The sequence below is a fragment of the Nycticebus coucang genome, chromosome 22, assembly GCF_027406575.1.
Source record: "Nycticebus coucang isolate mNycCou1 chromosome 22, mNycCou1.pri, whole genome shotgun sequence".
Classification (NCBI taxonomy): Eukaryota; Metazoa; Chordata; class Mammalia; order Primates; family Lorisidae; genus Nycticebus; species Nycticebus coucang.
In genome coordinates this window covers 24,398,482-24,468,253 of record NC_069801.1, presented here as the reverse complement: position 1 = coordinate 24,468,253, position 69,772 = coordinate 24,398,482, and the positions used below count along the sequence as shown (strand labels likewise).

Here is a 69,772-nt window from a genome sequence, read left to right as displayed (position 1 = left end):
CCACCTGGAACCTGAGGACTGGCAGGTTTTCTGTGTCTCAGTTGTGGTTCTGGCTATTGGACTCTAGGAAATTCCTCTGATGCTTAAAGTCATCCTCCTTTTGTTTGAGCTTCCTAAAGTTTCTTTTTCCAATCAAATGATCTTTTTTTTTTTGAGACAGAGTCTCACTACGTCACCCTCAGCAGAGTGCTGTGGTGTCACAGCTCACAGCAACCTCAAACTCTTGGGCTTAAGTGATTCTCTTGTCTCAGCCTCCCAAGTAGCAAGGGCTACAGGCACCCACCACAATGCCTGATTATTATTATTATTTTTGCAGTTTTTGGCTGGGGCTGGGTTTGAACCTGCCACCTCCGGTATATGGGGCTGGCGCCCTACTCCTTTGAGCCACAGGCGCCACCCCCTGATTATTTTTTTTGTTGCAGTTGTCATTGCTGTTTAGCTGGCCGGGGCTGGGTTTGAACCCGCCAGCCTGGGTGTACGTGACCAGTGCCCTACCCACTGAGCTATGGGTGCTGAGCCCAGTCAAACGATCTTAAGATAATTTTTGTAGGCAACCTTTTGAACAGACACAGGACATCTCGTAAAGTGGGCTGCCTTAGTTTGCATAACCATTCCCCTCTGGTTGGACATTAGGTGATTTTCATCTTCTCTGTACCATAAACAATGCCATAACGAACATCTTTGGCATTCAAAGCTTTTTCCCTCACATTTCTGGTTCTATCTTTAATTCTGGTTATATGCCACAGGTGGGATGAGTGGACCAAAGTGGATGTACCTCTTTAGGCACTAAAAATACCCTGCTCAGTGACTGTCCAGAGAAAGGGCCCCCACACTCCCACCTGTGGTAGATGAAGCAATAGGTTTCTGTCACTTTGGGTGCCTTCTCTTGCCACTTGTCATGACCCTGCAGCCCAGCCCTGGTGACCTGATGGGGGAATGCCCAGATGTCACCCTGTTTAGGCAGCAGTCGTGTTGTGCCAGGCCGCTAGGGTCTCAACAAGTCAGGAAAAATCTATGTCATTTTATTTAAAATGAAGTGTATTCTAAACACCACTTAAAAATACATTAATAATAGTGTTGGTGTGCCATTCATCTTGAAGAAGTGACGGGTGTTTCCTGCAGCAAAATGCTGAAGTGGGAAAGCGAGTTAGGGGGTTGGGAGATGGATTGGTTCCTGTCAAGGGGTTCATTACCTCTCGCCTGGATGAGCTCCCACTGGTCCCCTGCCTCCAGTTTCCCTGCCCTCGCCCAACCCATCCGCCATGCTAACATCAAGTTAATCCTCCTGAAGCTGTTTAGGAAAGAGGCTGGCCCAGTGGCTCACACTTGTAATCCCAGCACTCTGGGAGGCCTAGGCAGGTGGACTGCTTGAGCTCAGGATTTCAAGACCAGCCTGAGCAAGAGCAAGACCCCATCTCTAAAAATACCTGGGTGTTGTGGTGGGCACTGGAGTCCCAGCTACTTGGGAGGCCGAGGCAAAGAGGATCGCTTGAGCCCAAGGGTTTGAGGTTGCTGTGAGCTATGACACCACAGCACTCTGTGAAGGGCAACAAAGTGAGGCTCTGTCTCACAAAAAAAAAAAAAAAAAAAAAGAAAGAAAGAAAGAAAAAGGAAAGAAAGAAAGAAAAAAAGAAAGTGGTGTGGGTAGCGGGGCAAGAGTTAGGTGGTGAGGTTCTTCTCTTGAGTTCTCCCCCTGACTTCCTGGGTGTGGGGACATCTGCTTCCCTTTTCCTCTTTTCTTGGGCCTGTGCTCAGAATTTCCTTTGGGTTCTCTCACTATCCCTTCCTCAGTCCTGGGGTATCATATGGGGCTGGCCCTCCCTGAACCTCACCCCCTGAAGGGGGGGTGAGGAGAGACAAATTATACCCAGACTTGGCTGCTAAGAGTTCTATAGATCTCTGTCCAAAGATTGAGGGGTGGCCTGTGTCCCAAGTTAAGCCCGGATCCAATTGTACCTGAAGTTTACTCTCCAATGTCTTTCTTACGTGAGCCAAATTCCTTTCCCTTAAAAAAAAAAAAAAGTCAGTCTGAGTTGGGGTAAACAAAAAAGGTGTGGCTGATAGTCAGAATAACATTGAGTAAGTCCTTTCTTTTTTCTGGGCCTGAGTTGCCCCATCTAGAAAGTGAAAGGATTGAGTTTTTGGTTCTCCCAGCTCAGGAGGTTAGTACTTCTCATCTGGGCTGTGCGACTTATGCATTGGGAGGGTCACAGATGAACAGGCTGGCTCTTGTGGAGACTCAGTGGATCTGTGGCCCCACCAGGGGAAACTTCAATGGGCACGTTCTCCCCAGACCTCTAACAGGCTGCCCTGGAGTGAAGTCAGTAGCAGAGCAAGCCCTTTGGGGGCTCAGAAGGACCCGGGACATATTGGGGTTTAATCCTGTGAAAGTGGTATGTGCTGCTCCTGGTCTGTATCTCTCAATGGCTCCCAAGTAACTTTGGGATTAATTCCCACCTCTTTAGATAGGCAGAGGGCCAGGCTCCTCATAGGCTTAAAATTTTTTTGAATGAATGAATGAGCAAACAAAGTCCCTCCATAACTAGGCTCCTTGGCTTACTCCCAGCCCCACACTTAGACCCTCTGTACACCACAACTCCTTGCCTCCTCTGACAAGCACACATGTCCTTCTGTGCTTCGGCCTAATATGTGCTGTTTCGTCTGCTTAGAACATCTCTTCCTGCCACTTGCCTGGCAGACTCACCCTCATCCTTCAGTGCTCAGCTCAGGCTCATTCATTCACTGATTCAGCTGATATTTCTGGAGCCTTACTATGTGCTAGGCACGGGTCTAGGTGTTGGCATGGAACAAATCAGGTGCAGTCTCTGTTCTCAGGGAGCTTCGTCTTTGGCAGGGAGGTGGCCAGTGCAGAGGATGCCGGTTGGTGACAAGTGCATGTTAAGTTAAGGAGGGGGAGGAGGCTGTGTGGGTGGCCAGGGAGCATTTCTCTGATCCAGTGACATTTTAGCTGAGACCCAAAGAAGGTAAGGGATTGAGCAGTGCAGATCTGCAGAGGGTGACTGGGCAGAGGGAACGAACAGCAGGTGCAAAGGCCCTGGGCTGGGGAGCAGTTGGAACATTGGAGAAACAGCTGGGAGACCCTCTGTGGCTGGAGGAAGGAGTGAGGAGTGAGGGCAATAGGGAGGTTGGAGATGCCACAGCAGAGGCCGGAGAGGGGCAGCTGTGCAGGCGTGTAGGCCACTTGCTGGCCTGTTACCCTGGGCGAGGGAGGGGCATGGAAGTGTTTTGAAGGGGACAGGGATAGATTTTGGGGGATTCTGCAAAAAATCCATCCTGGTAGTGATGGGGCTGGCAGAGGTGGTCACATTCTGGATCTGTTAACATGGGGTGTCAGAGAGACAGGGTGGAGGCTGGGCAAGGGGGTCAATGCCTACAGAGCCAGGGAGCAGGTTTGGACACGTGGCCTTGGTGGAGGCTGCCTGGAGGCTGATGGAAGCTACCAGTAGACTTTGAGCTCTTATTTATTAATGCAAATGCCCTCTGGCTCCTGAAAGGGGGACTTTGGGAGTCTTTGATTCTGAGCACCCTGCTGGGTCTCTTCCAGCTGCCCCCACCCCTGTGCCTCTGATCTCAGCCAGGCTGTGTGGGCCCCCTCAGTCATCCAGGCTTTGGAAACTGGGGAGACAGCGAGCACTTCCTCGGGCCTCTCTGGCTAGTGTGAGGGCCCTTTGTCTTACATCCACGGTGCAGGACAGGTCAGGTCCTAGTGGGGCCAGATGTGGCCTCTGATACCCTCTAGTCAAAGGGCTTCTCTGAGAAGCCAGGATGTCACCAGCTGGGATTTGTCTGTCCAGGAATTTGTGGGACTGTCTGAGGTCTGACGAGCAGGAGCCCTGGGGCCCTGGATCTGTGCCACTCTCATGTTGCTGATACTATGGCTCAGCTCTCCCTGGGCCCCCAGCCCCTGCCTCTCTGTTCTCCAGGGGGCCTGTGATGACAGCAGCTCTCACCTGGTGCTAGACACAGCACTGTCCAAGACCCTGTGAAGGGGGAGATGGCGATCAGCTCCATTTTAGGGAGGCCGGGTTAAGGGAGGGAGGCATGGCAGGGTTAAGTAACTGGCCCAAGTTCCTGTGTAAGGGGTGGGGTGGGGTGGCCCAGGAAGTCCCTGTCCAGAGCCCAGTCTCCTAAGCTCCCCACTGTGTGCCAGTGTCTGACTTGGGGGTGTCATGCAAAAGCATGTTCTTTGACTGCCATATTTTGTGGAAGGCCTGAGAGGGGAGGGAGTTGTCCCAGTCCCAGCTGTTTAGTGAGAGAGTGGGAACCCACAGCCAGCATGGAGTGTTTGAGTCCCGGCTCTGTGATGCTACTTGTGTGACTCTGGGCAGTCTCTTGACCCCTCCTGAGGATCACTTTTCTCTTCTTGGGGACAGTAACCCGCCTCCGCAGGGAGGCTGTGCTGCCTGCATTAGGTGAGGAATGCCTGAGCTTGGTGCAGCGGCCTTGGGGCATGTGCCCTTTCTCTCCTTTTCCCTGTTCCCAGGGGAGAGCTGACCACAGCTCAGGGGTGACATGTTCCAAGGCACTTATAGCAGCATTTCACAAAACCATGGCTTCTCATCAGGGTGCCCACCTCAATCACCCAGGGAGCTCCCTCCAGCCTTCATATCCAAAGGAGTGAATTCCTCATAGTGGAATGCCCAGCCCTGTGGTGTGGGAAGGAGAGATCTGGAAGGCTGCAGTTTGTGGGATCCTCTCCCACATCCCCCATGTGTCCAGCCAGCCCTGACTGAGAAGCAGTACCCCTGCTGGGCATGGCCAGGTGACTTCATGAAAGGGGAGGGGAGGGCGGCGCCTGTGGCTCAGTGAGCAGGGCGCCGGCCCCATATACCGAGGGTGGGGGGTTCAAACCCAGCCCCGGCCAAACTGCAACAAAAAAAAAAAAAAAAAAAAAAGGGCGGCCCCTGTGGCTCAAGGAGTAGGGCGCCGGTCCCATATGCCAGAGGTGGCTGGTTCAAACCCAGCCCCGGCCAAAAACCACAAAAAAAAAAAAAAAAAAAAAAAGAAAGGGGAGGGGAGCCAGTGGGCTGGGGGCTCAGGGCTCACTGTTCAGTTCCCCCATCAGACCTTGTTCCCAAACATCCTTTCCCTTGGAGATGACCCGCGTAGGGCCTGTCACTGCCTTCCCCCACTCCTAACAAACAGCTGACCTTCATGTGTGTGCTTTGTCCTGGACTGAGGGCACCAGGGGTCCTTCTCCACCCTCCAACAGCCATTCAGTGGGTGCACTTGTGCTGTTCAAGATGAGGACATGGAGGCTCTTGAACAACGAAACCCTTTGCTTAGGGTCCAGCAGCTCCTAATGTGTAGACTATGATCTTAAGACTGCCTCAGTGCAGCTCTGTATCAAGTGGGGAACGAGAGTCCAGGTGGGCAGCAACCAACGGGAAAATCAGATCACAGCTAAGAGAACTAGGGGTCTCTCCTTGCATGATGGGAAATCCAGCTGGTGCAGCAGGCTGGTAGCACCTCCAGAGAACAGACTCTCTCCACTCTGCTGTCTCTAACTTGTGGCTGTTGCCCTCATATTTCCAAAGTGCCTGCTGTACCTCCAGCCCTCACATTTGCATTCCAGTGGAGGACAGGTTGAAAATCTTCTTGGGTGGCTTTGTTTCTTTATTTGGGAAGTGAAGTCTTTTCTAGCAGACTCCCACCTACATCTCCTCGACTGGACTGGCCTCTGGCGTCCATTAGGAAAATGTGACATTTGCTTCCAGCTTTTAGGGTTGAGGAAAGCATATGGAGGGCTGGCTGAGAAAAGTAATTGGGGTGGGGGTTGTCTCTCTGCCTGTTCAATTACCTGTTTATGAGCACTTCCATGCAAAGTCTGGGCAGTGACAGGAAGCCAAGAGAGCTTGAGCAGCAGGACAAATTGTTCTCTGGGCCTCATTTCACCATCTATAAAGTGGGCTCTTCAACATACCTGCCTGTCAGGGAGGTCAGGAATACTAAATGAGACAGGGTTACTGTGCCCAGGCCGTAGCAGCTGAGCAGTGGATGGCCATGTGGCATATGGTTTTTCTGGAGTGCTGCTGCCAAATGACTCACTGTCCTTGTTTAGACTTTAGGTTCCCCGGCTGCAAAATGGGGATGAACTGATCTGTGCCATAGGGATGTTCTGAGGATTAAAGAAAATTAAGCATAAAAGTACATCAGTGACCATCTCTGCTTTTGATGGTTTCCTTGAGATGGACAATAGAAGGCTAAGGCCCTCTTGAAGGCCCTCAGAGGGCAGAGAGGCCCTGCGGAGGGGTGGGGGGACTCCTAGACGCATCCTGCTCAGATTCCAGCTGAGAGAAGGCCCTAGGGACTCATCAGAGAGTCTGCCCTCCCTGGGCCCATAACACACTGACACCAGCGTCCTCCCTGCCGCCCTCCCCACCACGAATCGATGGCTCCCTGCTGGGCTTTGAGCCATTGACCACAGTGGCTTGGCCTGCCTGGCCCGTTATAGCTACTGTCCCCAAACCTGCCTCCTGGAGAGGCAGAGGGGACTCCCTGAGACATACTTGAGGCCTTGACCTGCTCAGGAGGGATGAAGGAACTTCTGCCTCTTCATTGCTCTGTGCCTCAGTTTCCCCATGACTCGACATCCCAGGAGAACAGGGGATGGGGGTGGATGCTGGAGCCCCTCTCACAATTGTTTTGCCTTGACTGCTGGTCTCGTCTGGATAGAGCTCTCTGGGGACAGGGAGAGAAGATGCAGGTGTGGGTGTGGGCATGCTTGGGGATGTGGGTCTCCTGGCTCTGCCCTGATGGGCCATGTGACCCCGGACCAGTGCCTTCTACTCCGGGGGCCTCATCTCTGTATGAAGGTCGCCTTTCTAAGCCTCTCCGAACTCTACCTCTCCAGGGTTGTGAAACCATGACTGAGGGTGTCGTTAGCACAGGGCTGCTTTCAACACGACAACCTCGGAGGGCCCAGCCCAGAAAGGTGCCCCAGGACAGTCACCCTCTTCTCATCCCTTCCTCTGTCCAGAGCAGAAGGCAGGCTGGGTTGGTGGGCGCAGCGCGCCCTCTGGTGGCTACTCTGAAACACTGCTCTGTCCCGGCCCCAGTTGCCAAGTTCTCTCTGCAGAGCTGGGGGCTCCTGGGGCGGGGCTGGCAGGGGCCGGGCTGCTGGGGAGTTTTCTGCAGTTTTCTTTCCTTTGGGGGGATGGGTGGAGGCGGAGTCGTATAGTTCCTGGGAAACTCTGTGGCTCAAAATGTAAACTCGCCCCTAACATCTGTAGCTCAGAGAAACTAAGGCCCTGGCTGGCATTTTCCCCATTTGCTTTGCAGGTCCCCCGTCTGGGGAGTTGATGTTCCCTTGTCTTTGTGGGGTGAGTGGCATCCTCCCCGTGCTGTCAGCCCCTGCCTCTAACTGGGACATCCAAGGGACTCAGGCTTCCCAAGCTGGACTCATGCTGTCCCCTCGAGTGCTCAGAATGTCTCCCCTTCTTCGGAAGAATGTGTACTCTGTGTCAAGTCAAATGTTGTTTTATTTACCTATTCTTTTTTAAAAAAAAAAATCAGGGAGGTGCCTGTGGCTCAAGGAGTAGGGCACTGGTCCCATATGCCGGAGGTGGCGGGTTCAAACCTAGCCCCGGCCAAAGACAAAACAAAACAAAACAACAACAACAAAAAAAATCATAGGAGGCTCAGGTCCCATAGCTAAGTGGTTAGGGTGCCGGCCACATACACCAGGGCTGGTGAACCCAGCCCAGGCCTGCTAAACAACAGTGACAACAACAACAACAACAAGAAAATAGCTGGCCCTTGTGGCCGGCACCTGTAGTCCCAGCTACTTGGGAGGCTGAGGCAAGAGAATCGCTCAAGCCCCAGAGTTTGAAGTTGCTGTGAGCTGTGATGCCAAGGCACTCTACCGAGGTGACATAGTGAGACTCTGTCTTAAAAAAAAAAATCACAGGGAAGAGAAAATATAATTATTATTTATTAAAAGGAAGTGGGTCATCATAAAAGTCTTCACGTTGAATAGGTTAAAGAGGAGGTGGAGGGACTGGTGTGTTGTAAATACAGCAAGGGGGGTTTGTTTAGGTCCAGTTGCTGGAGGAATTCTTAATAGGTCTAGGTCTAGTTCATGGAGGAGTTTTTAACATGACAGATGTCTCATCTGAGAATGGGAGAAGCTGCTTCAAATCCATCTCTGCAACTAATGGATGTCTTGGGTTTTGTTTTTTTAATTTAAATTGTGGTGACATAGTTGTCTGTTTTCTGTTGCATATAACATGACACCTGATACTGGGTAATTTTTCTTTTTTTCAGATAAAATTGACTTAAAAAGTTTAGATTAATATGGGAATACAAGTGATTAGGTTACCTTGTTTGGGTTCTAAGGTAAAGTTCAAGTTGCAGTTGAGCCCTTCATCCAGGGAGGGGGGTGCTGTACACCGTCGCAGTGTGCCCATCAGATGAGAGCTCACCGATCCCTCCCCTCTCCCTCCTCTCTGCTCTGCCCCACTTGAATATACTTGTGTTTTCCTCTCAGGTGGGCATGTTGTTGTTTTTCTATTGGTTTTGTATTAGTACTGAATACATTGGGTACTTGGGTTTCCATTCTTGTGATACTTTATGAAGAAGAATGTGTGAAACTGGGCAATTTATAAAGAAGATGAATTTATTTCTTTCAGTTCTGGAGGCTGAGAAGTCCAAGGTCAAGGGGCCACATCTGGTGACAGCCTTCTTGTTGGGGAGGACTGTGCAGAGTCCTGAGACATAACTGAATGGTGAGGGGGCTGGGTGCTAGCTCAGGCCCCTCTTCCTCTTCTTATAAAGATGATCGCTCCCAGATCACCCAGTTAATCCACTAACCCATTATTCCATCGATCCTTGAATGAACTAACACATCCACAGGGCAGGGCCCTCATGACCCCATCACCTCTTCCAGGCCCCTCCTCTTAATACTTCCACGTTGGCTACTAAGTTTCACCATGAGTTTTGGAGGGGAAACATATTCAAAGTGTAGCATGTGTACATATGGACACAAATTTTTACCATTTTAACTATCTTTAGTGTACAGTTCAGTGGCATTAAACATATTCACATTGTTGTGCAACCATTGTCATCATCCATCTCCAGAACGTTCTCATCTTCCCAAAGTCAACATCTCCTATCTTTTCCCTCTCTCCAGCCCCCGACCAACCCCACTTCTACTTTCTGTGTCTAAGAATTTGACTGCTCTAGGTACCTCATCCACGTAGAATCATACAACACTTGTCATTTTGCATCTGGCTGATTTCCCTTAGCTCATGGGAACTCGTCAAGTTCATCCATGTCATAGTGTGTGTCAGGATGTTCCCCGTTTTTGAGGCTGAATAGCTGGGTGTATGGATGTACCACATTTTGCGTATGCAGTCCTCCGTCCATGGACACCTGGGCTGCTTCCATCTTTCGGTTATTGTGAATATTGCTGCTGTGAACATGGGGCTTGACCAAACCTCTACTTAAGTTCCCGATTTCACTTCTTTTGGGTGGGTACCCAGAAGCAGAATTGCTGGGTATATGGTGAGTCTATGTTTAAGTTTTGAGAAGCTGCCAAACTGTATTCCACGGTGGCTGTACCATTTTATATTCCCCACTCCTTTTGCTTTTTTGAAACAGTCTCACTCTGTCACCCTGTGTATTGTGCTGTGGTGTCACAGCTCACAGCAACCTTAAATTTCTGGGCGTAAGTGATCCTCTTGCCTCAGCCTCCCAAGTAGCTGGGACTATAGCACCTGCCACAACGCCTGGCTAATTTTTCAATTTTTGTAGAGACGGGGTCTCACTCTTGCTCAGGCTGGTCTTGAACTCCTGAGCTCAGGAGATCCACCTGCCTTGGCCTCCCAGAGTGCGAGGATTAAAGGCAAAGCCACCGTGTCAGGCCTCCACTTTATATTCCTAACAGCAATATAGCAGGATTTCAATTTTTCCACATTTTCATCACCACGTGTTACTTTGTCTTTTTTAAAAGTTAAATAATAGCCATCCTAAGGGGTGTGAAGTGGTGTCTTATTGTGTTTTGATTTGTATTTCCCCAATTATTAGTGATAGCATCTTTTCATGGGCTTTTTTGTCTTTTAAAGAAACTATCATTTATTTCTCTCCTTCCTTCCAGAAACCTCAGAATTATCTAGGAACCTGTTAGAAAGGCAAATTCTCGCACTCACCAGGGATTGACTGAATTAGACACTCTGGGCCTGGGGCCCAGCAATCTGGGTCGTAACCAAACCCCTGGGTGGTTCTGATGCAACTTGGTATGAGAACCCCTGGTCTGGGCATTGTTCCAGGCACTTTGCAGCATTATTTCATTTATTACATTATCATTATCTTCATTTAGCAATGAGGAAACTGAGGCTCAGAGAGGTAGCATCACTTGCCCTAAGTTGTATGGCATCCGAGCTCTAAGCTGCCTGCCTTGCGATTTATCAGGCACCTAAGGCAGGATTCCTCACATGGCCAGCAGGGGGAGCCCGTGACCAAGAACCCAGACTTTAAACTGGGGTTGGCAGGTGTCTGGGGCATAGAGGAACCCCTGGAAGCTCTGCAGGCCTCTGAGGACTCCAGCTCTATGGTTCATACAGCTTGCCCTACCCTTGTTTCTCCCATTAGGGATCTCAGCCCCTGACTGCAAAGAACTCTGGGGCAGGGACTCAGAACCACTTGATAGAAGTTTGAGAAGCCTTGTCAGCAAGGTATGTGACCTTGGTCATGTTGACAAATCACTGTGAGCCTCAGTCTTCCCATCTCTAAAATGGGGGTTAACACTGCTGCCTTGAGGATCCACTGAGGGGGTAGGCTGTAGAACAGTGGTTCTCAACCTTAAATCTCAACATGATTGGGGCTCACCACAACATGAGGAACCATATTAAAGGGTCGCAGCATTAGGAAGGTTGAGAACCAGTGCTAGAAAGACCCTTCAAGTCAGGCACCAGGGCTTCTGGAGGGCTGAGATGAATGATGCTCTATTTGGGGGAATGGAAAAGTGACCATTTATTGAATACTAATTATGTGCTGGATGCTTCCAATGGGACATTTTGTTTTATGCCAACATAGTGCCTGTGGCTCAGTCGGTAAGTGCCAGCCCCATATACCGAGGGTGACGGGTTCAAACCCGGCCCTGGTCAAACTGCAACCAAAAAATAGCCGGGCGTTGTGGTGGGCGCCTGTAGTCCCAGCTACTTGGGAGGCTGAGGCAAGAGAATCGCTTAAGCCCAGGAGTTGGAGGTTGCTGTGAGCTGTGTGAGGCCACGGCACTCTACCGAGGGCTATAAAGTGAGACTCTGTCTCTACAAAAAAAAAAAAAGAAGAAATATTATCTCCATTTTACAGATGAGGAAAATGGGTTCAGAGAAGAGAAGTGAGTTGCTCAAAGTTCCCACAGCCAGGAGATGGCAGAGCTGGAGTTCAAACCTGGATTTTCTCTCTTTTTCCAGGTGGCCATCCAAACAAAGAGGTAATGTGCAGTCCAAGGAGGGGCAGGGGACATAAGGAGGCAGACTTGACTGAGGATTCTGAGGCCAGAGTATCTGCCAGCTGTGCCCACACAGTCAGATCACTCCCCCTCCCTGAGCCTCAGTCTTCTCAGATGTACAGTAGAGATAATAAGCCTTGGAGTATTCGGGAATTTAACAATGAGAGGGCGTGTCCTTGCTCACGGTATGGAAGTCCCAGGATACAGCTGGTCTCAGGGCTGGAAATAATGGGGATAGCCTTCTCTACTAATTATTTACTCTGGCAGTCTCTGTTTCTCTTCTTAGTCTGCCTCTTGATTTCTCTTGGCTCTGCTTGTCCCTGGGTGGTGGCTTCACCTTCTACTACAGGTGAGGACAGTAGGGCAGGACCACAGACAGCACTGGGCCGACAACTTTCCAGCTTAGCCATCCCAGGGAAAGGGAGAGCTCTAATGACATACAAATGTAAAATCCCAGGAAGTGAGTCTGATTGACTAGGCTTGTCTATTCCTGGGCCAATCCCTGTGGTCAATTAGAGATGAGACATTCCAATTGGCTGGCTCTAGGTCACATGTCCTGGTTGGCAGTGGTTGGGAGTGGGGTACTATGATTAGCAGCCTTAACAGAACTACTAGAAGTGGGTCTGGGCAACACTTAGTAGTAGCCAACTCATCACTCACCTGGGCCACTGCTGTCCTAAGCACCTTAAAGGCACCAATTCATTTCTCCTCACAGCTGGGATGTTACAGGTGAGGCAGCTGAGAGGCACATAGCAGGTGAGTGGTGGGGCTGGGATTTGAAGCTAGTTTGGTTTGAGAGCGAATGCTCTTGGTTCACCTGAAGGAAGGCTGTAGAGTTGTCAGAAGCAGGAGGAAAGGCTATTTGGCAGATAAAACCCCTGTCTCCTCTACCACCCATGGGAAGACGCCCAACCTAGGCCTTGTCATGAGCAGCCCTCGTGGAATAAGTGATTTTCCTCGGAAAATTAGAGCAGACCAGCTTTATCCCCAAAGAACTGGGTCAGTGCTGCCCTGCTGATGAGTCTCTGTGGACATAGCCCCAGCCTGGGAAGCTCCGGGTGACCACTGCTCCCTACCTGGGGAGATTGGAAGTGGTTATTCAGCGCATCATTGCCTACCACCTGGACAGGGGACTCTCAGAGTGAGGGAGCCCTGGTGATGGGTACAGGGTGGGAGGAGGATGGGGAGCCTGGCCCTGTGCCCCTCCTGAGCACCACGCTTCTTTGCTCCGTGTTATCCTTGGAGAGGGGCTGGGGGCCTGGGGCCTGTGGGCTCACTGGGCTAGGGTGGGCCTCTGCTGGGTACACAAACACCCGTCTGCCATCCAGCAGCTGGTGAACAAGGCGAGCCCTCAGTAGAACTCGATAACAGTTTCCAAAAACAAGGCAGTGCCTTCGGAGTATTGCATTCCTCCCTCCTGGTGGCAGCTGCTAATTTATGCTAATCAGATGCATGAAAACCCCAAGTCCCCAGCAGGTCCCCAAGGACAGGGAGGATCCAGCTGGCTGAGCAGGAGGATGAAGTGGGCCTTGTTTCTCTCACTGCCCCTTTCCCGCCCTTATCTGGGCCCCGGAGTGGCCCCATTTTTCCTGCCCTGTTGCCCTGATGGGCCATAGGGGCTGGGATCTTTGTCCTGAGTACTAGGGACCCTGAGGAAGGCTAAGAGGGTGGGGGGCCATTCTGCTGCCTGTCTGGGAAAGGGCAAGGTGGCCTATAGTGAGCCAAGCACCAGGCCAGGTCCTGACAGCATTAATTCATCATCTGCTCTCCCAGCTTTCCATGGAAGGAGTCACTGTGGCCGGGAGGAGACCAAAGCTGGGGTAGTTCAGGGACTTGACTATGGTTGCCCGGAAATGGAAGCATTTAGTGACTGCTCTGGTGTCAGACAACCTGGGCTGAGCTCCTGGATCATCCACGAAATAGCTGTGTGACCGGCGTAAGTAGTTTGACCTCTGCACCTGATTCCCCTCATCTGTAATATGGGGGCGACACTAGTACAGTCACGTCATGGATGAGAGCTCAGTGGCATCTGCTGTGACCATAAGCAGCTGTGGAGTGGGGCTGGGAACCTGAGCTCTTCCAGGGGGCCCAGGCTCTTGCCTTCCTGAGGAATTTAGGGACAAGAAAATTCCCAGGGCCCAGACCCTCTCCTGTGAAGCCCACACCCCATAATGCGTGAGCAGGTGAGGAGTGGGGTAGAGGGCCTGGGCCTGCTCTCAGTGGGCAGCCGCAGGTCATGGAAGAGGTCCAGACTGAGGAAGAGGGATGTGGTCCTTGAGATCCATTCTGTGCCCCCTGTTCTCACATCTCTCCCTCCCTCCCCTACTTGGTCACCCCCTCCTTGTGCATTTGCAGCGGGATGGGGTGGCCTGATGGCTGGGCACACTGGCTGCACCTGCCTGTGTCCTTGGTGCACACTCAGCCTCAGCGTTGCCAGGGGAACGAGGAGGGTATGTCAGAAGAGCTGATTGAGGGGCTTAGTCCAGTGCCCAGAGCCCACCAGGACAGGCTGGTGGGGTGGGCCCTTCTGGCATCTGCATCCTGAGAATCTGAGCACTTGGCAACTGGATCACTCTTCTCTGGGTGTATCATGATCTTGACAGTCCAGGGACAAGGGCTTGGCTTCCTTGGGCTTCTGGAACCTTAGAGCCATAGTGATCAAGTGATTCTAGGTGGGCCATCTACATCTTGCAGCCATGAAGAATTAATTTAAATTTTCCATGGAAGGATCTGGTCCCAGTCCTGGCTGTGAGAGTTATTTTGAGACACCCTGGCCAGGGTTCCCTGCCCTTGTCCAAATAAACTAGCCCCAGTAAGCGGGCCTGAAACCCCACCCACCCTCATTTACGGCCCTGCTGGGCTCTGCGGCTGGTCAGTGGCTGGAACTCGGCAGATGCCCTGGATCCCCGAGCCCCAGGCTGGGTGGAGTGGGACCATACAATGTCCTGACCTATTAATGGCAGTGCGGTCTCTGGGCCAGGCAGGGCATCCTGAACTGAAGAAAAATAAAAATAAAAATGAAATAAACATAAACAATGCAGTGTCACCTCTCTATGAGGTCTCCATAGGGTGGGGCAGGGCATGAGGTTCAGGAAGAAAACTATTTCCTGTCAGCTGACCGCAGACACGCAGCCCACGGATGGGGCGAAACATTTCCCACTGAGCAGCACTTTGGCTCATTCATAGCTGGCGACAGCTGAATGTCCAGGGGCCTGGGGGTCCTGCCCCCCTTCCCACTGCCTTGTCTGTACAATCAGAGCCTCCTAGGAAGCTTCTGGCTCTCTCTGAGGTCCTGCCATCCCGAGACTGGTGTTCCTGGCTAGGCTGGGAGGGCCAGAGAAGGTCCTGCTGTCCCTCGCCCTCAGGGAAGGTTGGGATTTGTTCAAATCTTCTAGTGAATGGAGGATCCTCCAGACAAAGGCTTCTTAGGGCACAGGGGTCCCTGGCAAAGAACGGCCTTGGTGACTCACGGAGCAAGAGTTCCCCCAGCCTGGCAGTGAGAGGGAAGAGACGAGGCTCTGAGGACACGGCAGGGGCAGCTGTTGCTGTTTACTGAGCACCTTCTATGTGCCAGTCACGGTGCCAAGCTCTGTCCACACTCTCAATTAATGTCCATGGCCATGCTGTGGGGTAGGTTCTATTCTGGATGTGCCAGTGAACGGGCTGTCTGAAAAAACAAACCCCAAACACAAGAAGGGTGGATTGGTAGTGTTTGTCACTACTAATCTTTGGCAGGGCCCACGGGAGCCCTGTGGCGGAGTTAAGCCAGTGGGATACTCTCCCGCAGGCTGCTGGGAAATTCTCACTTCCGCCATGCGGGGATCAGCCTCCATCAGCAAACTCAAGTGTGTGTGGAAAGTGCCTTCCTCCCACTCACAGGCTGATCTTAACTCCTATTCCAAATCTTCATCCCATTACGTGATAGAAGCATTGGGATCCAGGGATTGTGGTGTGTGCTGGCCCCTGACCACGGCTTGCCTGAGGCCCGGGGGCTGAGGTGGTGGTGAGGTTCTGGTGGGAGGGGCACACTGGACCCTTTGTCTTGGCACCTCCAGCTTCCCCCATGACTTCCATGTGCCTGTCTACTCTTGGCAGGGCACTGCTGAACCCTTCATTCCTGAGCACAGTGTGCCTTCAGAGCCACCTGGGGCCATGGCAGTGCCATGTCTGTGCCACTGCGGGTGCAAGGGAGGCATTTGGCTACACCTGCCCTCTGAGGGGAGGGCCCCTGGCATGGGGAGGCTCTGGCTGCGGGGTCAAGCCCACAGGAAGAGCCAGGTCCTGGCCCCGCTTCACCACATCCGGCCTTTCCCTGGGTCTGGGAGAAATTTCACCTCGGGGGTCTCAGGGACCCCAGTGCTGAGCTTTCTCCATTGCTCCCCTCATCCTTCCTCGTGAATCCCCGGAATCTACCTGGGCTCTAGGATGGGGAGGATGTCTCCGATTCATCACATGACCCTCCAGACGTTCTGTCCCACGGCAGAGCCTGGCTCTGGAAACATCACAGCCACTGAGTCTGCCTCCTCCGCTCTGCGTCTACGTCCTTCTGTGTCATTCCCCAGCTGCCCCGATGTGGGGACCCAGGGCAGGTGGCAGGGAAGCGAGGGAGGGGAAATAGGTATTCCGGGGATAGAGGCATCGGTGAACATTTCAACAAATGACCCTGCTAAAGAAGCAGAGGCAGAGAGAGTAAGTGACCTGCTCCAAGTCATCCCGAGGGTCAGAGGCTCGTCCCCTGACTTGGTAGCAAGTGACCAGCAACAGTGTCGGAGACTGAGCTTGTTATCCCCTTGAACAGCTGGGGGACGAAGGCGCAGGGCAGAAGACACCCAAGTGGATGCAGCAAGTGCAGAGGGCAGGAGATGTGGAACTTGGCGCTCCAGGCTTTGTCTGGTGCTGGCCCTGAGGGACCAGTTACTGCCAGGACCCTGGGAGGCCTCAGAGAACCTAAGAGAGGAGGAAGGAGATGAAGAGGGGCAGCTGGTGGCGTCTGGCTGCTCCACGCTGCTCACGTGTGGCCTCAGACGGGGCTTTGTCCCCTCTGATGTCCACTTCTTGTCTCCTTTGCTGGGGTGCTTTGAAGGCTGAGGGCCATGTGGATGGGGGGAAATACTTCAAGGAAGCCCCTCCTCCATGCCTCTTGTCTGAGCACCCTGGCTCTGGCCTTGGGCTCCTGAAGTCCCCTCCCTTCTCATATGTTTATTTTATTTTATTTTTATTTTTTGAGACAGAGTCTCACTCTGTCGCACAGGTGAGAGTGCTGTGGTGTCATCAAAGCTCATAGCATGGGAGGCTGAGGCAAGAGAATCTCTTAAGCCCAAGAGTTAGAGGTTGCTGTGAGCTGAGATGCCACAGCACATTCTCCCGAGGGCGACATAGTGAGACTGTGTCTCAAAAAAAAAAAAAAAAAAAGCTCACAGCAATCAGCAATCTCAAACTCCTGGGTTCAAGAGATCCTCCTGCCTCAGCCCCCTGAGTAGCTGGGACTACAGGTGCCTGCCACAATGCCTGGCTAGTTTTTCTGTTTTTAGTAGAAATGGGTCTCAGTCTTGCTCAGGCTGGTCTCCAACTCCTGAGGTCAAAAGATCCTCCTGCCTCGGCCTCTCAGAGTGCTAGGATTACAGGCATGAGCCACCGAGCTTGGGCCCCTCTCTTATTATTTTTAACAATCTCAAATATATAGGGAAGTTGCAAGTACAGTAGGAAAAACTATTTTTCCCTATGAGGATAAGTTGCTGCCATACTTCTCCAGCTGCCCTGAGCTCTCAGTGTCTATTTCCCACTAACAAGGACATTCTCCTTCACCAACACAGTGCAACGTGGCAATGAGAGGCCATTTCTCTGAGGTAGGGGCTCAGGTTCAGCTTTCCAGCTGATCCCCAAATGAGGTTGAAAAGACAGTTGTCACATTGTGTGTGTGTGCATGTTGCTTATGGGTTAAAAGAGTTTGTTTATAAAACACAACCTTAAAATAAAAAGACCAGAAATTTCATAACTGTGGCTGGGCAGTTCTTATTTTTTTAAGACACACCAGAAGCTTTAAAGTGGGGAAGGCATGGGGCGGCATCCTGGGGCTCTGTGGCTTCTGCCTGGGGGCACTCTCTGACCTGGTCCCTCTCACGTTGGCCAGCACCACTGAGGCCCAGAGGGGCCCAGGTGAGGCTGGGGGTTCCACCAGAGCAAACGCAGACCCTGCCCATGGCCGAAGGCAGCAGCCCTGGGTCAATATTAGCTGGTGCGGAACAGACCTAGGGAGTGTGTGGCTTGTCCTCTGTGGCCTCTGGGAGGGAGAGGTGGACTCAGGCACTTGCAGGGCACTTGCTGGTGGTTCAGTCTTCTTTTGTGTGGATGGGGAAACTGAGGCCCTGTGGCGGCGGGACTTGCCTTGGGTCACAGTTTGTGCAATGACCATCAGAAAAATAGTCCTTTTGTAGTCTCCATTCTTTTCTTTCAAGTTTCTGATTTTCCCCCTGCAGCTTCTGGGAGGCTGCAGAAGTTTAGTCAGCAAGCCCTGGACTGGGGGTCAGAGGCTGAGTTCGAGTCCCCTTTCACTCTAGTTCTGCTGTGGGCTCTGGGCCCCTTTCTCTCGAAGATCCCCTCTCCTTGCAAGCTACAAACTTTGACCTTCAGCATATCTACCTGACTAATTCAGGTGCCCAAGATCAAAATTCTTCCGGGGCTGGGTACAGAAAGCAAAAGTGTGAGGCACCCAGCTGTGGGACAATAGGGAGAGGTGGGGTCTGTGGAGAACTTGAAAGTGTGAGCCTTGGTGGGGCCTGTAGCTCAGTGGGTAGGGTGCCAGCCACATACACCGAGGCTGGCAGGTTCAAACCTGGTTCAGGCCAACTAAAGCAATAATGACAACTGCAACAAAAATATAGCCAGGTGTGGGCGGTGCCTGTGGCTCAGGAAGTAAGGCACCGGCCCCATGTACTGAGGGTGGTGCCTTTGATCCCAGCCCCGGCCAAACTGCAACAAAAAAATAGCCGGGCGTTGTGGTGGGCGCCTGTAGTCCCAGCTACTCGGGAGGCTGAGGCAAGAGAATCGCCTAAGCCCAAAAGCTGGAGGTTGCCATGAGCTGTGACGCCACAGACTCTACTGAGGGCGACAAAATGAGACTTTGTTTAAAAAAAAGAAATAAATAAAGGGCGGTGCCCTCCCCCCCCACCCATGCTGGAGGTGGCGGTTTCAAACCCAGCCCTGGCCAAAAATGGCAAAAAAATAAAAAAATAATAAAAATAAATAAAACAAATAGCCAAGTGTTATGGCAGGTGCCTGAGTTCCAGCTACTTGGGAGGCTGAGGCAAGAGAATCGCTTAAGCTAAGCCCAGGAGTTTGAGGTTGCTGTGGGCTGTGATGCCCCAGCACTGTACCCAGAGTGACAGCTTGAGACTGTCTCAAAAAAAAAAAAAAAAAAAAGAAAAAAAGTGTGAGCCTTGCGCGGAGCACTCAGAGTAAAACACGATGACGATGGCAGCGACAAGGTGGAAGGACTGTGTTGGTCCCAGGAAGTCCTGAGTAACTGCAACCCTGTCGATTTCTCTCACATCCAGCTGGCATGAGGCGGAGAACAGGCTCACGGTGTGTCACCTCGTCACTCTGTCTCCCTGGTAGAGAGGGAGGCCCGGCTGGGACTACAGTGCACCGGCCCCAGGGAGCTTCCTGACGAGTTCTGCGAAGCTCGGCTGTGAGACATGGCCTGGAGAAGCAGGGAGCGGGTCATTCAGGCCTGGGAGATAGGCCAGCCTTTGTGCTGGGCTATCTGCGATTTCATCTAAACACCAGCTGCCAGGATGTGCACACCCTCTCCCACTGCATCCTGCCTTATCTGCAGGCCCTTTTGCTTCAGCCTCCTATCTCTCCACTCCAGCTGCTTCCCTCCTCCATCATGGGGAAGGGTCACTAACCACTGACCACTGTCCACGCCCTGACCCATCCTCTCTGGGACCCTCCTGCCCGAGAAGAAGTTGAGGACTGGTATCTGGTCATCCCAGGTCAGCATTTGAATCCCAGTCTACTACTTAGGATCTGGGCTGTAGGATCCTGGGCAAATTGCTCAACTTCTCAAAGCCTTGTTTTTCTCATCTGTAAAATGGGAGATAATCTCATCTTTCACTGAATTATTGAACCAGGAAAGCTAAGAGAGTATGAGACAGAACAGCTGCTCAGCACATACCCTTTCACTCATCCTGGGTTCCCAGACTGGATCAGGAACTCAGGCCTCAGCACCTTCTCCTGGAAGCCTTTCCTGCTTGCCCAAGTCCAGGCTGAACTCCAACCTCCAGACTCAAAGAACAAACAGCTGCACAGTGGGAGGGAGGTGGAAGAGCAGGAAGGGACCTTAGGGAGCATCCGTACTTCTCATTCTGAAGTGTGTGAGGGAAGGCACTCTTGTTTTACAAAGGGGTAAACTGAGGCACAGAACATATTCTGAACACAAAGCAGTAAAATAGAACTGACTTCCAGTTTGGTTCTCCTCCCAGCATGACACCTAGCTGTATGATTGACACCCCTTCCCTTCCAGTCTCCCAGGGCAGAGGTCCGGGTCACTCCAATGGACAAACACTTATGGACACTCACTCTGTGCACAGCCTCACCCCTGTCTGCTGGGGCCTCTACTTTGGACTAACACACCAGCAAGGTGAAGAGACAGGACGTCGGGATCTGAAAGAACTGGTTCAATCTAGGATGCACACATAACTCATAGAGAGACAGATACAAACACAGTAGCATAAAAATACTTAAAGAATAATCAGACACTTTAACAGATACTAGAAATTAAACTATCCACAAATTCAAGTATCTTTCAAAAATGGGGGGAGAAACCTGTAAGCAAATCTAAAGATTCTTTCGACTTATAGGCGAAAGATGAATTTCCTCAATATATAAAGAACATTTTTGAATCAACATGAACTAGATCAAAACTGCTTCTGACAGTGTTTAGAAAAGAAAATACAAATGATTCCTAAACATAAAAATATTCTTAACTCTAATTGTAAAAAGAACTGAACAGCAATGCAAACTATTTCTCATCTATCATATTAAGAAAGATTCAGGGTGGCGCCTGTGGCTCAGGGAGTAGGGCGCTGGCCCCATATGCCGTGGGTAGTCGGTTCAAGCCCAGCCCCGGCCAAAAACCGCAAAAAAAAAAAAAGAAAGATTCAAAAGTTTGACAACTCAAAGTGTTGGTGAGGATAAGGGAAATGGACAGTCTTTTATATTGCTGGTGGAAGTATAAATTGGTACAATCTCTAGGAGGAGCAATTTGCCAATATTGATCAAAATTTGAATGCTCATAACCTTCAACCCAGTAATAATACTTCTAGTAATCTAATACAATACACGTGTATTATTTTCAAACGTGAAATCAATGCAAATATAATGATGTTTATTGCTATTGTGTTTGCAATGGCAAAAGGTTGGAAGCAATCTAATGTTCATGGGTTAAAGCTTATTTAATTATGAGTTAGCCACTCCAAGGAATATCATGCAGCTGTAATAAAGAACGGACACACTGTTCATGTCGTTACATGGCACCATCTCCAAACACGTTCAGTGAAGGGCAGGTAGTTTATAACACGTGTAAGGCGCGCTGTCATTTGTGATGATGGTATATGTATGAACATGCTTGAGTATGCGTGCGAATCTCTGGAAGGAAGTGCTAGAAAACAGGCAAGAGTGTTTGACCCAGGGTAGAATAACAGGGTGGCTGTTAGGGGCTGGAAGGGTATTTATTTTTCATTGGATATCCTTTCATATATTTTCAATTTTGTATCATATGCTTTTCTTATCTATTCAACAATCAATTTTTAAAAGTAGGCATCGGGAGTACTACTTAACCCGCAGAGAGAAGAGCTGATAGGCTAATCAGGCATCCCTGAGGGGCTGATGAAGAGGCAGGGAAGACCTACAGGCCGTACAGACCTCAAAATTCTTTACAGTTCTGAGCAGCATCAAGAGGTCATGTGGTTTGTGGCAAGTTTACAGGCTCTTGTGCCTCAATCCCAATTCTAAATATACTTCCAGTTAACAGATTCTCTGCCACAGTCCTCAGTTTCTAAGTTTGTGAAATGGGGGCAGGAGAGCAGCTCATTCACAAGGTGGTGAGGTGGTGCTGCCATTAGGCCTCCCCGGACCTTGTCACTACCACCGCTGGGACCTCCCTCTGGGTCAGGGCCCACATCCACCCCCTGCCCTCCCAGGCAGGAGCACATGGCCACGTTGCTTAGCAGAGCAGCCAGGGGTGGAGGGTGGGAGTGGAAAATGTCGACATCAGATAGCCCAATGGGAAATGGCGTGCTTCTCCAACCACAAACGCCCCCTCATTTCCCTCCAGTACAAGGGGCATAAGGGGAGTGGGGTGGGGCTGAGGCTGGTGCGCCAGTGACATCTTCAGGCCTTGTACCTCCAAGCCTTCTTGGCCAGCAGCTTTGGCGGGTGGAGTGTGCACCTACAGGGGCCCTGGGAGAGGGGCTGCACGTGGGCTCTGCCCCAGAGAAGGTTTTGGCAGCTCCTGATTAGTGGGAATAACCCAAGGCTCAGCTTTCTGTGAAAGGAAGGACACTGCTGGACATAAGGAGCCACTGACAATTCGTGAGCCAGGCAGGGCTAGTTCTGGATCAGCCTTTAGGAAGTACGACAGGCAGAGGGAAGGTGGCAAGTTAGGGGAGGGATGAGACTTCAGAGGCCACCCAACTGGTCCAATTTCCTCATCATTACCCTAACCTTCACAGTAATTCTGCGGGAAGGGCTGACCTATTGTTATCTCCACTTTATAGTTGAGAAAACTGGGGGTGCAGGGAGATGGTGAGGCTGGCCCTTGGTTACACCACTCACCCTGTGAACCCAGGTTTGCCCCTCTAGGCCCTTGGACTTCCCCTACCCGATACCTCTAACAAGGGACCTGCTGCCTGCTATTTTTAGCCCCCCAGTGTCATCTCCAGTATGCTTTTTACTAAGAAGTGGTATTGCTACCAGTCCTGTGATGCCACCACTAATGTTGTGACTTTCTGGCCTCTGCCTCCCCCAGCTGGTTGGGCTAGAGGCACTGGGGCTGCCTTATCCCTCTCTAGGCAGTCCTGGCTGGGCTGGGAGTGTGACCGGAGGCCCTCTCTTTATTTCTCAGAGTGGGGGTGGGATCTGGTGGGGACCTTTGCAGAAGGCAGCCCTTGCAGGCAGGGACTTGCTTTTGTTTGTTTGTTTTCTTGTTTGTTTTTAAGAAACAAGGATGAAGGTGTCTTGCTATGTGCCCAGGCCAGACTTGAATTCCTACCTTCAAGTGATCGTCCTTCCTCGGCCTCCCAAGGATCTGAGGACTGTAGGCACAGCCACCATGCCAGGCTTAGGGCCTTGTCTCATTCACTGCACCATTCCTGGGACCTAGCACAGTGCCTGGCACTTAGTAGGCACTCAGATAAAGACTTGATGTTAAATGAATAAATGTTGTTGCCTGCCAGATTAGCTTTGTGCACTGTCCTCAGGATAGGGCCACTGGAACAGACCCAAGTTCCTTTAACAATAAGGTCAGCGTGTGCAGAGCTGAAGGGTCTCCACATGTGCACTGTGATAGGAGCCCCCTTCCTAGTGTAAGTGGGGGCTCCAGGGATCTTGCAGGGTAGGGTGACCAATTAGTGGGACACAGATTCTATGGACTGGATTCTTATTTGTCAAAGGTTTTAGTAGTTAAAAAAAATACATATATTCTGAATTGGTGGCCCAGACTACCCATTCTTTAGATATTCACTGGAGGACAGAGGCCCCAAAGCCTGCATCTGACAGTGGGTCCCAGCCCTCCAGAGACCCCCTTCCCTGCTAGGAGGGACAGGGTGGGCAGCCCAGGAGGTAGCCGTGGGAGCTTGCTCAGCCTAGGGCCTCCCCTCCCTGTGCTGCCTGCCTCACAACACACTGTGTCCAGGGGGAGGTGATGGTGGTGCAGATGGAGAAGGGCAGAAAGATGTGGGAGATGAGAGGGAAGCAGAATCCACGGTGACTTGGAGACAGGAGAAGGAGGGGAGGGTGAAGAGAGAGGAGGCTGATGCTGTGGGTTCCGGCAACAGGAACATCGGAGGGTCCAGTGCAGAGGCCACATGTGTGTGTGGGGGGGGCAGTTTGAGATGTGTAGAGTACAAGGTGGGTGCAGGGATGTGTACGTGTGTGTATATGACATGCAGGGAGGCTCAGGCTCAATGCTGACCCAGGGAGGGAATAGCAGCAGCTGGGGTCCCCAGCGCAAAGATAGTATCCCTAGGACAGTAGCAGGGGCCCCCTCATGGCCTGGCCTGGCCTCCTAACCTGCTTCATGCCCAGCAGGAGAGGCCTGGGTCACAATTGGGCTCTTCATCCAGCAGCTGGCTGGGGACAGACCTGTCAGCAGTTGCTGGAGATTTATTGGTGGCCCTGAAAGTGCTGTAGTCAGGAGGCCTGGCCAGCTGACAGGGTCCCAGCTGTTTACCCAGCACTGAGGAATGTGAGGGCAGCAAAAGCCCCATTGGGGCTGGAGGGCGTCCAGCCACTGGGTGCAGCTGCTCAGAGTCACCTGCCTGGCCCCGGGCCCTGGTTGAAGGCGGCCAGGCCTCAGAGAGCATAGCCTCGGACTCTTCCCTGTTGTTACACACAGGAAAATGGAGGTTGGAGTGAGGAGGTGGCCATCCAAAGCCCACAGCAGTTCTGTGCACCAGTCAAGACCAGAAGGCAGGCTAGGGAGATGGCAAAGTGACAGAGACTCACCACTTGCAGGGATGACCTTGTCTCTGTGTGCCCCTGTGTACTGCCTCCCCCACCGTCACATTCACTCTGTGAGAGCGGGGACTTGGTCCGTCCTGCACACTGAAATGTGCTCAGCACCACCAACAAGCCTCTTACTGGGTGGATAAAGCCAAAAGGCAGGGTTTCTTTTTCTTACATTATAAGATGTCCAGAGGAAGATAGCTCAGGACTATACAGAGGCTTCACGATACCAGCAGAGGCCTGGGCTATTTCTCCCTCTTCTCTCCACTAGCCTTAGAATACGACTTTTGTCCTCATGCTCTCCAAATGGCTGCTGACCCTCCAGGTATTGCATCAGCATCTCTAGCAGGACGCAGGGAGTTTGGACAACTGGTAGAAAGCGTGTGTTTATGAAGTCTGTCCCTTTTAAATCAGGAAAACTGCCGGTTTCCTACCACATTGGCAAAACCATAAATAGTAGTTCTTTGCCTCACTTTTATTTTAAACATCTCCTAGGGTCTGGCCCCAGACTTGACCCTCAGCAAGGGGTCGTTGTTTTTTTTTTTAAATAAAAATCCCCTATCTGGGGGAAATACCCTAATGAGGCAATTCTTACTGTGGTGTTAATGGCAGGTGTGCTATTTTAGCCACCCACTTCTTAGGGGGCCTAGATCTCTGAGGTTCTTTCGTGAGGGTGGGGCTAATAGCTGGGAGAAGGGGGCAGCTTCTGGAGACTGACTGGTGCTTACCAGGGGTGACCCTTCAGTCCTTGTAGTTACCCCGATGTAGTATGACAATTCCCACCCCGTAGCCCACGGTGAGGCAGAGGCTGGACGGAGATCAGCGTCAGAGATCTGCTCCCCATGGACACCATGGGGGTCATTCCCCTGCCGTCCAAAATGCTGGACCCTGGGGAATGTCCAGAGCTGACATTCAGCCTAAGGAATGAACCGGCGTGGCTCAGCCTTTGCTCCTTCTGACTGTCAGTGCCCTTGCCTTGGAGAGCCTGTGGCAGCATCAACAGACATGGTGTCACTGTGCCCCCAGGTACAGCTAGGGACCACTGAACAGTCTGGCTCAGCCTCTTTGGAATGTCTGACAGATAGCCTTAGGTCAGGGTTCCCTGCCTGCCCACTGGATGAAGCTACTGGTCATTGGAGGGCCTGGCTTTGCCAAGACCCCAGGCCCTTGGCTGTCCTTGCCAGATTGACCCTCTGAGGTCTAGGCTTAGATCCCCGCCACAGAAAAGGGGAGTAGGGGAAGGACCTGTGGTTGCATGTGCAGGCCCCAGGCCTAGTGGCATGCTGGACTGGGGACCAGGGATGGAAGAGAGTGCTGTGTCCGTTCTCATATTTTCAGGCCTTTGGTTGGACAGGCCCCAGCCCTAAACTGATAAGGCAGCAGTGGGGTGAGGAAGGCAGTCAGGAGGGAATTCAGGCCAGTGGTCTGGCAGGAAGCTGACCTTCAGCCTGGACGAGCCACAAGGGCACCCAGGAATCCCCCGGGAGGAGAGATACCTGGTGCTACCCTTGGTTGTTGGCATGCCTCCCAGACAGCTGTCCCTAAGAAGGACCCACGTCCCACAGGACCAGCCATGTGTCTTGCAGCAGGCCACTGCCCCCTCGGTCTGCAGGAGCAGACTGACACCTCCGTGCTGCCCTTCTGTCCCAGTTGGGGGAAGCTAAGCTGAGAAAGACCTTCACTAACTACAGAAATAATCATAGTAATAATTATAATCAAAACTGGGCTTCCTCTGCCCAGTCCTTGCTGTGATCCAGACCCTCCTCTGTGGTACATCTGGGTTAATTGAAAGGACACAATACTCTCAAACTCTTTGTTTAAATATGAAACCTGGCAGAATCATGAGTTTTATTTTTACCTCCAGGCATGTGGGTGAGAAGGGAAATTCCAGTGATGTTCTTCTGACTTAACAAAGCCGCTCACAAGCAATTCTGCCTTTGAGGAAACAGAGGCATCTGCTTAAATATTAATATACTATGGCAACAAATTATTAAACAGGACAGCCAACCAGAGTTACAGACTTTTTCAGAATTAAAGATGACTTTCTAGGATGTGAGAATCAGCTCTGAAGTCAGGGAGTCTCACAAGACTCCTTTGTCGGAGATCATGTTTACAAGGACAGTTTTACAAGTAGTTTGTATCTGCCCTGCGGTGCCGTGGCACATTTTCCCCTCTGTATCTTGATGCATTCTGCGGTTGACTTGGAGAAGTTTACAAGAGTTCCAGCAGTCGGCCAAGAGGCTATGAGAAGTGTTCTGAAGAACTCACAGCTTATCATTTGTAATGGCAAAGAGCAGAACATACATACGGGCCTGAGCGCTGTTTTCTTGTTTAATCCCACGGACAAGGAGAGGGGTGTTGTCACTATCCCCACCTTGTGCAGGAGGAAACTGAGGCTCAGGGAAGTTCCTGTCTTGCCAGGGTCATTCAAAGAGGAAGTTGGGGGCTCTTCTGGGGTGGGCAGGACTGTGGCCTCCATGCAGTGTGCTTGGGTCCCAGTGGCAGGGGGTGCCGCTCCCCTGCGGGCTCTGTAGAGTAGCTGTATTAGCTGTATCTGTGGCTTAGAACAACATTAATTTAGTGAAGCCCAAAATGGGCCTCCCTGGGCTAACATCAAGGTGTTGGCTGGGCTATGTTTCTTTCAGAGCCCTAAGAGGGGTGATTTTCAAATGGTGTGCCTAGAGAAGAACTTCAGTGTGCGTGAAACATTTTCATTAGTTCAATTATTTTCCAAAGATGTTCAAAGCACAGAAAGTATATTCTATTTTTTTTTTTTTTACTCTTTTTTTGGTCAACATAATTTAAACGTGACACAGAAGTTTAACAATGACTCATTGTTTTTGATCAACATAATCGAAATACGCCATAGACATTCAACTACAGGTTCAAGGGTGCCATGAGGTAAAAAAGGTTGGAAATCACTGCTCTAGAGGAAAACTTGTTCCTTTGCCTTTTCCAGTTTCAAGAAGCCGCCTGAATTCCTGGCTCATGACCCCTCTTTCCATCTTCAGAGCCAGCAGTGTAGCTTCTTCCAATCTCTCTCTGACCCCCATGTTCCTGCCTCCTTCTTTCACTGTATAGGACCCTTTTGATTACATTTCGTTCACCCATATAATCCGGTATAATATTCCCATTTCAAAATCCTTATTTTCATCAACCTGTGAAGTCCCTTTGCCATGTAAGGTAACATATGCACGCATTCCAGGGATTAGGACGTGGGTACTTTGTTTTTTTTTTTTTGGGGGGGAGGACTATTGTGCCTACCACAGTGGCCTTGGCCAAAGGGTCTGACCTTTGGGATAACAGCTATTTGCTATTTCCTCCTCAGGAAGCTTGGAGGGATGAAAACTCTCCACAGGGAAGGCTGCCAAGAAACCAGCATGTGCTGGAGGCTGGAGACCCATTGAGGTAGGAATGCCTTCAGCAGAGCTCTGCTGCTTCTGAAAGAGATAGTGCCTGGGGGGATGCCACTTGCCCATGATGGTGCTGACCGGGGCGCTTAGCCCAGGACTCAGGATCACACAGACCGGGGTTGAAAGCCCAGCTCTGCCTCCTCCCAGCAGCCTGAGTGTGGCTGAGCTGGAGGAGCAGGGAGGGGCTGAAGGGAGGAAACAAACAGATGCAGCCACGTGACCTCATTTCACCTTGACCGCAGCCCTGCTGGGCAAACTTCTGCTCTCCCATTTTGCAGAGGTGGAAACAACAGCTCAGAGAGATCAAGCACCTGGTCTGAGATCACACAGCTGCTAAGTGGGGAGCTGGGATTTCCCGGACCCCAGAATTCCAGCGGCTGCCCACTCCACCTCTATGGCTGTCTGCCATACCCTCATGCCTCCTAGGCTGTGGCTTCCTTAATGTTTTCTTTAAATAGACTTACTACTTTTTCACTTAAATGCATCTATTTGAAAATGAGACTATATTACTCCTATAAATGGAAAATCACAGAATTCATGGCCTAGATATGTATATTTTTATAATGCACATTAAAATGAATTTATTACTATAAAAATGAAAAATGTTCATCCATAAACCACATAAAATTATCCCACATGCCTTCAGAGCATTTCATCCCTCCCTGTGGGAACTGGCTCTATAGCTGCTCTGGTTCTACCAAGTCGTAATGTTATTAATGACGATTACTTATTATGGTACAAAATCTTCAGACTACTTCTCGAAACAATTAAATGCAGATTCTGCAGTGTGGCCTCAGGTTTCTGCTGGCCCCTGCTTTCCTAATTGCCAGTCCCTCTGGTCTGGCAATGCTGTTCTTGGAAGGCAGGACTTCTCTTGTTGCTCTGGCTACACACCCAGAAGATGCCAGCATTTGAACCCAGGCCAGGAGCCTGCAGAACTCAAGTTCTTTTTTTCTGACACAGCCTCACTATGTTGCCCTCAGTAGTGTGCCATGGCAGTTCATAGCAACCTCAAACTCTTTGGCTTAAGCAATTCTCTTGCGGCAACCTCTCAGGTAGCTGGGACTACAGGCATCGACTACTTTTTTTTTTGTTGCATTTGTCATTGTTGTTTAGCTGGCCTGGGCCGGGTTTGAACCTGCCAGCCTCTGTATATGTGGCTGGTGCAGTAACCACTGTGTTGCGGATGCCGAGCCAGAACTAAAGTTTTTAACACTGCACTATTTCACGTTTCTGTGATGTCAGGTCAAAATAAAGCCTACGTAGGAAAAGAAACAGGCTTAAAAATGAAATGGGGGAAGGGCTTGGCTGCTCCCTCCCAGGAACCCCAGGCTTGCAGAATCCCCTCAGTTTTATTGGCAGAAGAAGAAGGGTTTGATCAAGTCCTTCAGTTTTGTGGGTCCAGCAGAGCAACTTCTGCCCAGGGACAAGAGCTTAGAGACTTTTTATAACCTCTCTCATTGGCAGAAATGATGGCCTGCAGCAGTGTCCAATCATAATCCACGATCTCACAGGAGGGTGGGGCTTAATGGAAAGTCCTGTCTATCCTCAATTAGAAGCTCTGCATTGCAAGGGCCCTCAAGCATCCCTACAAAGCAAGGCTTCTTCCAGGAATTTTGCTTTTTATTCTCTTCTTTAATTGCAAATAGTCCCTGAGGTGGAAGTCTGGATCCTGGGGTAGCTTCCTTTAGTTGTGGTGTATCAATTCCAACTTTTCCCGAGAGAGAGGGGAAAAAAATTTCTGATTTTGTGTTTCGGAAAGCCTTGAGGCCCACCAAGGCAGGTTTGACTGAGGGTCTCCCAGTTGCTGTGCCTAGCCCAGGGCCTGACACACAGTTAATGGATTTGCTTAGTATTATTCTTCTGTCCTGGTTTGGAGCCTACACACCCCTTTAGAGCTCAGGACAAACATGCTTCTCCCCAAGGCTGGGGATGGGATAGGTTAGAGGAAAAAGAAGTGCTTCAGGGGCAACTTCTAGAACCAGCCTCCATTCAAATCCTCACTCCTTTTTTGCCTAGCTGTGTGACCTTGGATAAATGATCTCCTCTTGCTTAGCCTCAGTTTCTTCAGCTGTAAAATGGGGATAATAATAGTACTTCCCTCAAAGAGCTGAGAAGCAGGTCAAAGGAGTTAATCCAGGCGCACGCCCAGAACATGTGGGAAATGCTTACTAGACAGTAAATACCACTCTTGCAGCTGGTCCCATCTGGGTTTGAATCCTGCCACCAGCACAAACTACTCTGTGATTTTGGGTAACTGCCTTGACCTTTCTGGACCTCTGTTTCCTTGTCTGGAAATGGATTTGGTCACAGTCCTGGCTTCCCAGGCTGGTGATGTAAGCAGATCGTGTGAACCCGCACTGCCTGAGCCCTGGTGCAGTGAGGGTCCGCCCTCTCCAGGAAGCCCTCCTGGGAGTGGCAGCAGCTTGAGGGGGGGGCTCTCTGCGGCAGGCTGGGGCCCTTTCCCCTTGCTCCCCAGCTGCCACGCCCCAGCTGTGATGCCTCTGTCCCTGCCTGTCTAAGGGGCAGGAAGGAAGTGAGGAGGGCAGCTGGCAGCTTCCCCTTTTCTGCTCTGCTCTGGGCTCCAGGCTCCTTCCCCCTCAGAGCCTCAGAGGAGGGACAGCAGCACCATGGCCCCCAGCACAGCCACCATCCGCCAGACTTGCTGCTGCTTCAACGTCCGCATCGCCACCACTGCCCTGGCTATCTACCATGTGGTGAGTGTGCAGGCAGGCTGGGGACCGCGTACGCGTGTGTATGCCTGTGTGTGTGGTCCCTTATCTACTGAGCCCCTCAGGTGGGAGGACTGCTGTTTTCTGTCTCTCTGTGGGACCCTTGATAAATCCCTTTCCTGCTCCAGGCCTCGGTTCCCCCCTCTGTCAAGTTGGAAGAGGGGACTCTCCAGCTGCCCTGGAACAAGCGGCTGGGAGTAGGGGCCCTTCCGAGCAAACGTAACTGACACTCAGTTTGAGGTTCAGTTTCTGCCTCTGTAAAATGGAACAAAATAGCAGACATGCAGGTATCTGTGTGCAGGGGCACAGCAGACAGGCAAGTGCTGGGGAGTGGGGGTCTTGGGGGAATTGTGGGCTGGGCGGGTGGCCAGGATGTGCAGTTGGCTGCAGGCCTGGATAGGCGAGGGCCTCTCCAGGGGACAACAAGCAAGACCCCTTTGTGCTTCCAGTGGGAAGCAGAAGCCTTCTCCTCTTGGCTTACATTTCAGTCAAACCACTGCCTTCTCCTCACCAGAGAAAACTTGGGATCTGTTCTAATGAGTAGGGTGACTTGCTTAGCCTGACCCAAGATAATGGCCCCCAGCATTTCTCTTTGGAAGCTGGTGTGCACAGCCCAGGAGGGAAGCCTTTGTCTCCTGTTAACTCACCAGCTTGGCTCTGGGCAAGTTCACAGCCCCCGGGGCCAAGGTTTCTTCTGTCTGGGGAGGCTAAAGGTCAGGGTCTCTATTCTGTTCTGTTCAGACTCATCTCCACCCCCCAACTCCTGACCACATCCAGCTCCCCCAGACCTAGGCGACTTCCTTCTAGGGTGACTCAGGGCCTGTGGTTAACAGTTCTCTCATGAGCCTTGAAGGGCTTCCTTAATATTGGCCTATATCCACAAGCTGCAGTGGGCTGCTGTAAAACTCTTCAGACCTGGTTGCATCTGCTTCCTGTCACAGGCGGGTGGGCAGGGCTCTGCCAAGAGCGTAGCCTTCAGAGAGGCGGTGTTGTGTGGTTAGCACACAGCCCCTGGATTCAAACTCTTGAGTGCAAAACTTGGCTTCCTTGCTTCCTAGCTGTGCACCTCCTAACCTCTCTGAACCTCCATTTCCTCATCTAAAAAAAACAGGAATGAGAATAATGATCCCTCTCTGATAGGGTTTTTCTGAGGATCAGGGAGTTAATATCTGCAAAGCACAAAAATCAGTGCCTGACACATAAGTGAGTGCCTTATTATTGGTTGTGCATTAGACATGGCACCTGCTGCCAGCACAGATGGAGTCCAGCTATCAGATCCCCAAACTCTGGTTTGGCGGGGAAGCTCAGAGGTTGTCCTGCCCGGCTCCTGTCAACGCAAGAGCTGAGTGAAGCAAACGAGCCCTTGGCTGTCCTGGTGCCCAGTCTTTAGGGCCTTCAAGCTCTGAGACTGTACAGCAATCTTGGAAGGACAGAGTGGTAGGCAGGGGCATCCCTGGGTCCTTACCCCAGCTCTGCCACTAACAGGCTGTGTAGCCTTGAGCAAGTCTCTCTCCCAGTTTCCCCTTTACAAAGTTAGGGGAAAGGGAATGTGGAGTGGCTAGAGCTCTCAAATTCTGAAGCCTTCAGGGTCCAGATGGGTCATGCTTAGGGGAAGATGGGCCAGCAGTGACCTGGTGCTGTGTGGGCCAAGCCCAATCATCTGCAGGCTGCCTGGGTCCGGAGACTGCCCTGCAAACCCTCAACTGTGTAGCTCTTGAGGTTCTTTTTGATCACGCCCTCTGAAGTCCTCACCTGTAAGTGGTTATGTGATAACCAGCTCCTGCCCACAGAGCTGGAGAGTGTGTGGGCCCCGGTGATCATGGAAGACGTCTTGTAGGTGGTGTCATCGGCGGGGGGTGCAGGTAGAGTTTGGTGCTGGGCAGTATGGAAGGGGAGAAGGAACTGATGAGTAAATGCATGCGTGTGTGTGCGTGTGCGTGTGGTTTGTACAGGGACACTACAGAGACCAGCCTGGAAGGTGGGAAGGAGGTGAGGAGGGCTTTGAGTGACAATCTAAGGACTTGGATCTTCCCTATGGTGCCCTATAGATATTTTGGACTGGATAATTCTTTGTCATGGACGACTGATCTGTGTGTTGTAGGAGGTTTAGAAGCCTCCCTGGCCTCTCCCTGCCGGATCGCTAGATGCCAGCCGTGCTGCCTCCCCCGCCCCGCCAATTGCTCCCCAGGGAGAATGACTCCTGTAATGCGAGTCAGGGGGCACCAAGGGATGTTGTAGAGCAGGGGAAGGCGCAAGAAGAACAGAACAACCTTGATGCCGTATGCCTGGCACCTGTGGTCCTCAGTTGGCTCTGAGGGGGTGGGGATTATCTTCCTGTCCCCTTGGAGAGAATCCTCTCTCCTTCCCTGAAAGGGCAGGGGCTGGGGCTTTCCTGTCACCCATAGGTCGGGTAGCAGGTGTGCTGTCAAGACCTCGAACATCTGGATGGAAAAAGAGAAGCTGTGGTACAGATGTGCCAATAACTCATGCTAGTTGTCATCTGGAGCCAGCCATGGGTGACAACTGTGTACATCGTGAGCTATTTGTGGACGGGCCCCTCTGGGGAAGGTTAAATTAGGCGCTCGCCGTCCTGAGACAGCACCATGCTTTATCAAACCGTGGGGCCGTTATTACAGGAGGATCCTTTCTTGTCCGATGGGGAAACTGGGTCCTCAACTTCTGGCTGGGGGCCTCCTTCTCTATTTTGCTAGGTTTCGAGAGGGTCTCTGATCACCCAAAGTTGCGTATGCTTAAGGATGCCAGAGAACTTTTTACACTTTCTTAGGTCCTGGCTTGTTGTTAACCTAAAGCACATCCTGAGGCAATGGCAGGAGGTGGGGACCCCCAGAAAACACTTTGGCCCAGAAATATATCCCTCTCTGACTTCTTCTCCCCAAGCTGCCTGGAATTCCACCATCTGAAATGCATCATCTGGATAAAAAACTTACACCTGCTGTGATTTCAACTGTGTGGAACCAGGAGACACCAAACTAGGCAAGGAGGGAACAGGGCTGACACTAACGGAGGTTGTCTTCTGGGTTATAGGATTGCAAAAGCTCGACTTTTTCTCTACTTTTCTGTATTTTCCACATTTGGCTCAATTAGCTGTGCTTAGAACAATATTAGATTTATAAAACAACTGAGAACATGGTTTAGAGAGTCGCTGTGTGCCCGGTGCCTACTTCTCTGTCGTTAGCATCTGACGTTGGTACAGCACATTTGTCACACCTGGTGAATGACTAGTGGTGCGATGTTATCTGCTGAAGCCTGTCCTCCATCCGTACTCCCCCAGCTTTCTCCTAACCTGCTTTTTCTGTTCCAGGAGGCCACCCAGACACCACAATACCCTTAGTCTCTGTGTCTCCTTTAGCTTCTTCTTGTGACGGTTTCTCATACTTTCTCTTTTTTCAATGACCTTGACAGTTTTTCTTGCCTTTTTGTTGTTGTTGTTGAGACAGAGTCTCTGGAGTCCAGGCTACAGTGCAATGGTGTCAGCCTAGCTCGCTTGCAACCTCAAACTCTTAGGTTGGTTCAAGTGATCTTCCTGCGTCAGCCTGCTCGGTAGCTAAGATGACAGGTGCCCACTATGACGCCAGGCTAATTTTCCTATGTTTAGTAGAAATAGGATCTTGCTCTTGCTCAGTCTGGTCTTGAGCTTCTGAGCTTAAGTGATCCTCGTGCCTCAGCCTCTCAGCATGGTGGGATTACAGGGGCGAACCACTGCGCCCAGTTGACCTTGATAGTTTTGAGGAGTACTTGTCAGGCATTTTGTCAAATACTCCTCAGCTGGAATTTCTGATGGTTTTCTCATGATTAGGCTGGGATAACCTGCTTCTGGGAGGGAGACCACAGAGGGAGGTCCCATTCTCAGCTCATTTTATCAGGTGAACATTCTGGCACCATGACGTACCGACTGTCCACGGTGACCTTGAGCACTGGCTGAGATTTCCCCCTTGGAAAGTTACCATTTGCCCCTCCTCAACTGCCTTTCCACACCGTATTCTTTGGAAGAAAGTCACCAGATGCAGCCCAAACTCAACCAGTGGGCAGTCAGACCCCATCTCCTTGAGGACAGAGGAGCCATGTGAATTGTTTGAAATGCCTCATAGATTTGTCTGCTCTCATCACTTATTATATGTATAAACAAATATTTCATTTATTTACATCAGCAGGGACTCACGGATCTTCATTGTATACTTTGGGTTATGATCCGATGGCACTTTATTTTGTTGCTCAAGTGTACTACTTTTAAACTAGGAAAAACAGAAAGTAAAGCAGCCTTTATTATTCAAAGAAGGAGTCTCTGTTCCCTGAGCTGAATGCAGACACATTCTGTGTGCCCAGCCCCAGGGCAGGGTATAGTTGAGGAGTTCCAGTCTGCCAAGGAACAACTGTGACAGTGATAGTGACAGCGAATGATAGAAACAGTGGATGATAGTGCTGGCTGTTGTGGGGCACAGATGAAGGGCCTTATCCCTGGTCTGGGATGCAGCAAAGGCTTCTTGGAGGAGGCCTGAGTCCTAGGGTGAGTGGCACTCTGCCTGGGCATGTTGGGAAATTGGGCCAGGTGGTGAGTGGAGGCTTGCAGGTAGGACAGGCTCTGTGGTGCTTTGGAGATGCTAGAGGCTCTTGACACTGGGTCGGAGGACGGCCACGAGGTGTGATTGGACAGGAAGGTGGAGGTGTCCCTAGGGATGAGATTGGGCTGAGTCTCTCACTTCTTTTTGTTTTTTGAGACAGAGCCTCAAGCTGTTGCCCTGGGTAGAGTGCCGTGGCATCACAGCTCACGGCAACCTCCAACTCCTGGACTCAAGCGATTCTCCTGCCTCCGCCTCCCAAGTAGCTGGGACTACAGGCACCTGCCACAATGCCTGGCTATTTTTTTTTGGTTGCAGCCGTCATTGTTGTTTGGCGGGCCCGGGCTGGATTCGACCCTGCCATCTCAGGTGTATGTGGCTGGTGCCTTAGCCGCTTGAGTCACAGGCGCCGAGCCAGCAGTCTCTCACTTCTTTAAGGCTTCATAGCTAAAAGGATGGTGGCTCTCTGCTTGGCTCATCTGCTCACTTTACAAATGAGAAAACAGAGGTCCAGCAGGGTCCCCGACTCACTCCAGGATGCTGTTGCCCACGCACAGGTGCATGGAATAAGCCATGGAGTGGACAAATGAATTCCTTACATGGGTGCTGTGTCTGTCTGGGAGGCCCTCTCTTCATCCACCCCTTCTCTATCCATTTCATCTTTATGATTCAGCTCATGAGAAGCTTCCTCTTGTAGGAAGCCCTTCTGATTTGTCCTGCCAGTGCTCCTGGGAATCCCTTCTCTGCTCTACTTTGGGGACAGTGATTTGTGATCAAAAAGAACACAGGCCCATCTCTATCACGTACCGGCGAAGTGACCTTGAGCAGGCAGGTGCCTTTGCTGTCTGGGCTCAGTTTCCTCATCTGTTAAATGGAACCAGTGGTCCCTGCCTCAAAAGTGACCATGTGAACGTGTTTAGCTGATGTGGCCCTGGGGGAATGGGAGGCTGGCAGGTGAGTGCTGGGGTGGGCTGTGGGAGCAGACCACAGAGGCCCTCTCCTTGGGAAAGCTCATCTGTTAGGGGGTAAAAATAGCTCCAACTGCCAGGTGGGGAAAACCCAGGGTGAGAATCGGTTAGAACTTGTCACCTTCATGCCTGATGCCCCCGGGCTGGACAGAGAAGCCTAGTTCTGTACCACCCCAGCCCTGTGCCCTTCCTGAGGGGTAGGGAGGTCGGGGGTGGGGGTTGGGGAAGGGCAGGAGTTGTAGCCCCAGGGTCAAACTGAGTTATTCTCCTCTGGTCTGCGGTGTGAACCCCACCCTCTAGCTTACAGATGATAGGAGGCCCACTCAGCCATCAAAGAGGTGGCTGGAGTGCAGAGACTGGTCTGGGCTGAGGCTTCTCCACCACAACCCGAGTCCCCAGGAAGTGAGGCTTTTATTTTGAGCGTAGGGCAGTGGCCCGGAACCAGGACTTCGAGCTGAGCTTACTGCAAGGCCTGTGTTGGTCTCTCAGGGGACCACGGCCTGCCTGGGAAGCGGGGCACAGAGCCCCCTCGTGAGGCAGGATGTGGAGTCAGGAGCTGCACAGCCTTGGCCCTGTGCAGAGCTCTTCTGGCCTCAGTTTCCTCTCCTGTCCAGTGGGGGCTCGAGAGCCCCATTTGTGAGCACCTGCAAAGGGCAGCTGCCACCGGGGCTTCCATTTTACAGAAGGGGAAACTGAGGCTCAGGGAGGCCATGAGTGACTTTGCAGCCTGTGGTGGAAAAAGAATAAGAGCCTGGGAGTCCGGCTGTAGATGGGGGCAGGGCAGGTGTAGGCTTCTTGGCAGTGACGAGGTGGGGGGTCAACTGTAAAACCCAGAACCTCGTTCTTAGAGTCTACGAGTAAAGGCTTGATTTCAATTTCACCTGCAAAATGGGGGGTGAGTGGGGATGATAACAGAAGCTGTCCCTCAGGCTGGGATGAGGATGACCGTGTGCCATCAGCCCTTGCTGTCTGTGGGTCTGCCTTCTCAGAGCCTGGCCAAGACCCACGTACGGAGGGCTGACTGTATGTAAGTGTTCAGAGGAGACCGGCACCTAATTTTTGGTGATCGTGTGAAATCACCAGAAAACATCTCGTAGATCATCTGAGCCACCACTGGAATGGCCTGAACCAAAATGCGTTTTCTTTCCAAGGGTTTCCCATGTGGGAAACCTACCAAAGCATAGGTAGATCTCAAATGGTGGCTGCTTCTTTATCTGTCCTTTTTGGTGGGCAATGAGATCACTAAGGAATGTTTCCGGACAAAATAGTTCGACCTTCTGTCTCTCAATCAGGTTGAGTGATGGGGCGCATGGCCCAGACCAGTACACCTTGCACTGGCACAGCCTGATGGCGTAAATGGCGTGACGGCTGTTATAATAATAACAGCAACGATACTTATCATTATCCTAGGTCTTTGCTCTGAAGGGAAGTGATGGTTTGGGGACATAGTTTGGGTTGTGCGGATATTCAGGAAGTGGAGAATGTCAGGGCCTTGTCCAAACCTGAGGATAGTCGTGAGCTCCCAGACAGCTGTCCATAAAGGCAGCGTTCATGGGTTACTCTCCAGCCAGAATATCTCTGCCGCTGGGAGTCACCAGACTAGGAATGTCACTCGGCACCCTGTTCCTTCGGGCACAGCCTTGTTTCCCTGTCTTCTCTCCTAGGGTCAGGGCTGGAAGGGCAGTGGGTGGGCCTTGCTGGAGTCTGGGGGAGCTGTGAGGACACCCTAGGTCGCAGCCAGCTGCTGGTGCTGCAGACACTGCCCTTCCTGTGCCGCAGATGGCATCTGAATTGCTGTGCTCCCTGAGCCTGGGGACAAGCTGTTTCTCCTCCCTGGATTGCTCTCCCCACTCCTCTGACAGCCCCCAAGGCCGGCCCTATCCCTGAAAAACTGTCTGTGTATCATCTGGTCATCTGCTGCCATTGATGGGGTCTACTGTGCACACAGCATGTGGACGCCCTGGTGTCCCGGCTCACTAAGAGGGGTTCTTGCAGTTTCCTGAGTGTGTGCGTGTCTCACACACGAATGCCTCTGCTCCTGCCACTGCCCCCCCCACACCTTGCACTGCCTTTCCTATTGCCCCCCGACCCCCCTTTTTTGCGACAGAGTCTCCCTTTGTTGCCCTTTGTAGAGTGCCTTGGTGTCACAGCTCATAGCAACCTCAAACTCTTGGGCTCAAGTGATTCTCTTGCCTGAGCCTCCCAGGTAGCTGGACTACAGGCACCTGCCATGATACCCAACTATTTTTAGAGATGGGGGGTCTCTTGCTCAGGCTGGTCTCGAACCTGTGAGCTCAGGTAATCCACCCACCTCAGCCTCCCAGAGTGCTGGGATTACAGGCGTGAGCCACTTCGCCTGGCTCCCATTGCCATTTGGCTGAAATCTTTAAGACTTCCTCCTCTGAGAGGCCTGCCTTGATCTGCCACCCGTGCACTCTAAGCTCCTGGAGCTTCCCTGGAACCCTGTGTGCCGGGTCCCTGTGAGTCATGTCCTCCGGCCCAGACATTCATCCAGGTCTCAGTCAGGCCTGATTCATCTTCTTGATCACGCAGAGCCTGGCACCTGGTAGGGGCCAGCCAGTCTCTGTTTTATCTCGTTTTTGTGGATCTTTTATTGTTGAATAATTTACCTACCAAAACGTGGATATCATAAGCACACATCTTGATGGACTTGTACAAAGTGAACACACTCAGGCAAGCTCCACTCAGAGTGAGAAATCAGACAGGAGCAGCACCCAAAGGCCCCTGCTGCCCTGTCTTTATCACTCCCTCCCCCACTGACTTCTACTCACGTGTGTGGTTCCGCGAATATGTTCTAGAACGACATCGAGATGAAATTCTACGGCACGTGTTTTTGTTTTTTGCTGTGTGGCATCTTTTTCTCAACATTGTGTTCGTGAGCTTCGCGCATGCGGTTGTGGGAGCCTAGCTCAGTTTTTCCATTGCTGGGTAGCATTTCCTTGTATGAATCCACCATGGCGTATTTGCCTGTTTCCTGCGGGAGGACGTTTGGGTTGTTTTCCAGCATAGGTACAGGGTGGCAGCTGCACCCGGGCCCTGAATCTAGTGTCCGCAGGCAAGCGCCTCTCTGCTCAGTTTTCTAAGTCATCTCCGGCAGCAGCTGAGTGTCCCCTCCTTTACTACTCACGAGCACTCCACGAGTTGGGTGGATTCTTCTTTCTCTTCTATGGAAGAGGAAACCAAGGCACAGAGAAGTAGAGGGACTAGGCCAGGGTCACATGGGAATAGGCGGCTGCACTGGGCTCTCAAGGAGGTCAGCACCAGAGCCCAGTGGGGGAGGAGGGGACAGTTCATGGGGGGGGTTGGAGGTGGGGGGAGGATGAGAGGGCGGGAGAAAGGAGAGAAAGCAGGCTCTGGGGAGGGGGTGTGGAGGGCTGCGCTGAGTGTGTGGCCCTGGGATGGGGGTGCTGCAGGTGGTATCTGGGTTGGCTAGAGAGGTGGCTGGGGAGATAGTGCCCTGGGAGGACAGCCCCCCGCCAGCAGATGTGGGTGAGACCTGATAAGGTGAGACCAAAAGCAGAGGATGGGGGAGGGGAGCTTCCTCTAGATGCCGACCCATCTCACTCCCTCTGCCACCCTCCTTCCAGACTGCCACAGGGATCTCAAGGAAAACGGGGCGGGCAGGGCAGGTGAGGTTGAGGGGCTGAGCTTCAGGGACAGGGGTAGTAATAATAACAGTGGCTAGAGGGTGGTCAGGGTGGAGCAGCCATGAGAGGAGGGGGAAGGCCCTTGAGCCTCACTTTGCAAACTGCTTTATCTGTTGGAGGTTGAGATGAAGCCCAGGCCTGACTCCTACAGAGCCTGCTGTCCTTGTATAGAGCCCGCTGTACATACGTAAAGCCAAAGCAAGGGACAGCCCTGAGCTGGCATATTTGCTAAGAGGAGTGACATAAGGGAAGGGGATGGACGGGAAGGTGCCCAGGCACCGGCTGGCACAGAGGGAGGGGTGATGGGTCCTTCTCTGTGACTTTTATCCCCTGAAACCCCCAGAGTGCAGTGGGCCTCTGCCTATTTCTAGGACAGTGGGTCCTGAGCCTCAGGGATGGGGAGAGAGTGGGGCCACTTCCCTGCACAGGGGACTGGTCTTTGAACTCTCAGAATAAGGGATCTGGTGTCACCATCCTATCATGATGTTCCTGCTGTCATCACCCTCATCTATGTCATCACTGTCTGCAGTAGCATCTCTGCTGCCAGACCGTTGCTGCTAATCCCCACCTCCCAGAATGTGGGCCGGCGTTACCTCTGTCTGCAGCACCCTGCTGCATCCACGGTCAACATCACCCTCACATGCCTGTGAGCATCCCAGTCACCACCTTGCCAACTCCAGCAACGTCATGACAGCCATTCCCACCTAGCACGGTCCCCGCCGCAGCCCACCGTGGCACCTCCTCTGGCATTGCCGCTGTGATCACTGGCCATATCAATATTGTCACCCTCTTACCTCCCCCCCATCTCCCCCAACCTCCCTTCTGTTGCTCAAGCTGTGGTTGCTTCTCTGAGACACCAGGAAAAGAAACAGAAATTCTCTGTCTGGCCACTGCCCCCACCGCCCTGTGCAGGGAAGCCGTTGAGAAGGGAGGGCTGGGTGGGGATGGGAGTAGAAAAAGGCAGAGGGAAGAGGTGAAAAGGGGAAGAGAGAGTGCGGTGGGAAGGAGCTGTTGAGCAGGCCTGGAGGCGGGGACAGAGCTGGTCTGACTCTGTAGCAGCCTTCCTGGGTGACCTTGGGCTGGTCACCATCTCGCTCTGGGCCTTCCTTCCCCACTCAAGTTTCCATGGAGGACTGTGAGCTTACCTGCGCTGCCAGGCCTCAGGCCTGTGTGCCCTGCATTCCCTCTTCCTGGAGCACTTTCTTCTCTGTGCTGTTGGAAAACTCCTTATTTTTCGAAGCCCCGGCTCAGGGATCTCCTGTTGGCGAAGCCTTCTCTGAGTTTTTCCAGTGCTTTCTCCCTCACTAAGGACCCCGAGTGTCCTCCGTCATGGCTCTGAACACACTATTCACCTGTTGGGTCTCCCCAGAGACTGATGGCTGCAGGCCAGGGCCAGTGCTTGGACAGAGTCCAGAGGCAGTGGGCACTCAGGAGTGCTTGCTGGGGGAACGAATGTGACTGCCTGACAGTGCCTGCTCTGGAGCACCCACTGTGTGGCCAGCTCTGCACACAGGGACTCCAACAGCCCTGTGAGGCATGTCCAGTGGTTTTCCCCTTTTCTCAGGCGAGGAGCTGAGGCCCAGAGAGAGTAGAGGCTTGCTCAGGGGCACAGAGCTCAGTGGCTGCAGCACCCAAGCCCTTAATTCATGACCACACTAGTGTAGAATTGAGAACAGTGGGTGAAAAGATGCCATGATGGAAGGAAAGACGGGTAAGCAGATCTGCCTGCCTGGGCTCATAGGAGGAGACAAGCCCTGTGCCTGTCATGGCCCAGTTGGGCTCTCAGAGCACAGGAAGGGGACAGTGTTTTGTCCAGGTGGAACCAGGGGGCACAAGGGGAAACGAGGTCTGGGACCTGGAGATTAGACTCTCGGGGTTTCTGGGCCTATACCAGCATATGCTGAGGTAAGCCAGGTGCTTCCTGGGAATTTCCAATGACTCTTGGCTAGGAACTTGGATATGGCAGTGAGGGCCTTCTGGGGGCAGGGTACAGGCCCTGGGGCAGTGAGGGCTAGGAGACCCTGGGCAGCCTGGATGTGACATCTTGCAGTGAGGGGTTCCACTCCCCTGACCATCCTGTGTTTAGCCATGACCATGGCCCCATGTGAAAATGGGGGTGACTCTCTTCATTGACTAGAGGGGGAACCCGAGGCCAGAGGGAAGCCAGGACCTGGCCAAGGCCACATAACAGTGAGGCGGTGGAGGAGGCCTCCTGTGCCCCAGCAGTCATCTCCTGAGTGCTGCGAGTCTGGGCTGGGGCTTGGCTGCTGGAGATAGAGAACGATGTCTGGAGAGATCAGGAACTGAGCCCCAGAGCAGCTAGCCCAGCCCAGCCCAGAGGCAGCAGGGTTCACTGCCCAGCTGGGCCACAAGGCACAGGACATGGGGGTTCTCTCTTAGGCTCCATTTCCTCATCTGTAAAATGGAGAAATGTTGCCTCTCTTTCGGGGTTTTGGGAGAGTGACAGTGACCTTGTTGGGTATAGGTCGGAGCGCATGGTAGATGCACGCTGCATGTGAGTTCCTCTCCATCCTGTGTCCTAGGGAGCTGCTCCGGTTCTGGGAGCTGAGCCTCCTCCGTTTCTCTTGGGTCAGAGACTGGCATCTTCAGCATCTTCCGTGGAAGGGTGGGGTGCCACAGAAGGTCTAGTCAGGCTCTAAGGTTGCCTCACTCTGGGACCTTGGGCCCGACCCCGCCCTCTATGAGCCCCAGGGCTCTCATTTGGCAGATGGGGACCAAATCCTCTCTCCTCTCCCTACCAAAGTGGTGTTGAGAGGGTGAAATGGGGTAGAGTGAACCTAGTTTTTAAGTGCAGATGGTTTTGACAAAAGCAACAACACACTGGTGCTTGCTGCTATTTTGTGCTCCAGCTGAGGGGAGGGAGAGTGGTTTGTGGAGGGAAGAGGTAATGGGGTGTCTCTGATCCCACCAAGGCACCATGTGGGTGTGGGGAACAGGCGGGGCTCAGGTAGGGCTGGGAGGCTGGGAGGTGATGAGCAGGCAGTAGAGGCACTTGGCCAGGATTTGAATCACGGACCTACAGATGACCAGCAGGGAGGCCTTGGGCAAGGCACTGGATTTCTCTGAGCCTCACTTTCTTCATCTGTGAAATGGGGGCGAAGGCGGAAGTGGTGTTTTGAGGGGGGTAGTTGGGATCCTAGTGGCCGGATTGCACGTGGGGCAGAGCAGTGAGAAATAGTAGCCCAGAGGAGTTGGGGCTGGGTGGCTTGTGGCTTAGCAGGGTCTCCAAAGTGGGGTTATGTCCAAGCCAAAGTGACCTCAGGGTCTCAAGATGGCATTTCTAGAGTTTTCAATCTTATCTTTTATTAATTTCTGGACCTTTTGGGTTGTGTGTGTTTTATGATGTTTGTGATAAACTAGGATAGTAACACATGCTTATAATTTAGAAATAAAAAAAAAAAGAGTGTGTTCAAAGGTTTTAGTGACATAGGTACATGGTCAAATGATCCCAGGCCTCTGGGGTTCAGACTGGTAGGGCTCTGAGGTGTTTTTTGGGAGGAGAGTGGGGAATGGGGAGGCACCAGGACAGCACTGGGAGATTGTTTCCATCAGGGGCCAGTTTCCATGTGTCCTCAGCTTGCTGTGTGTCCTTGGGCAAACCACCTTGCCTCTCTGGGCTTATAAAACAAGCAAGTGGATGGATGCCCCTTCTAGCAACTAGAGATTGGGATTGCCTGATCCTGAGCTTTTTTCCAAATCTCAGATAATTCTGGATTCTTGGGATTTTAAAAGTCTTCTCATGCCACACTGGATAGATGTTCATGTGCCCTTTTTAAGCCCAGCTATGACTCATTTGAGATCTGCTCATACACCCCAGGGACGGGGAGCTCACCACCTCATAGGGCACCCTGTTCTGTCCTGGACTGAGCTGTCACCAACCTCTCCTTTCCACTTCCCTTATCTGAGGCAAAACCATACAGAGGTGCCGTGGCTCTGGGCTTTGGGGGCTGAGGAAGTAGCTCTTCTCATTGAAGTCTGTGGGTTCCAGGCATAGCCCCCACCACAGTTGCCTTCCACTCTGGGCTTCTCTTAACCTTCGTGGTGAGACAAAGCCTTTTTGGTTGACTCTGCACTAAGTAGATAGGCAGCTAGAGCAAGCTGCTCAAATACTCCGTGTAAGCTCTTACCAGCCAAAAGCAGATTCTGTTTGCTAAGCATCCGCTGCTAGGCCCTGAACTTGGTGCTCTGCAAATACAATTTAATCTTCACTAAATCCAGTGACTGCCATTTTCCAGATGAGAAAACTCCGAGAGGTGAATTTGACTTGGGCAAGGTCACACATAGTGATCTGGATTCAAATTCATCTCCATCTGACTCCAGAGCACAGTTCTTCATCAGTTTTCTGTTCTGACCATTTCCAACCCCCTGAACAGGACGTAATATGGCAGGAAGACAAGTTGAAACCTGCGTCTGAACTTTAAAAAACCCATGCAGTCAGCAAGGGGGAAACAGCTGCTGGTGCCTGTCAGCTGAGCATGAGTTACCAGTGCTGCCTAGGAAGGCAGTGTAAACTTAGGCCATATTAATAGAGGTAGGGCACCCGCTACAAGGGAGGGGGCAGTCTTGTTCTCAGTGTTGGCAGATGGTGCCTGGAGAATTGTACATATGTGTTGGGGGAAGGGTGGCGTGCCTGCTGCAAGGACGTGGACACACAGAAGGTTCTGAGTTCCCCCAGTTGGAAGCATTTAAGTACAGGCTGTGGGGGACAGGAACAGGCTTCCTGCACTGGATATCTGGGGGACATGGACAAGGTGACCTCCAAGTTCCTTTCAAACTGCAGTTTGGTGGCTGGACTTTAATTGTTGCTAGGCCCACCCCAACACTCAGGCCTATCAGATGCCCCTTCTCCATTGTAATTAGCAATTAGCAAGAATCCTCTGAAGGATCCTTCAGAGGGTGTGGGGTTTGTTCATTCATTCATTCATTCATTCAACAAATACAACAACGACAGCAGTTGAATAAGAGATACACAGTCTTTGCCTGCCTGGAGCCCACGGTCATCCAGTGGGGATGACGCAATAATAAAGCCTGCATAGATGGGGTGCTCACTGTCTGCCAGGTGCTGTAAGTAAATTATCCCATCTGGCCCCCATGAGGTGAATACCATTATTTTCATTTGGAAGATGGGAAATTGAGGGGGCTAGAGTTCACAGGGCACTCTGGGGATGCTAGGGTCAGATGCTTTCCAGAGCACTCTCAGGCCTGCACCATTGACTCTAAGAACTGGGAGCTCTGTGGTGCTCAGACACGGTGGCCAAGACCCCGTGTGCCCAGAGCCTGCTGTTATAAAAGGGAGTGCAGAGGAGGAGCCCTCAGCTCTTACCCCTCTTCAAGCCTGACCTCCAGCAGTAACAGGTCCTGCTTTGTGAGAACCAGGCATTGGCGCTCTCTTAGGACAGTCTCATTTACTCCTCCTGGTAGACTCCGAAGGGAGCTGCTAGTATTGCCTCCACTTTACAGATGGGGAAAAAGAAGTATAGGGTCAAGTAGGATGCCCAGGGGCACACAACTAGAGGGAGCAACACCTGGGCCATCTGTCTGTATAGGCCACTCTGCTATCCAGGATGCCCTCCTGACCTGGCATTCAGCTGCTCTAGGACCACGTCCCCAGCCCCCCCACCCCCCTGCATGTCACTGGCCTTGTTGACTGACTCTCTGTTCTGTCCCCAGGTCATGAGTGTGTTATTGTTCATTGAGCACTCAGTGGAGGTGGCCCATGGCAAGACCTCTTGCAAGTCCTCGAAGATGGGCTACCTCAGGATGGGTAGGTCTGGGGTTGCTTATGGGGTTGGGGGGGAGGAGGGGAGAGAAAGGGGAGGAGGGGGTAGGGCCCTGGCCATGAGTAGGTGGGCTGGGTCATTTGAGCTCTGCTGCTTCCCTGCTGGTCGACCTCAGGCAAGTCAAGTCCTCTCCCTTCTTGGAGACTTAGATGTTTCATCCCCAAATGGAGAAATTCCACCTGACCCTACACAAGTCTCTAGGTTGTGAGAGCAGATGGGATGGTGCTTTGCAAACCCAACTAGCTTGTAAAGCGACAGTCCCAGTGTTCTGCTTAAACTTGTCAACTAGAGTCAAATGAAACACTCCTCACAGTGAGATCCAGCCCTGCTGACCTCTCTGGTCACATCTCCCTGCTGTGTGGACTCCCCCTGACACCCTGCCCACACCATACCCATCTCTCTCTTGGGCCCTGCCTGGAGCATCCCTGCCCCCATGGCTGGTGGGTGACTTCTTGGGGACACGGTCCCTGACCTCACCCTGGCTAAGGTAATCCCCAGCATGTCACCCTGTAATATCATCCCGTGTTACCTGAAATATGCTTTTCTGGGAGCCCAGCTGGGGGTCCCCAGGGGCCCCTCTGTGGCCCTCATGACTCTTCCTTGCCTTTCAGCTGACCTGATCTCCAGCTTCCTGCTCATCGCCATGCTCTTTATCATCAGCTTGAGTCTGCTCATTGGTGTGGTCAAGGTGAGGGCCTGGGTCAAGGGAGTCCCTGCTGCCCCTTTCTTTTTACACAGGTGGGCCGTGCTGGGTGGGTGGGAGGTGGGTACTTTAGGAGGCCCTGTCTGCACTGCATGCATCTTCATGCTTATGTTTTGGAGAGCCTCGTTTCTCCCAGAACTCCTTGGTCTCGTGGCCTCAGTTTCCTGTTAAAATGTGGCCACCATGGGGCCATGTGTGGGACCACACTGAACGCCGGTGCTTTGGCGAGAATTAGCTGGTGACCTGCATGGTTTCAAACTGTAGATCAGGTGTCCTCAAACTTTTTAAACAGGGGGCCAATTCACTCTCCCTCAGACCGTTGGAGGGCCGGACTATAGTTTAAAAAAAAAAAACTGTGAACAAATTCCTATGTACACTGCACATATCTTATTTTGAAGTAAAAAAACAAAACGGGAACAAATACAGTCACACCGCCTCATGTGGCCTGTGGGGGGCGGCAGTTTGAGGACCCCTGCTGTAGATGGAGGTGGAGCATTTTGACAGAGAAAAGAGGACGTGCTGTTCTGCGGTGTGGGGAGGAGGAGAAATCACTGGGTTTTGACATCAGTGAGAGGGGCCCAAGCCCAGCAGAACACATAGACACATCCAAGCTCGACTCCACATGGGGCAGCGTGCGTCAGCGCCCCAGGGGACCCATGTCCTGGGAGTCCTCCGGGAGCTCCTGGTCTGGTTGGGGAAGACAGACCCTCAGAGAGACAGGGACAGTCCAATGTGATGACTGAGGGGCTGCTAGATCTGAGGCCAGGTTGGTGGGAGAGCTGAGACAGGCTGTGGGCCAACCTCCTGCAAAAGAGGAACCTGCCTGTCCCTTCGCCCCAGAGAGCAGGAAGGATCCTGCCTCGGCAGACAGGGTCCTGGTACCTGGAGGGCTGGCAGAATGGGACGATGATTTGGTATGAGTGGAATGTCTCCATCTACCTGAAATGCCACCTTCCAATCCTGAGCCAGCATGCATGCTGGGACAAGCCGCTCTCATTGTGCAGGGCAGGTCCAGGTGTTGTATAGAAACTCCAGTGGCCCAGCTAGACATGTGGAGCAGGCCATCCCTCAAGACTCTGACACCAGTCTGGGTTGTCCCCCCAAGTGCTTTTAGACAACCACATGAGACACCAGGAAACCACCCCTTTCTGTGATTTTGCCCCAAGTGTGGGTGCACATGGGTGGATACTGGTCACTATGGTCACTTGCTTTCAACTGAAGGAGAAACTTCAGCCTGGGCCTCCAGAGCCTCCTGCCACAACTGAACACCCCAGGGAGTGGCTGGCTGGGAGGAAGGCCTGACTGTTTGTGTGGAGCAGATTCTGTCCGGCCTACAGGCCTCTGCTCCTGCCTGTCCAGCTCCAGTACCTGCCACTTCCTTCCTGCTCACTCCTAATCATCTCTCTGGGTCTATCTTGGTGCTCCCCAACCCCTTCCAAGAACCCCTCTCTGATCCTTCTGTGAAATGGACACAAAGTCCTTTCTTTTTGGGTTCTTGTGAGTGAACTGAATCAGATCCTGCTCTCTGACCCCTCCTAGGTGGGGACAGTTCCCTACGTCTCCTGCAACGCCTAGGCTCTTCCCACACAGGGCCTGGGTCTCACCTTTTCCCTGTCCCCAGAATGTCACTCAGAGGAAGACACAAGGACCTGCGTGGGGCACCCTTGGTTGAACCGGGAGAGGGCAGGAGGGGGATACGAGGGGATGTCAGGCTGGGCGGGGAGCACTGGCTGTGTGCTCGGGACACCCTGGCAGCGCTGGACCTACCTTTCAGAACCGGGAGAAGTACCTGCTGCCCTTCCTGTCCCTGCAAGTCATGGACCTCCTGCTGTGCGTGCTCACGCTGCTGGGCTCCTACATCGAGCTGCCCGCCTACCTCAAGCTGGCCTCCCGGAGGAGCCGTGCTGTGAGTACCTGGCCTGGGGAGCTGGAGGGGACCAGACAGGGGCCCTGGGCTTGGGCTGGTGGGGCGGGAGCCCTCTTGCTAGTTGCTGTCTGTGAACAAGTCCCCAACTTCCTTCCTCTGTGAAATGCATCTGTATCACATCTCATCATTATGTGAAGAAAACGTGTGCAGGGGGCTCAGCACGTGGTCAGCACTCAGTAAACGCTGCCCTGTGGGAAGTCATACTGCAGGGCAGGGCACATTCCCCCGTCAGCCCCCAGCCCCAGTTTGATCCCTCCTTTGCAGCCAAGTTGAAAAAAAGGGAGAGAAAGGCCGGCTGTGACAAACCTCCATGGCGGCAATGCGGGAGGGCTGCTGTCAGTCAAGGATGTGGTCCCTTCAAAGTTGCTTTCCCTGTGTCCCCTGACTGTTGCCCTGGAAGAGACCGAGGTGCTGTATTGTGGAAGCACCCTGCATGCGAGTCAGGAGACCCTGGTTCTAGACCCAGGCTGGCCACCAGCCCTTGCTGTGATATCCAGGCGTCTGCCTCTCTCTGTGTACGGGGTGGGGGTGGGGGGGACTACAGAGACACTGAGGTTTCCAGCTGAGACCTTCTCTTGGGCAAGGACCTGCTACATGCACCATGGGAACTGGGTCTTTAATTGCTGGTTTTTATTTGTCCCCCAAAGGGCCCCTCCAGGGTCCCACTGATGACCTTGCAGCTACTAGACTTCTGCCTGAGCATCCTGACTCTCTGCAGCTCCTACATGGAAGTGCCCACCTATCTCAACTTCAAGTCCATGAACCACATGGTGAGTCCGAGGCAGGGGTCCACACCATTCACTGGTTATGTGGCCTTGAACGAGTCGCTGCACTTTTCTGAGCCTCAGCGTTTTAGGCTGGTTCCCTAAAGGTGGAGGCTGGAAGGAGGATTCTTGTGATTTGAGGGAGCCTGGGAGGAGGATCTAGAGATCTATTGAGGAAGCACTCTCAGGAAAAATCTCCTAAGGAGAGAAGGAAGCAGATGTGCAAAGGGAGGGGGGCCCGGAGTGTGAATTGTACACAAAAATCACGTTAGTTTTTTACTTCTGTCTAACAGATTATCCCTTAACATTGTGGCTTAAAATAACACATATTTATCGCTTTTGAGGATCAGGGATTTGGGAGCGGCTTAGCTGTGTTGTTCTGACTCAGGGTCTCTTGTGAGGTTGCAGCCAAGATGCCAATGCGGGCTGTGGACATCTGAGGGTTTGATTGGGTCTAGAGCAGTGGTTCTCAACCTTGCTAATGCCGCGACCCTTTAATACAGTTCCTGTGGGTTGCAACCCACAGGTTGAGAACCGCTGGTCTGCAGGGGTCCTCAAACTATGGCCCGCGGGCCACATGAGGCAGTGTGATTGTATTTGTTCCTGTTTTGTTTTTTTACTTCAAAATAAGATATGTGCTATGCAGTGTGCATAGGAATTTGTTCACAGTTTTTTTTTTTTTTTTAAACTATAGTCCGGCCCTCCAATGGTCTGAGGGACAGTGAACTGGCCCCCTATTTAAAAAGTTTGAGGACCCCTGGTAGAGGCCCCACTGCCAAAGTGGCTCAGTCTCACAGCTGTTGGCTCCTTGCCGTGATTCCTCACCACGTGGACTTGTACCAGCCTTGTTGAGTCTCCTCCTGACGCGGCTGCTGGCTTCCCCTGAGAGAGAGAAAACTCAGGGAGGAAACAGCAATGCCTCGTCTTGGGTGTTTTAAGTTCACTTCTGCCACATTCTGTGTGTTAGAAGTGAGTCACTAAGTCTAGCCGACACTCTAGGGCAGAGGAAATAAGCTTCACATTTTGAAGGGAGGAGTCTTAAAGAACAAATAGACATATTTGCAAAATGACCAGTGGTTGTCTCACCCAGGGCAAGATCCCCCAATCAGCCAGTCATTAGTTGCAATCTGCCCCCAGGTAGGGGAGGTAACCTCCCAGGTATCATAGGGGTAGGTGGCTACTATCAGCCAAGGGCAAGGGTGTGGCCCCAGTGGTCACATCTGCTGCCCTTGGTTGGGCCACTTACCAGATGGAGCTGATGGTAGTACCTGCTTCCTAAGGCTGTTGTGGCAACTGATTAAGGTATTTGGAGTGCCACACCATGTATGAGGAGTGGACTTGTTATTCCTGGAGGGTGCTGTTAGAATTCCTAATGGCCAGAGGCATTGATGTGGCCCCCCACATCTGTTGCAGAATTATCTCCCCAGCCAGGAGAATATGACTCATAACCAGTTCATCAAGATGATGATCATCTTTTCCATTGCCTTTATCACCGTCCTCATCCTAAAGGTGAGTGTCCCCTCCCCTCAGGGGCAGCCGTGGCTGTGCTGTGGCCCAGGTCCACCCACACCAGACGGTTAGAAAGCGGGGATGAGTGCTTTCACTGCCTCCTTTTTCGACGTTAGCTCCTTCCTCTAGCCTGCCCAGGCTAGACTTGGGGTCCTCGGGGACAACTCGTTAGAGCGTGTGGATCTTTGAAGACCACCAGTGTTCAGGTGTCAAGGTCTTAACGAGTAACCCAGAGTAAAGCTGCTCTGTCTGGAATTAGTTTCAGTGACCTGGGTTTGGGTTCTCACCAGCTGTGTGGTTGATCTTCAGCAAGTCACTTCTCTCTGGGCCTCAGGTCTCATCTGTAAAAGGGGTGTAATGAGTCTTGCTTTACTCATGTTACAGTTTCACGTGATTTAGTCACCACAATACAGATGGGGCATATTAATGGAGGTCATATTAATGGTTTGGTAATGAGAAGAAGGGAGAGGAGTGGGTATCCTCCTTCTCTGGGGTGGTCAGGCCAAGAGGACAGCGTCCAGCTTCAGGTGCCAGATCTGAGAGATGGAGACCCACTGGAGTGTGTTTGTAGTGGTACAACCAGCCGAGTGAGGAGGTGAGGAAACCCTGCCATTGCAGGAAGTTAAGAACACTAGTGGCAGCTGGGAGCTGCCCTCTGGCTCCTTCCTGGCACCTGATGGGGCCGTGAGACGGGGGATAAGCAAAGCACAGACTGACTTAGGCCTTCTTCCAGGTCTACATGTTCAAGTGCGTGTGGAGATGCTACAGATTCATAAAGTACATGAACTCGGTTGAAGAAAGGAGTGACTCCAAGATGCTCCAGAAGGTGAGATTGACCAAGGGTCCAGTCCCAGCTCTGCCACTCACTCCCTGTGCCATTTGGGTCAAGTCCACTTCCCTCTCTGGGCCTCAGATTCTCCACTTGTAAGATAAGGGTCAGACCAGAAGGCATGTGATCTCCTTTTCAACTCTGAAAGTCCAAGATTCCATTCATTCATTCATTCATTCACTCTCTTGTTAGTCCCATATCCAATCCAGGGGAAAGCTAAGATGTCACCTGTTTCTTAGGGTGTGTACAGTTCAGCGTGAATCTAGACAGAGACATACAATTACAACTTGGTGTGAAGCATAGGGACAATGAGCACAGAGGAAGTACCTGGTCTCATCTGGGGGATCAGGGAGGGCTTCCTGGAGGAGGTAACATTTGGCTCACTATTGAGCGTTCATGGATATGAGATAGCTGGGAAAAGGGAAAGAGACCTTTGACAGGGTGCACTTAGAAGCAGCTTACTGGAGAAGTGATGGGAAAAGTGCAAAACTGGTTTAAATTATTGGTGATTCGCTTTCTTCATCTGTAAAGTGGGGACTGTATTAGGCAGGACATTTTTGGTGGCAAGTGGCAGAAGCCCAACTTAATCTGACTTAAGTAACAAAAGGAATTTGCTAGCTCATAGAACTTCAAGTCCCACATAGGTCTGCCTCAGGCCTGTGTGAGTCCTGGCATCAGGATATGATCTTATTCTCTCCATCTCGTGACTGTTTTCCTCAGTGTTGGGTTTGTTCTTAAGTAGCCCTTCCTTTGTGGTGACAAAATGGCTGCTAAAACCCATAGGCAGACACCCCACCTTCTCAGTAACCCCAACAGAAGAAGAAAGTCCCAGGATTATGTCTCACTGGACAGGCTTGGGTCATATACCCGTCCTTATACCAAATGATGATAGCCCGGGGTATAGAGTCTACTTTGAGTGGTCAAGCCCCATCACATGAAGGAGGGGGCCAGCTCTTCTGAAGGCACAGGAACTGAGAATGTTTTCCCAAGAATGGTGCACTGTTGTCAAAACAAGGGGATCTTGGGATGCTGAATGGGCAAAAGCAATTACAGCACTACAGAAACAGAAATTGGACCTATCTCGTGTATGCAATGTCTAGCACATAGTAGGTACCCAAGATGTGCTGGTCATCACCATCATCATCATTTTACCAGAGGTAGGGGTTTAGGTCCCTTGACCCCCGGTTGGGATTGTGGGTCTTCTTGACAATAGTCAGCTCTCATCTCTGTCTCTCTCAGGTGGTCCTGCCGTCCTACGAGGAAGCTCTAGCTCTGCCATCCAAGGCTCCAGAGGGGGGCCTAGCGCCGCCCCCATACTCAGAGGTGTGACCCTCGCCAGGCCCCAGCCCTAGTGCTGGGAGGGGCGGAGCTGCTTTGTAATCCGCTTCTTTGCTTTGGTGGCCTCTGTGGCCTGGGTGGACCTCCCAGCTGACTTCAGGACAATCTGCTGTGTCTCCCTCGCTGGCCTGCTCCTCCCGCAGGGTCTGCGAGATGCTCGCAATTGGGTCAACTTTTAGGCTGAATCACCCCTTGGGTCTCTTAAAAGTTCAGTCCAAAAATGCTTGACTTGGTCTACTTTGATCAGCTCCAATGCTTGGTTAGATGATTGGTCATTCTAAATTTGGTGAGCTTGTTAAACAACTGTCAACTTGATCAGTTCCACCAAGAAACCAACAAATCAGTCACTCACTTGTCAGTTCAGTAAAACAATTTGATCCATTGCATTGGTCTGTAAACAGGTCAGTTCACATGGCAATTTAGTTGTCATCAATTAGCCAGCCCTTCTCAAATATATATATATACACACATACATAGAATCAATTTCTTCAGATAGCTTGCTTAAGCAATTATCAATTAGTGAACCATAAGTCATTTAGAATAGTAACGAATAGAATAGTGACAGAATTCAACAAGAAAATCAAGGTAGCCCCCAAATCATTTAATTCAAATTAACCCAACAACTGGCTGCCTACTCCGGTCATTTTTGTACTTCTGAGTGGCCATGTAATTGTTAATCAAAGGATAAATGTTGTCACACTGTCATTCAACACTCAGCTGCAGGAAGTAACAGTAGTTCAAGTGTGAAATAGTCCCTTCCAACACACAACTGTCTTGCCGCAGAGTTGCTGTCACCAGTGGTCAAATGCTTGCTGACCCAGTCCCTTTGTGGTCAGTGTAGTCACATAGCCGTGGACACCATGAAGTTACCTCCGTCCCAGTCACCTTTACTAACCAGCTATCAGTCCATTGCATGGGCCAGGCCATCGCTGCCATTGATTCAGTCGTAGGCAAGTTAGTTCTGCCCAAGGGTTGTGGTCAAGCAGTAATTCAGCCCTGTAATCGGGCATGTCTGTTTGTTGGGCTAACTCCACAGGTCAGTTTGGTGGAAACAGGCAAACTCCTGTGGGTGCAGACCCTGCTACTCATGGTGGTGGTGGTTATGAAACTTTGGCTCTAGCACCCCCCCTTTAGCCTGCTTCCCTGTAAGCCTGAGATCCTGAAGGAGCTGACCCAGAAGTAGGGATGGGGCCCTGGGGTCTCTGGGGCTTGGGGGGGCACAGAAGCCTGGGGGAGGCTTCCACGGACACCCCTTTGTGTAATCGCTTTTGTGTGACTGGGAGGAAGTTTTAATAAACCAGCAACAAGCTTCTCTCTGGCTGATGTGTTTCCTGAAATATGGCTAGAAGGGCTGGAGACCTACCTTTTGCATCTTTACGCGCACGCGCGCACACACACACACACACACACGAGATGTTCAGTGCAGGGGCTCCCAGGTTCTGCTCAGCTCATGAGTGTGACCCAGATCATGGATCACAGTCCATGGTCAGGTGTCCTGATGTCTCCCAAAGTCATGTGTGGACTCACTTGGAGAGTACTCATCTAGAGCCAGATCCTGCCCTGGATGGTAGGGATGACTTCCATTACCTACAATCTCGGGGAGAGGGAAAGATCCACAAACAGTTATAATAGCCCATGGCCAAAATCACAATAGGGAAAATCTGTGGGACCTCAGACTTGGCCTGGGGCCAAGAGAAGGCTTCTTGGAGGAGATGTCATCAAATTGGGTCTGAAGTGGGAGGCAGCATTAAGTGTAAATTGAGGCCTAAGTAGCAGGTTGTGCAAGGGCTCCAGGATAGTCAGGGAGGGGGCTGGGGGAAGTGGCTCAGCCATGGCTGCAAGTGGGGGTGGGTGGGGTGGAGGAAGCTGGTTAGGTGTTGGGCCTGGATCAGGAAGAGACTTTGCATTTAGCAGGGCTCTTGGGCTGCAAGCTCACCCTGGATAACCTCAGTGAAGAGGGGAAGCACATGGTTGCAAGTAAGAGAAATCTTAGTGAACCAGGTTTATTATAAAACAAAGGACGGTCATGATTTTTTGGTTCTCATGGGAATAAATTCAGAGATTTTTGGCTTCAGGTATGGCTAGATCCGGGACTCAAATTCTTTAGTACCTCTCTTTCTCTTTTTCCATCTCTTAACTTTTCCCACTGTAGGGTTGCTGAGCTGCTGAGGTCTTATAGGGCAGTTTAGGTGGGGATCTGTCACCAGTTCCAAAAGAGACTTTGTAGGGTCTCTAATGTCACACTAATGAGCATGCACTAATCCTGCGACAGGTGTCTTTGAAGAGTTAAGGGCAAGGGAGTTCCAGGGTTAGGTCTGTCTGGGTTTTAGGAACACGGAGACCGAATACAGGGACCCATAAGAAAGCTGTTGGAGCCATCCTATGGGGAAGCAGGGAAGGAGGTGGGTTTGAGAGGTGCCATCTACCTTCTGAGGTTGTCAGCTTTTCTTGCGGATGGCAGATTTCTTCATGGACTTTATCTCCTTTTTATTAGACCTTCAAGCAATTGATAAAGTATGACTCTGACACATGAAGGAATGGTGACCCAGAGATATCAAGTTACTCTTCTGAGGCTACAAAGCAGTTAGAGATTAGACCAAGACCTTCCCCCCCCTACTCCAAGTGGAGGGTGTTGAGAGGGGCTGGGACCCTGACTATGAGAGCTGTTGCCCCTAAGAAGTCCCCACTGAATGTGGATTGGGAACAGAGGTCATGGAAGGAGGGAGATGGGCCTTCTCCCCAGCCTTGCATCCTACCAAGAGAGGAGCAAAGGGAGCATGGCTGTGTTGCAAAGGCCAAGAGACCCTGAACTTGCTGATGGGACTACCCTATCCGTGCCCCTTGCCCCACCCCCAACCCCTGGCCCAGAGCCCAGAGCCAGGCTGAGATGTGTAGTGGGATTGTGCCCTGTGGCCAGGCAGCTGGAAGGGGCCTGGACGGAGTTACAGGAAATAGCTGGGTTTGGGGATGTCCGTGTGGCCGGCCAAGCCAAGCGAGCCCACGATTGCTTGGCCAGCCCTCGCCAGGGCCCTATCAATGCCCTATTTGAGGCTCATACAGGGGTCCTTTGACAGGCTGGGACAGTTTGGACCCACTGAGAAGGTCTGTTTGAGCTCGATATCCGGAAAGGAGCTGGCCCCAGGAAAGAGGGGCTGCTCCAGCACTGGCAGGTGAGAGTGGGCTGGCCTGGCTGGCCCTTAGAGGGACAAGGGAGTTGCTGAAATTAAACCCAGGTTGCCGAGTGGGAAACCTCAAGTTTCTCAGGAGCTGTAATGGTAGCAGGAAGGGTCCCTGTAACTAAGTGGGCCCTTCAGAGTGTCAGCTCCATGAATCTCCTGACAGGCTCACCCGGCAGGTGCCATCATTCCTGAGGCTGAGGCAGGGAAAGACATCTGCCAAAAGCTATGCATCAGTCAAGGGCAGAACTGGACCTGAGCTTGTCCCCTTGGTCCTTTTTGGCCTATTTCATCCTTCCTCTAGGGACTCCTCACCTTTCAGGCTCTCATTTCACTCCCATTCCAGGCTCTGAGCCCTTGAGGGGCATCAGGGGCAGGGGGGAAGCTTTGGGTGTTGTGGCTCCTGGAGCTGGTCTCAGAGGGTAGGATCTTGGACCAGGGGGGAACCTGGGGTCTGCTGCTGCCATCCCTTCTAGGCACAGCCTCCTGCTTGGCTCGTAACACCACCCTCCACCCATTGATGGGGAGATCTGTCCTTTCTAGGCTACCCCTCCATTCTGGGAGAGCTGCATCAGTTAGTAAGCACGTCTACTAAGCCGAGGACTGTTTTACAAAGTGAGTGCTTGCTCTCTGGGCTTAACTCCTGGTTTTGAGGCCTCCAAAGGATACATCTATGCCCCATGGTGCACAGGAGTCTGGGAAAAGTGAGCATTTTGCAAGGGAATTCAGAACAACCTCCCAGCAAGGCCTTCCACAAACCTTGGCTAACACTTGGCAAATTCTTGGGTAAAGGCAGCTGGTATCAGGCCCACCGGGCTGGGGCTGAGGGTGTGTTTGGGGAAGAGGGAAGAGGCGAGCCTGGGAGCAGATCCTGTGGGGTGTTTATGGCCAGGTTGGGGAGTTTGGATATGATCCTGAAAGGATGTGACCAACAGAGGGCATGATTTTACAATCTTGGTATAGCTGCTTAAAGATAGAGAATGAGGCATAATCACCATTGTATCCTGACTCATTAAAGCCACCTAGGTAGTGAGCAAGAGACTGCTCGCAAGAGACCCAGGGCTGCCTTGTGATGGAGGACTGGGGTGCAATGTGGGTCCAGGGGCCCAGACGAAGGGCCGATGGTAGAAGTGGTTCAGGAGAGACATGATGGGGGCATGAACCTAGCAGTGCCTGGGGGTTGGGGAGGTTCAGGAGGCATTTAGGAAGTAGGACCTGCGGAGCCTGGACACAGAGGTGAGAGAGAGGAGGGTCCAGGGAGGCGCCTGGATGTGGGAAGTGTTTGGGATGGTAGTGCCCAGCTCTGAGCTGAGGACACAGTACAGGGGATGAAGGAGGACACATTGAGTTTTGATGGTGTCGCGTTGGAGCTACCTTGGGTGACATGTGATGGGGGTGCTCAGGAGACAGCTGTGTCTCACCTCTAGTTCTGGTGTTCAGGACAGTGAGGAGGGAGAGAGGTTGAGACATGAATGTCACCCGTGGATATGTGGGTGGGATGTCAGGTGGGTGTCACCCAGGTGCACAGAGGTGTTAACCTCATCAATGGGACATCATGCTGAGCCGTGGCCACCTGAATGTGCCCTCGGATGAAAGTACACACCTGCTGCCCCGTCCAGACTCTGGCTGTCAACTTGCCTAACCACTCATAGGGCCAGAGACCAAGAGGACACGTGTGAGGTGTCACAAACCATATGTGACACCTCAGGCCACAGAGGCCATGGCCCAAATGGGGTGTGGGCTGGATGAAAGACTGAGCGATACTGCAGCATCCTAGAGTGGGGGGCTGAGGATGCCCACCAAGCAGACGAGGACACCACGCCCCGGGGCTGTGGGGAAGCTGCCCCACTTCCTTTGTCTCTGCCTGACTTTTGGGGAAACCAGAGAGTCACGTCTAATCAGGCGCCCTGTCAATGTCTCCAATTTGCCATGAAACTAAGTGTCAGAAAAGAAGCTCCCAGATTAAAGAAAGTCAGGAGAGCCCACTGCTGGGCTCCCCTGGGTCTCCGGGTGGCAGCAGAGCCGCTGCTGTGGGTCTCTGCAGCCACAGGTCCTGCCCACTGCCCGCCTGATGGGCTCTCTGGGCTCTGCGCTCACATGCCAGTCTCCCCTTCTGTTAGCCACCAAGAGTGTTCCAGTGGGCCGTGGGCACAACAGAAAGTGGCCAGCACCAGGGAGCCGCAGTTCTGAATAAATACAGGCCACCTGGGAAACAGTTTTGCTGCCACTTCAGTGATCCAGATGGTCACTTGCTGAGTGTCCTCTGCTCCATGGGCTGGGGGGACGTTCTAGGCAGGGGAACAGCTGGGCAAAGGCTGGGGACTTGATGGTGTGGCAGAGGTGCCCCTCGTCCGGGAACTGCTCAATCTCACCTCTGATAACTCAGGACCTGGCAATCAGCCCTGACCTTGGCAGAGCCAAGTGGCTGAAGTTGTAAATGTGGGTGAAGCCTGATTCCTCTCAGAGGGCTTTGGGAAAAGCCGAGGTCCTCTATGGCCCCTCAGGCAGGGCAGGGGCAAGGTCAGGGATGCCATGGGAAAGCTGTCGTGTGACTTCCCAGCTCCTCTACCCCGGGACACTGCCTGGGCATCCGGGGGAGAATGTGACCAGGAAAAATTTAAAGTTTTCTGGGGCGGATGCCCTTTGCCAGAGGTGGGATAACTTTGACGTGACAACATGCCTCAGTTGCCCACAGTCACCTGCTGAGTCAGAACAGAGCCAGGCCTTGCTCTCAAACTGCCGAGTTCACCACTTCTCTGCATCACGGCAGGCCTGGAGGGTGTGCTTTTCCAAATGCCGTAGGAGGGGGGCTGCGAGAGCTATCTGTGGGCCGTCCTTCTGGCATTTTCATTAGCACCTAGGCCTTCTCATACTGACCACACAGAAACAACTTGCCCCAATCCAAAAACTGCTGTATTTCCTTGTCAATATCCTGCTTGTCCTCCCTCATTCTACACCCTAATGTATCACCTGAGCTAGAAAGAATTCCAAGATGGCCCCCATGCACTGTGCCTTTGTAAAGTTCTCTCCCCTTGGGTGTGGGCACAGCCTGAGAGTCTGATGGAACAATCACTTGGGTGGCACCATTGATTTAAGAAAATAAGATTCTTCTGAGTTACTGAATTAGGTGATCCCTTAAAAGGGATTAGGCTCCTCCTGAGAAGGGGTGTTCCACATATGAGAGATTTGAAGCCTGAGAAGGCCTTGGAGGGGCCCCCTGGTGAGGAACTGAAGGTGACCCCTAGTTAATAACCAGCCAGAGAACAGTGGGACAAGGGGATCAGTTCTACAACCACAAGGAACTGAATTCTGCCAACCACACGTGAGCTTGAAAGAGAATCTCGAGCTTCATAAAGAAACTCAGCCAAGCCAACATCTTGATTTCAGCTTTGGGAGACACTGAGGAGAGAACCCAGTTTAATCGTGCCTGGACCTCTGGCCTACGGAGACCGTGAGGCAATACATTTGTGCGGTTTTAAGCCACTAAGTTTGTGGTAAGTTGTTACACAGCAATAGAAAATGAAAATACCACCCCTTCCCAATTTGGAAGAGGTTTTGTTTTCTTCTCCTTAAATTTCTAGGTGGCAGCAAAACTCCTGAATGTCTGAAGTCCTGGTCAGTGTAGATGAAGAGTTTTGAAACTGGAGGATGGAGCAGCAGAGCCAGCCACTGTTCGCACATCTTCATGTGTTCCTGGGTCTCCAGAGGCTGTGTTTTGAGGTTGTGGAGAAAACAGCAGGGATTTCAGGCAGCCCGAATAGAGTTGAAAAATAGGGGAGAAAAATGTATTCTATTCTGCTAACTGGAGGATTATATTAAAAGTTCAGAATGTGAATCTTTAAGAGGGAGAGAGATGACTTGAAATGCTGCTGGGAGCAGATAGCAGGGTGGTGTGGGGCTGACTTACACACGTGGTAAAGGATGGCCGTATGAGACAAGTTGGTTACTTTAAGGGATAATCGACTCAGTGAGGACATGCCCGTGCTCTTTGGGTCACTGAACATGGTATACCAGAGGACATGCTCACTCTTAGACATGGACAGAGTGCTTTGAAAGGGAGCAAGCACTAAGTCTAAGAGATGCTCCACCAGAGGCTGGACAACAGCTTTCCAGACATAGAGAAGTTATGCTTTGTATGGAAGGTTGGATGAAGACTGGTGGCTTAGTGATATCCCCAAGTTTAGAAATATCACAGCTTAGAAATATAAATTTACTGGGTCTGGAATAGAGCCTGGAGTCTGTATTTTTCTTTTGCAAAATCTTATCCAAATTTTATCAACAGTTTGGGGATAATGAAGTATAAACCCAGTAACTTGCAAATGCATCTAGATGAGGGTCCTCAGAGCTTGCAGTTCCTGGAGGCCCTAACATCCAGGCACGTCCCTCCCCCGCACCTGTCAGGGGCCTATTCTCCACACCCTCCCACCCCAAGGATGTCCTTGTCTTAGACTTCTGCTAGTGAGAAAGCTTTGTCTTAGCTGTGTTGGAGTTCTCCCCAAAGCTGTCCTGAGACCTGGGTGAAGGTAGCTTATTTGGAATGATCCCAGGAAATGTTTGAGCTAGAAAGAAGTCCAAGATGGCCCCCATGCACTGTGCCTTTGTAAAGTTCTCTCCCCTTGGGTGTGGGCACAGCCTGAGAGTCTGATGGAACAATCACTTGGGTGATTAGGTTATATTACTATTATGCAGCACCATTGATTTAAGAAAGGAAAAGTGAGGCAGAGAAGGGACAAAAGCCAGCAAAAAGAGCACTAATAATCAGGTCACCTCTGTGGGCACCTGGGGCTCACTCCTGCTGGGGACCTTCTGAGGAACCCCGAGGAGCACTTCTGAGGACTGTTCATTTGGTGTGGGGAAGCTGGGTGTTTACCTATAGCTCCTGTCCCTGTTGGTTGAGGGACTTCCCTGGGGAAATTCAATCCCAAGGTTGCTCTGTGTCCATGGGAACTGTCTGCTGAGCTGTCATGAGCTGTCAGGCACTGAGATGGGGTGTCAACTGGGCCACCTGGAGCTCCCAGTGCTAACCCTCAGACTATGTCTCCAAATGCCCGTTCCCTCTGCAGTGATAGCTGGAGGAACCAGTCCTCGTGGAGAGCCCTGTCAGCTGCCCCTGGTGTGAGCACTGACCCAGCATGGGTAGCATCTGTATCCATGAAAATCTGTCGAGGTGAGCGAGGTGGGAGGCCAGGTGTGGACATGTAAGTGCAGATGACCTCAGCGTTTCCTTCAGAGAGTGAGATTCGGACTTTATATTTCCCCCCAGATAAACCATTTATTGAGCACAAATTCTGATCATGTGCTAGTGTGAAGGATGGAGTCTGCCTTTGGGGCTCTCTAGGTCTCAAGATTGAGGAGGCAGTGACTTTTGTGGCAGAGAAGAGAGAGGGATGGAGGGAGGGTAGGAGAGGGAGAGGCCAGCGGGGAGGGACGATGGCCTGAGAAAAGGTGGAAGGAATCAGGTTGTGAAGAGCCTTAGACGTCCAGCTAAGCCTCAATTTTGATCTAGAGGTGATGCAAAGCCAACTGAAGCTTTTGTTGCCTGGGAATAGTGACAGAGACTGAAAACACAAACACCCCCCCACCCCTGACCCCGCGGGCACCAGGTGGGGTCAGGTGGTGTATGCTCCTTGTCTGAGACAGATAAGGAGGTGCTGGCTGTCTCTGTCTTGTCCATGTGACTGGAGACAAAGGACTTGAAAGTGGTGGGAGAGCAAGATGGAGGCACCTGCCTGGCACCTGCCTGGCACTAGATTGTGCCATGAGAGAGAGAGTGAGAAACAAGCCCTGTGCTAAGCCAGAGCTGGGGGGCTTGTTTGTTACTGCGGCGTAGCTTATCCCACCCTGAACAATACAGGACGGTCTTGTAAAAACAAGTATGGGTGTGGCATTTACTGCGTGTCCTCCTCACAACCATCCTGGGACATTAGCATGAAGATCCCAACTTTACAGACATGGAACAGATGCACGGAAAAGGGGGAGGATGGACTCGAAGTCACCACAGCTGGCCTGTGACAGAACAGAGACTCAAACCCAGCGCTGTCAGAGCTGTTTCACGTCACAGGGCTCCTCAAAGTCTGGCATGCAATGTCACCAGCAGAATGAAAAATAATCTGGGGGGGTATGTAGATGAAAGGTTAAATTTAATTAGTTTTGAATTAATTTGAATTAATGTGCTTTTTAAAAGAATTTTATATTGAATGAATATTTATTGGAATAACTATATAAACTGTATACCAAGCCAGTGATTTCATGGCTATTATTTCTTAGGAGGAGAAGAAATTTGAAGCAAATGAAGTGGCTTAGACTTACTTAAAGAGAAAGATTAAATAAGTTGAGCAGAGGACGCAGGGATGTGCACCCTGTGGGATGATGCCTCTCTCATCAGAGGTGCATGAGATAAACAGGTTTGCTCCTTAGAGAAAGAAGTGTGCCTGGGAGCACTGGAGGGGGAGTCCTATGTGCTTCCTGCTGACCCATCCTGCCCAGGGGCCTCACAGTTGATCGCAAAGGTTCTCTCTTGCATGAAACACTAAAGGCTTTAAGTTTCTGGAAACCCAAGGGATATGAAAACGGGACAGTGAACAGTGGGAGCCCTTCACTGCTGCCTATCCGACTTGTGAGAGCCTCAAAGAGGGCCTCTCCGTGTATTTCTTTCTCTGAACAATACCGGACACACTGTTCCCGATTTTGAGTCCTAGGGAAAAATGTTTCACATTTAAAAAATGAAACTCTTGTGGCTCAGTTGGTAAGGCGCCGGCCCCATATACCGAGGGTGGCGGGTTCAAACCCAGCCCCGGCCAAACTGCAACCAAAAAATAGCCGGGCGTTGTGGCGGGCGCCTGTAGTCCCAGCTACTCGGGAGGCTGAGGCAGGAGAATGGCTTAAGCCCAGGAGTTGGAGGTTGCTGTGAGCTGTGTGACGCCACGGCACTCTACCGAGGGCCATAAAGTGAGACTCTGTCTCTACAAAAAAAAAAGAAAAAAAAATACAACTCTTTATTTTCTTTCCTCGATGTATAAGCTGAACTTCCAGGCCTCCTTCCGGCCCCCACCACCCAACCCCTGCCAGCCCTCGGCCCTGTTATGGTGCATTAAAGCTGCTCTTGTTTTGGGGGACCCCTCTCTGCTCCTGAAAACTTACCTGAGTGTGTTTCTGCGGCTCTGCTAATGAGCGGAGGAGCGACACAGAAGGGGCCTGTGCTCCTCGGAGGAGTCCATAGAACTGCCATTCAGAGGTGGAGCTGAAAGAGCCATTTCATGGGTCCAGCTGCTGCCCGGCTAACAGAACCTCGTCCCCGATCCCTGGACACAGCCCTGCCTGCCAGGGAGGGGTCAGTTGGCGAGGACACTCCAGCTCACGTCCTCCTCATGCACCTTCAGAGGGGCGCAGGGACAGCCCTGTGCCCATATCACCACTGGTCACCACTGCTAACTTGTGTGTGACCCTGGATGGTTTACAGGGAAATGCAACTGGTTTGTGGCTCATTCCTACTTTTAATTCATTCTTTCCTTTGCTCACCAGATACCCAGTGCCAGGCACAGCGCTGGGTCCCAGGGATTCGTTGGTGCCTGAGACAGGCATGATCCCTGGTTGGAGGAAGATGATGCTTCCTGGGGGGAGGCACAAATCACCCCTGTGTGGCATCTCTGCAGGAAAGAATTAGGCTTCAAAGTTGTAGTGGGAAGGACTCAGCAGCCTCACCTGCTATTTGGAATTGGAGAGGGGTGTGCGTGAGACACAAGTGAGACTTAAATGCGGAAAGTCAGGGGCAAATGCCTTTAACTTCCTTCTCTAACACTGGCTCAAAGGGGAATGAGGCCTGAGTTTCCAGGCCTGGCTCTGCCCCTGAACTGGGTGGCTTCAGGCAAGTCAGCGAATCCGCCTGGGCCTCCGTTTCTCCAGTTGACAGATGGGCTAATTTATTCCAATCTGTTGACGTCCTTGTTTTGGTGGGAGAACAAGAGAGATACAGTGATAAAGTGAGTGACTTTGCCAGGCCAAGTGTGGAAGGGATTGTTATTATAATTATTGTTCAAGTCTGTGAGTGCTGTGGGTTGGGCCTGCTGTTCTTCACAGTCACTTTTTCAAAACTGTGTGTTTTCTTTTATCGAGGCATAATTTCCGGGAAGTGCACGGGCCCTGAGTGTTCTGATTCTGCCCCCTGGGATGGTGGTAACCTCCCGACTCCATCTCCACTTCCGTCCTCTTACTGCCTCTCACGTGATCTTAGGGAGGCGGGTAGGGCAAGAGCTACCATTCCTACTGCACAGTGACCAGCTGAGGCTCAGAGAGGTCAAGCCACCAGCTCTAGGCCACAGAGCAAGCAGTGTGTCTCAGGGCACGGGCCTGGACCCCTATCCTGGCAGTAACACCTTTTAGCTGTGTGACGTTAGACAAGTTACTTCAGCTCTCTGTTCCTTGGCTCTCTATCTGGGAAATGAGGGTAACAACAGTAGCTGCCTCAGAGGATTGTCCTGAGCATCAACTGAGACGCTTCGCGTAACTCCTCTGCTCACGGCATCAGCTGTAGGAGGGAGGCACTGTTTCCAGCTCCAGTTTCCAGATGAGCTATCAGAGGCACAGAGAAGTGGAGTAACTTGCCATTGACACACAGGCGCTTTGCTGGCTTAGCGAACCTAAGTACCCTGGCTCCTGCGTCTGTGCTCTTAACAACTGTCTCTATTGTGGTACACATTTTAGCCACGATTATGATCTTGAAAGGCTCTGCCTGGCAGAGAGTCAGCAGGTTAGGGCACTCTGGGCAGATGGCTCTGCATGTGCAAAGGCCTTGAGGCTTTGAGGGGAATCCAGAAGCACCGGAGGGCAGGGTGCATGTGGACAGGCAAGGACAGTGAGGCTGGGGAAGGGAAGCTGCTAATGAGGAAACTGCTGGGGGGGCGGGGAATTGTAGGTGGGGCAGGGATTTGGGTGAGGCTTGAGGGGAAAGGGCGGGGCTGGGGTGTGAGGCCATTTTGAACCCAGGTATCCCCAGTGTGGGGTGGAGCTTTAAGTCATAGGGCTCCAGCTGCTGGAGGAGCCACCCCCACCCACCTGAGAGTTCCCAAATTCCAACTCCAGCTCCAGTTGCTTCTGCAGGCAAAGGAGGCCTTGTGGTCGAGGGGCCTCTGGAGCCCAAGCCAGGCCTCCCTCCCTCTCCGCACACACACCTCCATTCAGCCCCAGCCCCGCCCCTGCTGCCCCACGTCAGTGGGGGGGCCGCCTGGCCAAGAGGCTGGGCGGGCATCAGGGTTGATAAGACCTGGACCCCTGCAGCCCCCACAACTGTGCCTGCTGCGGCCTGAGCTGCCAGCACCATGAGAGTCTCCTTTGGCACCAGCCTCATGCTCAGCAGCCTCCAGCTGCTGCTGCTGCTCCAGGCTCTAGGAAGTCTTGGTCTCGCCCCGCAATCCAGAGGTGAGAGGCCTGTGTGAGCTGGGGGACACAGGGTGGGCAGGTCCTCACCATCAGGCTGGGGGCTGGGCACCGAGGTGGGTAGAGACTAAATGGGATCCAGGGAGGGGAGCCTGGCAGGGAGGCAGGGGTGGCCAGCAGGCAGCACCGGGGCATGCACAGGTGGTGATGCTGACAAGGGCTGGGCAGGGTGACCCTCAGCTCCCTGGGACCATGCATGCTGCAGGGACCATGGTCTTCCAGGTCTCTCAGGGGCAGAAGCCACTCAGAGGGCCGGCTGTCACCTGGAGCTGCTCCAAGCCCAGGGCTGAGTTCATTCCTCTTTGGTGAGTGCAGTTCTTGGGGGGTCCAAGAGCCCAGCCTCCTTTGCCAGTCCTTCCAGCACTGGGCCCCTGAAGTGCAACACCACCCCCAGAGTTTCAGGTGTCAGCGCTGAGTCTTAGAATGCCCACTCTTCCTGTACTGATGGAGATTCTGAGGACAGAGGAGGCGGGCCTGTCTAAGATCCCACAGTAACACAGCCCCAAAGCATCCCGGCTCCTGAGCTCCCGCTCCATGAGGTGGCCAATCCCCTCTCCCTCTCTGGACCTCTGTTTTTCCTATTTATAGACTTAGCTAAGGGGGACCAGGAAGCCAGCTGCAAGGTGATTTCTAAGGTCTCTTGAAGAGCTCTGATGCCCAGGGTCCCTGTCCAGGGCGCCGTGAGTTGGGGATTGGGATAGCCCTGAGCATCGTCCCTTTCCTGATTCTCCAGCATCCTTATTTGGGATCAGCTCTGCTCAGCTTGGTACTGAGACCCGTGTGGCTGTAGGTCCAGTGACAGTCATGCAGGGGCCTTATCCTCTCCACTGACTAGATGAGAAACATTAAACTCAGGAAGGTGCAACAATCTGCCCGGTGCCACAGGGCGGCTGAGCCGGGATTTGAACCCAGACCCATCTCACTCCAAGTCCACATACTTCTTAGCACGTGGTGCTGCCCTCTTTGGTGTCTGGAGGGGTACTGCTCCTTGGGGGTGTATCTTGGTGGCCACCACCTGGTCAGATGGCCAAGGTGGCCACCAGGAATTCCCACTCCTTTTCTTAGCCAGCAGGCCCCACCGGGCTGAGGGAAACTGGCTCTACTGTGGTGATTCTCTCTAATGCTCAGATGCAAGAGGCCATGTTGGTGGGCACTGCTTTGGCTTGACAGTGCCTGGGGGGGCCACTCTCAGTGTCCTCCTGCCCAGTCAGGAGAAAGAGCTGCCCTTCTTTCTGGCAGCCAATCTGGGCTGCAGCCTGAGAAGTGTGTTTTCTTTGTTGTTGCAGTTGTCATTGTTGTTTAGCAGGCCTGGGCCAGGTTTGAACCCACCAGCCTTGGTGTATATAGCCAGTGCCCTACCCACTGAGCTATGAGCGCTGAGCTGAGAGGTGTGTTTTCAAGGCCACAGTGTCCTTTGCTGCCCCAAACACCCACTGTGTACGTGCCCAGCCCTATGCTGGCTGCCTTGCTCATTCCCAAGGAATTCTATGAAGAAGGATTGCCAGCTTGTTGCACAGATGAGGAGAGTGAGGCACAGCCAGGATTGGCCCTTGTTTTCTCCCATGGGCTGCACTGTGGGCCTTTGGCAAGTTGCTTGCCTAAGTGTCCACACACTGACCCAAAGGCCCAGGCAGCCCAGTTTAAGTCCGTGGTCTACTGTGCCTGTGGCCTCATATCCAGATCCAAGTGGCCTGGCCCTGATGCTCTGCTCCTTTGCCTCTGAGTGTCTCAGGGGCAGCCTCCTGACTGTGGCCACCTCTGGCTTCCTCCTGCCTCCTCTCAGGGCACCACTGCCGGACCCGGCCCACGGACCTGGTGTTTGTTGTGGACAGCTCCCGCAGCGTGCGCCCCACAGAATTTGAGAAGGTGAAGGTGTTCCTGTCCCAGGTCATTGAGTCGCTGGATGTGGGGCCCAATGCCACCCGGGTGGGGCTGGTCAACTATGCCAGTGCGGTGAAGCAGGAATTCCCTCTGCGGGCCCACGGCTCCAAGGCCACGCTGCTGCAGGCTGTGCGTCGCATCCAGCCCCTGTCCACAGGCACCATGACGGGTCTGGCCATCCAGTTCGCCATCACCAAGGCCTTCAGCAATGCCGAGGGTGGTCACTCCAAGTCCCCTGACGTCAGCAAGGTCTGTGCATCCCTCCCTGCCGGGCGGCTGCAATTTGGGAATTCTATTCTGTGCTATGAGGATTGCCTCCACACACTTCAATTTTCATGACACCCCTATAAGGTGGCCATTTTATAGCTGGGAAACTGAGGGCCAGAGAGGGAGATCATTAGACAGAGGCCACCAGCTGTAAGTGGTAGAGCTGGGAATCTGAACCCAGCCTTCTGACCTCAAGAGCTCATAGTGTGGTAAGCACGGATCATTTCTGTTTGGTTGACCTTGGCTCCCCGGTCTGGCTGAGCCCTTGAAGGCAGCGAAGCTCAGGCCAGATGCTTACATGATAGGGAAGGGTGCGGCCTGTGCCTCCAGCCTGTGTTCAAGGCCTGCTCCACTTTACTAGCTGTGCCACTGACTTTGTCTCTCCATGCCTCAGTTTCCTCACCTATAAAGTGGGAGAAATGATAACACTTCCTCAGAGTGCTGTTATAAGGACTGAATTCAAATGCATAAAGCGCTCATATCAGTGCCTGGAACTGCTTAAGCCACATATTGGCATTAGCTAATTTTTTACTTTGAGGGCTTGGGCTCAGAAACACGAGGTGATGTCACATAAGTGGCACAGTCAGTGAGGGCAGAGTGTGGAGAGTGTCAGAGGCCCTGTTCCCAGTGCCATGCCTTCATGGCTCAGCATGAGACCTGTTGAGTCTAGGTCAGGTCCTTTCCCCCTGTGGTCCTCCCACAGGCTCCAGACTTCCCCATCACAGCCTTCGGTGACCTGAGGAGTCATCATGTACCTGCCCAGGGCCCTAGCCCAAGGAAGCCCCGCTTTCTTGTCCCTCCCCTCCTCATCTCCCACTCTCTAGCGCATGTTCCTGCTTGGAGGTGATGCCCCTATTTCACCCTGCTAAAAAGTGGTAAATGTTCACACAGACCACAGCGTATAGTCCCAGCCATTACCACTCCTCAAAGGACCATCGCAGCAGGCAGCCTGTCAGGCTTATTCTGAGGGGCCAACAAGTTCCAACATGAGGGGCTGTAGATGGGGTTGACAGTCACGCTGGTTGAGAGGATGGGGTCTCCCAAGGTGGCTTTAATGGAGAGAGATAGTGAAGGCGACAATGCTCAGAGTGGTAGCTGGCACAGCTACAGGGTTAGCCTGTTCACCCCAGACCAGACCAGAGGCCTCAGGTGAGCAAGTGAAGAGAGAGCTCCTCCAGCAGATGACACAGACAGGCTGGCCCCAGGCCCCAGGTGTTCAGACTAGAATTTGCCTGTGGAAACTCTCAAAGCTAGGGTTTAGGGGAACAGCAGGGACTCAAGGACATAGTGGGCCTCAGGGATGTGGCAGCATGTGGCAGTGAACAGTCATACTAGGTTTTCAGTGCCAGTACCCCAGCTCCCCAGGGGGGAGAGGTGGTGCTAGATCACTCCCTAGGGAATCCTGGGTAATGATACTGAACATTATAGTTGCCCCTTTCTGGTTTCTTGCCCAGAGTCATGTGGCTCAACCTTACCACATCCCCTTCTTTCAGATGAGGATACAGATGCTCAGGAAAGTGGGTTTAGCTGTATAACTTGCAGCGCTGCCCTTCTAACCTGGGTCTGCCTTAACTGTGGTCACCAGGACAGGGGGTCAGGCCCTGCAGCTAAGGGCAGGGACCCAGGTCAGAAGCAGAGAAGCAGCCCAGGCTGGGCAAAACCGGGAGGACCCTGGCCTCAGGATGAGTGTAGGCAGGGGGTGGTGAGGCTGGAGCTCAGGGCCAGGGTCTCCTCTGTGTCTTTCTGGGATATAGCCCAGAAGGAGCCTTGGGCAAGGGGGCAGTCATGTTCTTTCCCTCCCTGGAAGGGGGATGCATTAGCTCGGGAAGTGGAGGAAGACAAGGGCTGCATCAATCTTCAGTTGATTCTTTGGATACCCAGGTGGGAGTGTCCGAGAGTGGAAGAATGCCCTGACGGGAGGCAGCGGCCCCATTCGTTAGCCTCTGCTGCCCCCTGGTGGCTAAGTGAAGACCTGCACGGGGCTGGGCCAGACGGAGACCCTGCACATTGCAGCTCAGGTCCAGCCCCCAGAATCACGCCGGGCAGGAGGGGTCCCGTGCAGGCCGCATTCCCTCGTCATGGCCCCTTCAGCTCCCAGTCGGGGGTAGGAGGTAGGGGAGACGGCCCTGTCCCTCCAGGCATCCGAGGGCCCGAGTCAGATAGGGAGAGTTTAACCATGTCTCTTTCAGTCAGAGGGAACCTGTCGCCCCCTGACTGACCGGGTCCTTCTCTCTGGGCCCAAGCCCTGACAGGGGACTACGTCCACCTGCACTGACTAGCGGTGGAAGCCTGGGCAAGTCCCTCTGTCTCTCCAGACCACAGTCTCCTCTTCCGCGGGGCTTCCTGAGGGGCGCAGCGCTGGGAGGCAGGGCCGGGCCCCACACACGCCCCGCGTGTCCTGTCGCAGGTGGTCGTTGTGGTGACGGACGGGAGGCCTCAGGACAGCGTGCGGGACGTGTCTGCGCGGGCCCGGGACAGTGGCATCGAGCTGTTCGCCATTGGCGTGGGCCGCGTGGACAAGGCCACGCTGCGGCAGATCGCCAGCGAGCCGCAGGACGAGCACGTCGACTACGTGGAGAGCTACAGTG

General features: G+C 52.4%; 2 protein-coding genes across 2 annotated transcripts in view; both read left to right on the top strand.

The window, feature by feature from the left end:
* The first annotated feature begins 30,157 nt into the window (after positions 1-30,157).
* LAPTM5 (lysosomal protein transmembrane 5) lies at positions 30,158-53,740 on the top strand. Its single transcript, XM_053576895.1, has 8 exons — positions 30,158-30,329; positions 45,249-45,342; positions 45,970-46,046; positions 47,836-47,967; positions 48,636-48,758; positions 50,166-50,261; positions 50,995-51,087; positions 52,330-53,740. The coding sequence occupies exons 1-8, from the start codon at positions 30,243-30,245 to the stop codon at positions 52,417-52,419; spliced, it is 792 nt and encodes a 263-aa protein (XP_053432870.1). The 5' UTR covers positions 30,158-30,242; the 3' UTR covers positions 52,420-53,740.
* Positions 53,741-64,918: 11,178 nt separating this feature from the next.
* The window catches only part of MATN1 (matrilin 1), a 10,763-nt gene continuing 5,909 nt past the window's right edge, over positions 64,919-69,772 (top strand). The window contains exons 1-3 of the mRNA XM_053576315.1: positions 64,919-65,018; positions 66,820-67,166; positions 69,592-69,772. The exon at positions 69,592-69,772 is cut by the window's right edge and continues 42 nt beyond it. Coding sequence (XP_053432290.1) covers positions 64,919-65,018; positions 66,820-67,166; positions 69,592-69,772 — 628 coding nt within the window. The remainder of the gene's footprint in view (positions 65,019-66,819; positions 67,167-69,591) is intronic.

Coding starts and splice junctions, on each gene's coding strand:
- LAPTM5 (XM_053576895.1), top strand. CDS start 30,243: ATGGCCCCCAGCACAGCCACCATCCGCCAGACTTGCTGCTGCTTCAAC. Junction 47,968..48,635: donor CCTCCCGGAGGAGCCGTGCT/GTGAGTACCTGG, acceptor TGTCCCCCAAAG/GGCCCCTCCAGGGTCCCACT. Junction 50,262..50,994: donor TCACCGTCCTCATCCTAAAG/GTGAGTGTCCCC, acceptor GCCTTCTTCCAG/GTCTACATGTTCAAGTGCGT.